Raw genomic sequence first — 72,089 nt, forward strand, 5'->3', positions numbered from 1 at the left:
ATATTCTAAAAAAAGCTAATAACCGAGCAATAAGGTCTGATTTGTGTCATGACCGATTATCAAAGAAAATGTCCAGGTTAAGCGTGCTCTGTACAATGTGCGTAATAAATATGATCTTGTGCTGTTTACAAAGAGCACAGTTCTAAAGATTAAAGATAATTCTTGGCACCTCTATATGTGTTCATAATGTGAGGGCGGTTCTCGGATTCACCATGTAATATGAAGACAGCAAGCATGCCACATATGATATTAACTTTCACAAAGAGGGATCGAGAGAGAGAGAGTGAGAGGGAGAGAAAGAAAGAGAGAGGGCGAGGGAAAGGGGAAAAAGAGGGAGAGAAAGAGAGAACAGGGAATGGGGGAGGGGAGAGGGACAAGAAGAAGAAAGGGAAATGAGAAAAACTAATATAATCCAAGCCGTATAGACTGGAATTAGAGTACGCCCCCATATTAAATTTGAAGGCCCAGACATTGATCAATAATATAGCCCCTTCGCTTTCAAAGTCATCTTTTGGAAGCATTTAGCCTCTTTAAAAGCCGATTTCGTCCAAACTTTCAATAATTTGTGGTAGCGGTTCTGTTTGAGAAGGACACTCCCTGAACTCCTCTTTTAAAAGTACCCAGAATAACTAAGGTACATCTTCGCCTTCTTTCAGAATCATGGAAAGACCAACTGAATTTCCAAATATGTTTGCCTTGGTTTTAGAAGAGGAGGAAGTTTGCGGTTGTAATTGTTGCTTAGCCTCCTGAAGCTCAAGGTTTTAGGCATTTAATTACGGTCAGGTGAGCATCAAGGGGCCCGTCTTAGGCCCCTTGGTGGGGTCCTAGGGGGCGGATCCCCCGTGAGCTCAGGGGTTTTAGGTATTTAATTACGGTCAGATGAACATATTTTCATACCTCATTTGTGACCCTGGCAGGTCACTCATTCTTTCTTTCTTTACCCTTTAACATACTTTTTTTCACAAATTAGTGGGGGGCTCGAGCCCCCGAGCCCCTCTTTTCTTCAGGCCCTGACATGAAGCCTTCTAAATAAGCAGATTTTTGGCTGACTGTAAATTTGGGAATTTGTCATTTTCCAACAAACGCATAAAAAAGTATAATTTACAACAACAAAATGAGAAAAAATCTCGGTAAATCATGTCAATTCAGCAACTTTTGTATATCACTGGTATTGAATTAGTTTGAATTTTGTCTGGGGGCAACCCGCAACTGCTATTCTTTTGCAAAAATGCATGTCATCTGGAGCGAATTTTCTTTTTCAGCAGTTGTTTCCTTTTTCCAATCAGATCCCCGCGTGTTACTTTTTTTTAAAGGGAGGGGGGGGGGGAGAAGAAGAAGGAGAAGAAGAGAAAAAAAACTCCGACAGGATTGTTGCGCGCGCTGAGAGAAGAATTGAACGAGCTACAAGTACGAGCTACTAAATTAGCTGAGATCGTCATCGAGAGCTTTGACTGATTAGGAGAGCGTCACTACTGCTCTCATTCTTCATGACATATGGGTCGCTTTGAAGGTGTCTCAGATCGCGTCACAAACTACTAATAATTATACCATACAAAAGAGAGAGAAGGAAAGAGAGGAAAAAAATCGTTATGAGCCTACTTACATATTAAGCCGACAAGAACGATCACAATGTATTAATGGCCTTGATAGTGGTCGAAAATTCCAGTTTGGGGTTAAAAAGTGCATAATATTATACAGGTCGTGTATATACGTGTTTACCACAGAAATTATTACATGTATTTGCTTTTGAGCAGTGTTTCGGAATCAATCATAAATCAATTTCAACAAAATTTGGGATCAACGTGAAATCCTACAAGTTAATCAAGTCAATCTACCAGCGGTGAGTGTTTCCGAATCGTCGATAACCTTTCATGCCTACCTCAAGTCTACATTCAACGAACTTAGTCGCAGTTTGAGTTCGTTTGTACGACTGTACATGTGTATCTGTTTCTATTTATATCGTTCAATTTTCGGGTGTAACATTCAATGTATTAGTATGATATTCACCTTTAGAATGTCAGTCCAAAAAATTTAATTACGAGGTCGAGGAGTCTGCATGGTAACTTATTGCTCGCATGCAGGGGCGTACGCAGGGGGGGGGGGTTTGGGGGTTCAAACCCCCCCTTTGGTATTTTTATGTATGTAAACCCCCCCTAAAAAAACCTAAAACCCCCCCCTTTGGTTTTTTTTTTTTTTTTTTTTTTTAATTATTTAAAAAAAAAAAAAAAAAAAAAAAAATTATACCCACGGCTAACCTAAATAAGGTGACCTTACCCCCCCCCCCAACGACAAAAAATGTCAAATTATTAAATTTCGAGACCAAAAAAAAAAAAAAAGTGTCCGCTTACCCCCCCCCCCCCCCCCCCCCCCCCCCCCCCCACTGAGCGACTTTTCGGCTGGCTGAGTCGTTGCGATTTTTTTTGACCTCCAAAAAAAAAAAAAAAAAGTGTCCGCTTACCCCCCCCCCCCCCACCCCCCCCCCCCCCCCCCCCCCCCCCCCCCCCCCCACTGAGCGACTTTTCGGCCGGCGCGATTTTCAAATTTTCGGGAGCAAAATATTTTAAAACCCCCCCCTTGAAAAAATCCTGCGTACGCCCCAGCTCGCATGTATGGATTTTTGGGAAGTGAGTTTGCGTTCCAATAAAAGCGTCATTAGGGCCTCCACACAGCTCAATGCCTGCCTCCTGCTCATCGTAATTGTCCTTTACAACATGTATTAGGTTGGATGCATTCTTCGATAAAGCGAGTGAGCATTGTTGGTTTGCATTACTTTTTCTTCCACGAGTCAGAGATCATCAAGTGGTTCATGATTTCCATATACAGACGATGAATGAATGAACTACTAAAATGTTTCGCTGGAATGAATCTGGTGCCATATTATCAGTCCTGTCGACTTTTATTATCATCTGCTTATTAGGATCATCCAATGGTGAGTTCAATATATTTCGTTGTCTTCTAATATGTCTTACAACCTTGAATGTTACATGTCGATGTCTTTAATTAATTATATTTGAATTTTATTATTTAAGATTCAAATGTCAAATTCTAATTGACTTTTTTGCAAAATAAAAACATTGAGGTGAAAATGTTGGTTTTAACACAGTCTACCCTCCCTCATGCTATTTTAATTTGTAAAATAATACAATATATGTATACGTATATTGAAGTATGTCTTGTCATTATTTTGTTTCATTGTATGTTCCATAATTATAGTGCCGTTAATTCTTTGTTCATTAAAAATAGGTAACATAGACTAACTTTGTATTCCCCTTTTCCATGAACAATAAAAGAGAAAATCAACTCCGAATACGTGGGTAAAGTTGTTTTTTCTTTCGTTTTTTATTGGTAGAGAAACTTAAAAAGTTTAAAGGATTTCTCCGATTATTCTTTCAAAAGAACTAAAGATAATTAGGGGCCCGGTACAGAGCTTATCGGGCACTTATCCTCCATCTTAAAAGAACTTTTTGTGTAAATCAGCTCACGATGAGATAAAACCTATAATATGAATTAGGAGACCCGAACATCAATTTGCGTATAATTTTTAGACCAGTCCTATTCATCTATCGCAGTTAAGACAGGGAAATTAGTGTTCTTTGATTTTATGACTGTATGATAATTATTATACCCAATACTACCAATACATGTATAAACGCCTACTTGTCTGATGAACAAAGAAGAAGCGCATTTACGGGACGGAAGAAAGAGATTCTCATGTAGGGGAATGTTTATCTGTTTATGCAGGTCAGAGTTTGTTTCTTCCTTAATCTTGATTTTGTATGGTTGATTGCAGGTCAGTTGGACTGCTTTAATCGTCGGACCTGGTCTTACTATGGGACTCGGGACTGGTCTTGCATTCTTACAGACAGCAAACTTGATTGTAAATACTGTGAAAACTGGACCTCCATCGTTGGAAACTGGAGCAACGCACCTGAGCTGATTGATAGATACGGTAAATTGTATTTTACTCTATACCCATATGATTCAAAGTTCTTTTAAGAATGTACGATTTGAATCTGACTGTGTCTATCAAGTCTTATCAGTTAATTCCTTCAAATCGAATGACACGGATCAAACAAAACAAAAATATCTTCAAAGACTCGTTTGGTGTTGTTTGTCCAATGAAATACTGCATAAGCAGACAAGTTTCCCTATCTTTACTATATACAGTCGGCAGTGGGCTCTTTTATTTTGGATTGACTTATGTTAAATTGCATTGATTACTAAGAACAGTTATCAAAAGACTTGGGAAAATCTTTTTAAAAGTGCGATGGCTCGTGGCTAAAGATTATGGAATAAGAAACCCGTCTGTTTCAATATTCATTAAGTTCATTTTAGTATTCATTTTTTTATGCTAAAGTTGATTTGATTTGATTTAATTACCAACAGATTATGTACAATACAATATCATAAAATGAAATTTACAAGTATACAAAAATAAAATACCATTAATCTACCATTACAACCGATATTTAAAAAATGACCATATACTGAACAATGTCTTACATTATACAGCTGATAATGTAAAATATAATCTGTATACATCTACAGAATATTTGAATGGATTTATCATTTAAGATTTATGATTGTTTTGTGTTGAAAACAAGAAGGCTTTCGGGAATTGGCAAAATCTGAACGAACTTAGATGAATGAATGAATGAAAGCCTTTTAATGAATATAAGTATAATTTAAATGCATGGTAGAAGAAGAGACTTCACTATTTACATTCAGTTCATCATTTATTTGTTAATCAGGGCTCATATTAATAAGAAAATAAACTAATACAAAAACTCACTAAGCCTGGTAGTCAACTAACTATCTAGTGTTATGGCCTACGTAATTAGATGACAACCAGCGTAGTAATGTTTGATGAATATTGGTCGAGATGAACAGGACTTCTAGAGCATTTACATGTACCTGATACGAAAATAAGACTATGAATGAAGACCATGATTGTAAATGAAAGTGACACCTTGTTGTTTGTTATGCAATGAGAAAGTTTCAAAGAAATTACCTTCATTTCACTCTGTAAGAATTGGAAATTTACAAGAAGAGGTGCGATATATGGCCAAGTGGCAGATAGGTACACTCTAAAAACTGAAATGTTAAATGTAAATTTAAAAGGGCCGAGGAGTGACCACTCTTTCAAAATGTCAGATTGTTTCTTTTAACCTGCTAGATTCAACCTTTATAGTGTTGGATCCAGCATGTTCAAAGTGTTAATCTACCATTTTGAAAGAGTGGTCACTCCTCGACCCTTTTAAATGGTGATTTAACATTTCAGTTTTTAGAGTGTAGTCTCGTAAACGGGAGGTCCGTTTTTGCCGTTTGGTAAGGCATTAATCATCATTACAAAGTCCCTCGGAGAGGAATTAAAGCAGTCTGTTCCTTGTTGCTTACCTTCTAGCAAGCATATATGATTTCTTAGCGATCAGGTTAAATGAACAAACCCAATCCAATGACGCTTACATTATTCCCATTCATGCACTCTCAAAGATCTACACAGTAATGAGCATCGACATTTTATCAGTCTTCCCAATATCAAAATATCAATGTTGAAATACCACTGGTGAAATATCGTTGTTGAAAATATCACTGAATGGTAAAATACTATTGTTGAGTTGATTTAACAGAGAGAGAGAGAGAGAGAGAAGAGAGAGAGAGGGAGAGAGAGTTTCGTTGTCTGTATATTTTTGCTCAGAAACATGGTTATGAACTTTTTTCATCACTTGACTGTATCGATCGTCTTTCATCATTGTGTTCCCTGGTATCGCACAAATCAAAATATTGGGACATTTTATCGAGGAAATTAATGAGGCGCAGTTAGATCAGTCGTAATTAAAATCCAGAGGGCAAAAATATAATCTAGACATCAGTGAATCTTCAAAGGAAAAACATTCATGTGTATAGCTTAACCGTGATTCTTCTTGTTCTTTTTGTTCTTCTTCTTTCATGTTCTTGTTTTTCTTGTTCTTGTTCTTCTGCTTCTTCTTAAAACGTTTTTTTTTAATGGCGCATCGTAGCATGGCGTGGCATTTAAGAGCCCCCCTTAATGCACATAATCACAATCATTAACATGAATAAGTGATCGTACAGTATGGCAAATGAGTTTTCAATGTTTATTTTATTGATGTCCTTTGAAAAGTCCATGCATTTACTTCGCTAAAAGCTAAGGTGTGTATGCTTACTATATGCTACATTACTCAGGCTCTCTTTTACATGCATAAAACGGGGGGGGGGGCTTTAAGCAGGGGCGGATCCAGTCGGCGGCAAGAGGGGGGGGGGTGGCCCAATTCGTAAGAAAATATTTAGCGGCGAATCGGCCAGCCGGTGAATAACCGGGGGGGGGGGATAAGGAGCCCTTTTTTTTCTTTTCTTTTTTCACCAATTTTTGAGGAAATATCTAGCGGCCACTCAGCCAGCCGGTGAATATAGAGGGGGGATCCGCGCCTGCTTTTACGTAATCTGGCTCTGACTTAGTCTCGATCATTATTCCTCTATGGTACGATACGCCTGCCGCAATATCAGTAATGATTAGGAATTAGAAAACAAACATTTTAAACGTGCGCGGATACTCGTCAGGAAAAGGGAATCGCTTAAAATGTCCTCCTGTCAATTCTGCTTCTATCACAAGACCTCATGTAAAAATCGGGCATGAATGGAACACAATCCATTATGATATAGGCCGATACATATTGATGCTGGAAGTAATGAACTAAATATTTTATAAAGAGGTAGGTTTTGCACTCATATTCTTGTCGAGTTGAATTGAATTTATTATACCGGTGGAGTGATTATAAAGTATGAGGGTAGAGGCACGGCGACATGAAAATGAAACGGTGAATGAGATCAGTTGAATTAGAGTAAGAGATGCAGGAGTGGTTAGTTAATGGTGCATGGTTGTCGTGTGTTAGATGGAGTGGGATTGTTTAAAGAACAAAAAAGATCTCTTTGTCCAACACTTTTGTTATACTTATTAATGTTTAAAAATGTAATTAAGATATATAATAATACGCTTTGCAAAGAGATAAGAAGAATAGTTCGAACGTGAAAAATCGTGCGTGATAAAGTTTTATGATATGTTATATGGAAGCATGTACTGGGGGTAGATAAATGCCCTTTTTCGCACGATTTTATTTTTAAAGTCTCCTCTATAGGTTCCATCATAAATATGATGAATATGTTGGTCACCATAATGATCAGAATAACTCAGAAAGAAAGTCCCGCTTCCGAGATAGATACCCATTTCTCAAATGATTATGTATACATATATAGCTGTCTCTCGTCTCTCCATTCGTTCTGGGCCTTGTACTTATAGCATTTCACATTGTCCTTCTTCATATCCTATCGTCGTCATTTTAGACGACGATCGCATGTAAAAGTATTAGTGCGAGACGTTTTGTTAGGGTGATCCTTTATGTTCTTTATTACTCTAAAAATTAAATAGAGAGCTTTTTCCTAGTAAAATGACTAACAATCGAAAATGGTAAATCTTTTTGTTATATCTGCCTTCTAATTAAATGAAACTAATAGAGATAACATGATCATAAAGATTTCGAAAATTCAACCGAAGGGAATTTCAACAACCTTCTGCATCAGTCACCTTTTGAAATGTGTGAACATTACAATGAAATGTTACGTAACCCGAACATGATTTCAAAAGGCAATTATAATATTGGATTGGAATTTCCCTGGAGTTGATTTTTCGAAGTTTTTGCGATTTCGTTCGATAAAATTAATGAAAGTTAAGCTACGAAACCATATCAAACCAAGCAGATGTTCTCCAAAGCCGCAATCTTCACTATTACATTTTAGATTTTGACTCATGGACACTTTTGTTTTTGTTTTATTGTATTAATTCAATGTATTTATTTTTGTTTTTCATTTATGATTTTTGCAGAATTGGAGGACAACCATTGCCGAGTAGCGGGAAACTGGACAGCACCATGGTGTTACGTAATAAACAGAAATGGAGAAGTAACACCAGGTTTTTGCCAGATACAACCATGTGCAGGTAAGTTGTAATACTTGGGTTCGAGGTAAGTTTTAAAGGTTCATTTTTAGATCAGCAACTCATGACAATGGTATTTTATTTAACATTGTGACGTTGACACTTAGCAAAACATTTTTTACTAGAGGAGAGAGAGAGAGAGAGAGAGAGTAATGCAGACAGAGACAGGGGAAAGAGGAGGAGGAAGAAAAAGCGAGAGAGAGAGGGTGGGAGAGGGAGAGGGAGGGAGAATTCAATGTAGAGATAATTTGGGTATATTTACCACTTTGTTTATATCCGATGGCAGATGCTCACTACTATATAAATTAAGATGAATTTCATGTTGTGATAACAGAGAGAAAATTATGATTTAAATAAGATATGGTATTTTTTATGAGATTTCGATTGCAGAACATATTCATTTTGTACATGCAACTGAATTATATACGTTGTAGCTAAGGATACAGGTGTGCATATGAATTACATTATATTTTCCTTTTCACTTGTGGTAATGGCACAATTAGACCAGCATATGTATGTATGTATTTTAGTGCGTATGTATTAGCGTATGTATGGGCGTATAGGTATAGGGGTGTGTGTATATAGGTATGCGACATTAATAGGCGAACATTATTTACTAGGGAATGTGTACGACAAACAACCATGTCACTATACTGTAGTAAAGGAGGCATGAAACAATACAACATGATCACAGGCCGGGCAATATAAAGAGAGACAGACAGACAGAGATAGATAGAGAGAGAGAGAGAGAGAGAGAATAAGAGAGAGAGAGAGAGTGATTAAGAAAGAGAGAGACACACAGTTAAAATTTTAGTGAACATGTTGTTTAAAAGTTTAAACAACTTTGGATTAACGGGCGACCTGATCTAAGAGTTGTTTAAAATGTTAAGCAACTCGAGATGTTTAAAGTTTAAACACTTAGTTGATGAACATTTTGAACAACTTGTTTAAAATCACAATTTAAACAACCGGTGTTGTTTAAAGACGGTTGTTTAAAACGGAGCTGTTGTTCAGTGGGGGTTGTTTACACCAACTGGGTTGTTGAAAGAAAGTTGTTTAAAACGGAGCTGTTGTTCAGTGGGGCTTGTTTACACCAACTGGGTTGTTTAAAGAAAGTTGTTTAAAAAGGAGCTGTTGTTCAGACCAAATGGGTTGTTTAAAGAAAGTTGTATAAAAAGGAGCCGTTGTTAAATAATAATGATACTATTGGATTCTTATATAGCGCACGTACCGACCTTGCAAGGTCCTCAAGGCGCTCCAACATTACCCGGCTATGCTAGGCTGCCATAGGACATTAGTGCCGCGGCGTGACTCGAACCGTGGACTTTGTGATCGACAGTCCGGCGACGTTTCCACTCATCCACGACACCTCTACAGCTTGGTCGGACATGATGTGAAACAAAGCTTTTAGCCAACGCGCACTTTACTGGCACGTGACACATGACGTCATATGTAAACAACACTGTCTAAAAGCTCTCGTGTAGTAAATATAGCAGTCATTAAATTTTAAACAGCGAATGTTTAACAAAATTACTTTCGTTTCGAGCAACATTGTTTACAATTTGTTCAACTGTTGTTTAAGATAGTGTACAACTGTAAGTGAACATCACTTTTTTAAGCAGCGTTTTTACTGTGCAGAGAGTAAGAGAAAGAGTAAGATAGAGAGACAGAGAGTAAGAAAGAGAGAGAGAGAGAAGGAGCAGTTCATTTGAAGCCAAACTTTCAAACTCTTGTGATCATAGTCATGATTATATTATATAGAGATATCGACTGCTTTGAGTAGACTGGCTGTTTTATAGGCTCTCGAGAACGTGCACATCCTGCCATGAACCCGAGGCGCGCCTGGGTGGGCGGCGCGCCGTGCACGTTCTCGAGAGCCAACAGCCAGACCTCGAATATAAAAGCAGTCAATATGTCTTTTATATGCTGAATTGAAACAAAAATCTACCAAGAATTCTTACCTTTTCCTTTTATTGAGTAAGGATTGGTTTAAACATCACGGAAAATCTGAGACATTGTCTATTAATCTTCGCTGGAAAAATTACTGAAAGATTCAATCATTTGGGAATCGCAGACAAAAAGCACTGTATGGTGTCCGCGCTCATACAAAGACAATTTTAACACGTAAACCAATGGGGATCGCAGTATGAGGGCACTTTTCAAAAGACTATTGACTGATAGGCGGATTCGAGGGCATTTTTTAAAAGACTATTGACTGGTAGGCGGGGCATGGCTAAAAATCACGACTCCAATTTCGACCAATCAGATGGCTAGATTTCTAAAATGAGGTATATAAATATAATATTGACTGCTATAACGAGAGGCATAGTATAGTATTAATGACTGCTTTGAGAGAAATAGTTGTTTTATTACGCTCAAGGGAAGGTTAGAATTGTGCTATTCCCCGAGGCTTGCCGAGGGGAATAGCCCAATTGTAACCTTCCCGAGAGCGTATGAAAACAACTATTTCTCGAATATTAAAGCAGTCATTAATACTTTTATATGCCGAAAAAAAATAGACTAAAAAATAAAAAATAAAAAATACTTTTTTTTTGGTCCAAGATGAGATTCGAACTCTTGCGTACAAAAGGTGATGTATCTAAAGTCAGCGCCTCAGACCTCTCGGCCATCGCGCGTTATTAACATGCATGGCAGTTTTGTACTATATATACATTAAAATGGATTGAAACCGGCTTTGCGTGTGATGAATGCTTCGCAAAAGCTCCATGAAACGGACCCTTCTTTTACTTTTGCAATGCATATTGGCACGAACTTAGATCAAGATCTATCGGCAGATGTTGTTTTTTTGTTTTTGAGAGTTAATTTTCGTCTTCATGTCAACAATGCAAGATAAAATTGTCGGTAAGATCGATCGAGATTCAATTGTATTGAAATTGCCGACCAATTATTCGCACACGTATGGTATCCTCCATCGCTCAAACCATTTTTTAACATGTAAACCTATGGGGTAACCATGGAGACTGACCTATTTTTTTAATAACCATGGTTATTAAAAATATTGAAATGTTTTATGCATGGTTACCGGGAATTTTACAGGAACAGTTGAAGTTTATGAATGCAATTCGACCAATCAGATGGCTGGATTTCTTAAGTGAGGTATATAACTGTTTCTATGGGCTTCTTTACGTGCATGGCTAAAACCACGACTCCAATTTCGACCAATCAGATCAGATGACTAGATTTATTCAACATACTAAAGAAAGGTATATAAAACATGATACTCCTCACTTTTACAAGTAATGACTGACACTTTATAATGAGTATGGCAGGTAGGAAATTAAGTCAGTTTAATGATCCATCCTTCCATGACTTTGAAATGCAAACAAAATAATACCCGTATTGAAACGTGATACCACAAAATGAAGCACTTTCTATGAATAGAACTTGAACTCCCTGTTTGCTATTACCTCCAGGCAGGAAATACACGCAGAACTAATCAAATTGTATTGAGGTAGATTTAAGTTGCTCTACCTGAAAAATGTGTCTTCTTTGGTTTCTAAAGTGACATTAACTCTGTAGCATTTTACAATGAGTTTTAATGTAAAGGTAGATGAAAATCGTCTGACCTGAAACATACATTGTTACAGAATAAAAGAATATCTATCTTTACTTGTTCAACATTCATTAGAAAGCGTCATGTGATCAACTTATCGTAGAGGAGAATGCACAATATTCGCGGAGGTCATACCTCATAAACATGATAAAGCCCTTATGTCCGTTACACGGTCACACATTCGGCGATCCATCAGTAACCCTGGTAACAGCTATCCATACCTGGGTTGGGGACGGTGAATACAGAATAATAACTATCCACATTTATACTGCATGGGCTGAGATTTCAACTATGAAGGAGGGGGTGGACTTCTATTGCGAAGGAGGGGAGTAAGCGATTAGAGAAATATAGGAGGGGTTTTAACCTGTGCATCAAACCAACCATCCTTTGTGTGTGTGTGTGTGTGGGGGGGGGGGGGGGTCACTTGAGCCCCTAAAGCCGCTACCTATTACCACGGTGCCGACAGGTGGAATTTGGCAGTTTCCCTCTTTTTTTTCTTCTTTTTTTTTTTACAAAGGCATCATTACTGGATGTTATCTAGTATAGGATTTCCCGGCCAAATTCGCGAGTTTGTCATTCAAATTAATTTGTCTTGCGTTCAAATTCGACGGTTTTAGTGCAGGCAGGTATATCTCGGGTTCATATTCCCTTTTCTAGTTTTCAAATCTATGGAATTTTCGTTAGAATCTCCGTATGTTTCATTCAAATTAATGAACAATGTCCTTCTTTCACTATTTGGTCATTCGATTTGGCGCAACACGATTTTCTGGCAACGCGACGGTGTAATTCTAGCATTCTAATTCATATTTTGTAGCATTTAAATTAGCACTTTGTGCACTTAAATTGATGGTCAATATATACATTTCTCGTTTATTACACACTTTTTATAGCTCATTCTTTTTCTTTCAAGATTGGTTTTTTCATGTGTATTTCATCATATTTCATTTTCTTGCATTTATACACGTATACATATTAGATTTATCTGATATTCATCAGCATTTAAGTTTGATTGTTAAGAAGAAAAAAACGACTTGCATCTACGGACCTGATGGTCTCAATATATTTGTTAATGTTCATGTAAGGAAGTTGTTTGTCTTATGTTTCATCATAAATTTATCATAATTTCATCATAATTTCATTATGGAAGAAGGGTACAATATTTTGACTGGGGTAGGGACTAGAGTCAACAATTTGAACATGATTTATTATATATTTAGCCATGTCTTTAGCCATCGATCTGCTGGCGGGCAAGTAAACTATGAAACTCTTTAAGAAAAACAGAGGGTGTGCTGGGTATAAGAGACGATGTGAATTACTTTTGTAAAATTCCGAGTCTGTAGTAAAAAGGGGCGGTTGAGGGTACCCCCACCTTTCCCGGGTATATTAACATGTCCGTGCAGAAATGCCATATCCCTTGATTTCGCCCTTCTTTACTTTATGTCTGACAACACCCATCTGCATTGTCCTGAAAATGAAAAAATGGAATAAATGAAACAGCTTAGACCCCAATGGCAAATCATGCATTTTAACTGCATTATTTAAAAACTGTAAAAGTTTGTTGCAATTCTTCCCCCTAACATTCCTAACTTGAATAAAAATATTACGAATACGAATGACAGGTGTTAATTTGAATGATAAAAATTACGCTTCGACAAGTGAATATTAATTTGAATGCTAGTTGAGAATGACAGATCTATGAAACCTTTCGACCCAAATCCTAAATTAAATACAAAAACTGGAAAATTGAATGATAATTGGCATAGCAAAGCCGATCTGCGCTAACTTAAATGCAAAGTAAATGAATTCGAATGACAAACACGCGAATTTGGCCGGGAAATCCTATACTAAAACTTATGTAATACCCGTCTTTATAACTTATGTCTTCTTTATCTTCTCCAACTTCCAGTCCACGCTGGCTGCATTAATGGTACTGGTGAAGATTACCGTGGCTATGGAAAACACACCGAGTCGGGCTATCTTTGTTTGAATTGGGACACCGTGACAGACACCACTTTCTATCCTCGATCAGGTAGAAAAGCGAATGAAATTAACACCCTCTCAAGGATTACTAATTTTATTATTATCTTTGATATAATTTGTATATATCCGTTCATTTTTATTGATCTAGTCTTCGAAGACATCTGATACAGATTCTTTATGTATTTCCATTTCTTACACATAATAGGCCCACTCTCTTTCTTTCAGGTAACAAATACCATCATTCACCTTGTTGCTAATTGGGCTTTCTTTCTTTTATACATGAAACTAGGGTTGGATAAGAATTTTTGCCGCAACCCAGACGGACGGGATAGGCCATGGTGTTATTACCAGAGTCCAGAGAGCAGCGAAATCCTGTCAGATTTCTGTCAGATAGACGAGTGTAAGTACATGTCGTCTGTATCCTTTCACTGAGAGGACCTCATATACCAGAGTTGAATATATTTATACCGGATATTGCGGTATTTTTTTTATAGACGTCTGTGCTTGCGCGTGGTTCTCACTATATCTACTTTAATATCCCCTGTCTCTTTAATGTCTATCTGCCAATCCAAGTCTAAATTGCATGAACGGCTTTCAGTAATAAATAAGCTGCAGGGTTTCATTTCATATTGTTACCGCCATGTACAATCCTACAAGGGCCTGGCTTTGTTGTCATTTATGTGAATTGAAAAGAAATAGGCTTTGCAAAAAAAAGTCAAATATATCATATTTCGATTATGTTATAGCAACTTGATATGATCGATATTGTGGAGCCTGTCAGTATACCGTATCCATGGTTTCCCTGGTACCCCATACAGTATGAACTGTTTTTTAAACTTGATGAAGTATTTAGAAGGGGGAAAAATCTATTTGAATATTTCCCCTGAAGTAGGTCTTTAAAACTAATACTGTATGAATATTTAAATGAATGATTAATGACGAAAGAATAATTTTATGATATTTCACAATTATTGTTCTAGGCATGAGGGTATCGGGAGCGTTTTGAGAGAGCTATAGAGACTATGAATATGACGGACAAAGAAAGAGGACAAAATATACAGTTCCTCATTCTACCCTCATCAATTGCTGTGGTAGACAAAGGAACATCCCTTCACTGCTAAAATTTCGTCGCTGTTTTCACGAAGTGAAAAAAAATTGCATTCACTTTGCGTTACGATTTTCCTCGCTACCGTCACTTCGTGAAAACAAGGACGTATTATGTAAAAATGAGGAGAACAGGTGTCACATGTATATTCACCTGTTCTGCAGATTTTTACATAATAGCAGTGAAGGGATGTTCCTTTGTCTACCACAGCAATTATTGAGGGTAGGATGAGGAACTGTATATTTTACTCCTCTTTCTTTGTCCGTCATATTCATAGTGAGATGATGCTTTGTCTGCATCAGGCTCAAGCCTAACAGAGATCTTCTTAACGCAACAATAACAGTGGTGACTTTGCTCAATATATGATTAACAAAAGCTCATTTCACGGTTCCTTGCGATGTTGCAGACCAATTCTAAATTATGTCAAGTCATAATCTTCTCGTTGAATGCAATGATTTTGCAGGTACAACTGACGCGCTCTCAAACTTTCACCAGACGATCTTCACGCGTTTCATATCTTACGATGATCGCGTCATAGAAGACGCCAATATGACGTCAGAGGAGTGCGCCCTCCAGTGCCTCCATGAGGAATCGTTCTCGTGTCTTTCTTTCAAGTTTCGGGATGTGCATACTTACAACGACCGGAAATGTACCTTATCATCCCAGAGCGTATACACTCTAGACCTAGCCAGAAATTTGACCAACCCTGACCTTTATTCGCTGGATAATGACATGTTCACGCGAATAGATAAAAGTAAGTATATATATTATATACAATGTATCATTTATTCCATTTATTTTACATTAGAATCCTGTCCTACAAAAATTTGATATCAACGGCAACTATGTATATGAGATAGGAGACTGCAAACTTGCGTTTATTTGGATCAATCGCAACTCTTTGTAAGACGGGGCCCAGGGATAGAGAACTAGAATTGAGCCCCAGATAATTATATGCATTTATGAATAAATACAGAAAGGGAGGGGGATGCTTCCTACATGTAGGTCTGCTTTATGAAAATAAGAATGTATTGAAAGGCTCAAAGCCTCGGTCACGAATGCCATTACAAACTGCTACGAACGCCGTTCGAACGATTTTCAGACAATGGAAATTCGGGAAGACAATGGAAAAACAGGGAGATTCGTACGAAATTATCGTTCGTACGAACCATTGTGACCGTAGCATTACTTACCGAAGTAGTGTTGAAAAGTGTTTAAGAATATAAAAAAATAATGCAATTAGGATATAGCACTTTTCTCTTTCGCCATGTGTAATATCCGCCTGTGTATACGCATGGTACTCACTGTGTCTACTTATTCCTTGTCACTTTTATCTCTATCTGCTAATCCATGTTATCTTTCACCCCCTTCGTATTCAGTCCCAAATTCGTAATGTCTCCCTTTTTCTCATTTACAGTATGTGATGCTTTCAAACCAGATTACGTGCAGCTTAAAGCCGGTAAGTAAACACATAATAGATCTAGGTATGTTTTAATATATTATATCAAGTTCTTCTGATTTTAAAAATAAAACACTTGACGTCTCTCATTACGACTTATTGTATACCAGTTTCTAGGCGTAGAAAGTGTTTTTTCTTTCTTTCGCTCGTGGTATTTACTGGACAGGTGTTTGTGAAATTGAGTAAAGACTTTAATGTGAAGAGGAGAAAATATGTCAGAAATTCACACTCATTCATACTTCACCCCTGACCTGAAGTCGTTTGTGTGATCATTATTTTTGAAATTTTGAAAATGGTAAATAAAATAATATGAATCTGAGTCTGGGGCTAGGCTGCCTAGATGTACATGTTGTATTTAAAAGGAAACCTATGATCTGTGATGCACTTCCCATGTTTTTAGCCACGAGAAGTAGGAACTTTTTCTTGTCATTCAAACCTTGTTGTAGCCTTCACCAATCTTTTTTTAGCCATACAAGTCAAATGCCTTTGTAAATTAACAGGGCATGTTCTTTTTATGTGGAACACGCACAAAAGATTAAGGAAGGAACTTTCAAATGCCGATACGACTTTAATGAATGAAAATAACTGGGTAAAATCCAATTTGTCCCTGTTTAAACCAAAAAACATAAATAGTCACGAAGTCATTTCTAAAGAATGTGATATATCATGGAGTGATACAGATTTTGCTTTTCGGTACCTACTCCCTAGACTATATCGATAAAAATATTTTTGATAAACCTTCATAATTTTCTTTTGTCCGTATCAGATTGTCCGTTGCCTCTAGATACCTTGCTGAATAATGGAAGAATTAATGCAAGCTTCTCTGCATCCAGTTATATGGACGGTTACGAACCAGATCAAACCGGTCTCGAAAGCACCAAATCCTGGATTCCCATTACTAACACGGCCGGAGAATGGTGGCAGGTATTGATGAAAAGCAGTTGTTCAGTGTATTAATGTATCATTCGAACGATGTGGCATTCTTTTTTTTCCTTTTTTTTGGGGGGGGGGGGGGGGTGATACGCATCGAACCAATATCCAAAATGATTTTTTAAAAGGCTAAAATTAAAAACAGCAACGAAGTATGACACTTTAAAGAAAGGATTATGGTTTGGAACTCCATTCACGGCCTTGTAAAATGCAACAAAATTTTACGTCTTCCTAGCTGTGGTAGTATAATGACACGTTCTATCATAACCCTTATGGAACAATCACAGTGTAACCACATAGTGAAACAAACTGCATAGTGTAACACAATGGTACACAGCGTGCTACCACATGTGGGCCAGACGTGATTTTGGGACATGTGGTAATGCTGTGATGTACTATGTGGTGTCAATTACATAGTCTACCACACTGCACGCCACACTGTGGTACCACGGTGTGGTGCGCACCACATAGTACACCACAGCGTTACCACATATCCCAAAATCACATGTGGCCCACACTGTAATAGTACGCTCTGGGACCAAACACATGAATAGGGACTTTTAGATTCGCACGAAGACAATGGGGATTGCTACGATCGACGTCCTTTTAATGCACTGCCTTGAATGGACGTCACACGTATCAGTCCACGCAAATCTAAAAGCCCCTATTACCACATAGTCTACCATACTGTGGCACATACTACATAATCTGAAACTGTGGCATCCACCAGATAGTCTACCACACCCTTCAGATGATAAAAATAATTAGTAATTTACGCTATAAGTAGCAATTGTACTTATTAATTTTGCCAATGGCAACAGTGAACACAGTATCACCGGTTCGTCTGCAATTTCCAATGTAAAGGCATTAGTAAAAAGTAGACTTGTTTGTTTCAATGTGTCTCATAAATTCTCATATACTTGTATTTTATTGAATATATTTTATTTCATAGTAAATATTTCTCTAATTCATGTTTAATTACATGTAATTTATACAAACTAGTTAAATATCCTAATAATTGGCAATTTATATTTTGTTGTACTTTCAAAATGAATCGCATATAACTAATTCATCAGTAATTAAGAAATATGCTTTAAATTCAGATAAACTGTATAAAAACATAGATCTGCACGCACCATATATTCATTATGCAAATTGACTGGCGTCAACTGGTTCAACTGGAGATATGCCAACAGTCAGGTATCAACTGGTTCAACTGGAAATAAGCCTACATACTATGTGGATATTACCTTGTGGTAAACCACATGATCCGAAAATCTCACACTGACAATATACTGGGAACACAGAGTTCACACATAGTGATTTATATCACATTGTGGTAAGTATGAGGCACACTGTTTTAAATATGTACGACTATGTGGAAGACCACATGATCTGAAACCCCACACTGTGACAATACTGTGATCACAGAGTTTTAACATAGTGAAATACATACCACACTGTGGTAAATATGAGTCACTCTGTGTTAAATATGTACGACTATGTGGAAGACCACATGATCTGAAACCCCACACTGTGACAATACTGTGATCACAGAGTTTTAACATAGTGAAATACATACCACACTGTGGTAAATATGCGTCGCTCTGTGTTAAATATGTACGAATATGTGGTTAACCTCATGATTTGAACCAACACTGTGACAATACTGTGATCACAGAGTTTACACATAGTTCAGCACATACCACACTGTGATGAATATGTGTCACTCTGTGTTAAATATGTACGACTATGTGGTAAACCACGTGATTTGAACCACACACTGTGACAATAATGTGATCACAGAGTTTATACATAGTTCAGTACATACCACACTGTGATAAATATGTGTCACTCTGTGTTAAATATGTACGACTATGTAGTAAACCACGTGATTTGAACCACACACTGTGACAATACTATGATCATATAGTTCAGTACATACCACACTGTGATAAATATGTGTCACTCTGTGTTAAATATGTACGACTATGTGGTAAACCACATGATTTTAACCACACACTGTAACAATAATGTGATCACAGAGTTAACACATAGTTCAATACATATACCACTGTGGAAAATATGTGATACTCAGTGTTTAGTATGTCAGTTTATCTGGATATTATGTGTTAAACCACATGGTCTGAAACTCCACACTGTGACAACAATGTGAACACATAATCTCCACACAGTTTACACATAGTTGACTATGTAAACATATTGTAGCAACACTGTGATTGTTCCATAAGATAGTTATATGGGAAAAAGCCGTTTCCTTTGTCATAATATTACAATTCTATGTAGCCTTTTGCACTGTAATATTAAGACATATTCATTCTATAAATGTTTGCGAATATTGATGAGTTATTTGCAAATACTTTGTAAATTATAACGTCACTAGTATCATTATCGTTTTAGATAGTAGCTGTACTATTATAATCATTTTGGTTGGTTGGGATGTTCATCTTTCTTTCCAATGATTGCACAGCCAAAACGATTTCATAATCGAATTCTGATAGTTTGATTTCCATTTTAAATTAATTCATTTTGGATTTCGATTATATTCTAGGTGTGTTACAGCGAGCGCGTCCGCATCACTGGTCTCGTTACCCGTGGCAACAAGAAGATGGTGGATGGAGAGGGATGCTGGGTTAACTCATTTAAAGTGGACTACAGCTTAGACGGGGAGTATTGGTGGAATCTTGTCAATTATGAAATAGACGCAAGTCATTTTTCATTATTTCAGTTTCATATAAAAAAAAAAGTCATTAAATGGGACTGGCAGAAGGATTTGAAGAGATGGACACTTTCTAGCAATCAAGCTATTCGCTTAAGCATTTTTCATTGTCAATTCGCTGTCATGACGTTGTTGGCAAAGGAGAAAAAATAATTGTGAATTCATCAAATATGAAATACTCATAAAGATCAGTTTTACAAGGCAACATGCAGCACGCACCTCAAACAAGAGTCATGAGCCTGTGCCTACTTCATCCATTAACTGGATCTGAACAAATAAGCTCAGCATCCGTCTAATTCTAACCCAGACAATCATACTTTACCACATTGTCCCTTTGCTGAATACACAGAGCCTTTGGACTGATAAGCATCGAGTAAAGTCGTTTCATACGAAATTTTGTAGAAGTCATGTTCCTGTTCAAACACTGTACATATACTTTAATTCGTTTTGTCATAATCAGAGATCCTGTGTAATATTCCTAATAAGGCATGATGCGGTATCATAAAGTTCAATGGATTCAGAACTGATATATGGATTTATTTTAACCCAAGAAGTATAAAGTAAATCATTAGTTTATCAAACTATTACTCGTCTAATTCCTTTTTCCCCTCATTCAACAATAATTGTTTTCATTCTCCTTTGTCATCTTGCACATTTTCATCCTCCTTTCTTTTTCTATTTCTAATGATTTTCATTTCAGGAATTGTTTGCCAACGCGGAAGCCACATGCAGCACGACGATCTTCCTCCCTACACCTATCCGTGCGAGATGTCTACGAATACTACCCAAGACCTGGCAAAACAAGATATGTCTCTCTGTCGGGATCATCGGCTGTCTAGACAATGGTACGGGTATCTAATGAACGAGAGAGAAAGAGAGATAGAGAGAGAGAGAGAGAGAGAGAGAGAGAGAGAGGGGAGAAAGAGAGGGGGAAGGAGGGAGAAAAAGAGCGAAAGAGACAGAGGGGGAGGATTGGAGAGAAAGAGAGAGAGAAAGAGAGTTAAGGGGATAGTGAAGAGAGTTAGTGAGAGGGGGTGATACAAAGGGACAAAGGTGATAAAAAGTGTTTAAGGGAGAATGAAAATAACATTGGTATGGGAGACACTCCCTCATCAGGAAGGGTGCTCATGCATATTCATGTTCACGCCAGGAGGCGTTTCTTATTTTGTAATTCTGGTGTGGCCGTGCCTCCATACGACGTAAATTTGTTTTAAATATTCAAAAGAGTGAGAGTAAAGTAGAAAACCAAAGGGAAAGCTGAAAAGAGATTGAACACATTGACAGTAGCAGCATAAAAGAGGAGTATAAGGTTGAGAGAGGGAAGGAGAAAGAGGGCGCGAACAGCATATTTGGAAATATGAGATGTGTAGATGGGTGCTCTGTAGGAAATGCATCGTAAAATAGAAATCCTCATTTCCCGCAAAAAAAATGTAGGATTAATTTCCTTAGACACTGTCTTTCGTTTCTCTCTTTAGACATGCTAGATTACTTGTGTCTCCCTTACTACTATTCTTTTGATTCGGGTCGAAGAAATGCCATTCAACTCAAATTATTTATCGTCAGTCAAAAGGAAAGGACACCTTTGATCTATCATGATCATAGGCCTATGTAGAAGATTGTACGTGTTTGGTATGACTTTGTTACCACTGCTAATATTGAGTCTTTTTGAGTGACGGTTTTGAATATTCATATTATAGCATAATATGTCATTCACAAAATCAGTTTATTAAATGCAATTATTATCGCCTGATTTTAGATTGTGATGAGGTAATGGGACTTACCCTAAATCGTATCCATGACAACCAGATAGAGGCATCATCCTGGAACAGTGATGCGCTCCACCCTCCATCATCAGCCAGGGTAGGATACATCAAACAAGTCGGATATGGGTGGATCCCAGCACAATCATCTGCAGGTCAATGGATACAGGTAGGTACAATCCTTCATCATTCACATTTTTCGGCTTCCTTTGCGCACTGGCCATGCTGGAATACACTGGAATAAACTGTCTGGAAGCAATTGCAATTGGTGGATATTGTGGAGTTTGGTAAAGTTTTGTAAAATTTTGATCAAAATGGGAATAATTCGGCCGAGTCTTGCTGAATAATATCATATGCACTGGACACAGTCAAACTGACGTACAAAAGATGAGAAAGCTCACACATTTATCTTTTTTCTTTTATCTTGGCCAAAAGACATTTTGATCGTTTCCTCCATCTTGGGGTTCCCATATAACATATACTGTCACCAGAGTGTTGGCTCAGTCAGTAGAGCGTCCGCCTCAAAACCGGGAGGTCGTGGGTTCGATCCCCGGCCGCGTCATACCAAAAGACGTTAAAAGATGGGAGTTACTGCTACCTTGTTTGGCGTTCAACAATAAGGGATAGAGCAACGTCGATCTGGCGCTAATCAGTGGCTGCCGGGCTCACGATCAATAGGGCAAGAAGAATTTTCGTTTCGGTTTAATAAAATTTTGAGTGGACTAAAAGATTATTATTATAATTCCTTTCTTTTTCATTCAGATCAACTTCGGCAGTGAGAAGTTAGTTCAGGGCGTGGTCACTCAAGGGTGTCTAGATATCGAAGCATGGGTGAAGTCTTACACAATCTCGGATGGCCAAGATGACGCACAGTATCGCAACGACATCAGAACAGTGGTAAAATAGATCTTTTGTTATTAAACAGGAAAAGTTTGAAGAGGATTACATCATCTGACTAACTTAGTAACTTAGTCATTGTCTCTGATCGTTTAGGTAATAGTCAATTATTTTCTTGGTAGGAATCGGTTTTTTATGAGCTGAAATGTCAACTATTAAACAGATCACAAAGCTGTAAATGCACATGAATTATGAAACACTTAATTTCATGTTCGTTCTCTATTCCTTTGATTTGAGGCTCTGAATGCGGTTACACATTTTGATTTTCCCCATGATTATTTGTATATCATTTGTTTCCAGAATTTTGCTGAAACGGAACATACAAATTCATTGCACCATGTTATTGTAATGATCTCTTTCATTTCACAAGGTTTTTGAAGGCAACAGGGACATGACAACTCTTGTACGCAATGACCTGAATCCACCATTTGCGACCCTTCGTGTAAGAGTTCATCCGGTCACGTGGTATCGTGATATCTGCCTCCGTCTTGAGTTTATCGGATGCCAGAACAGAGGTGGGTCAATTATTTGAATTTGAAACCCTAATATAAGAAACATTGGCTCACACAATCGCAAAGACTTAGTATAGAACTCAATTCGAGACATTTTATTACCGTATTGAATTGCCTTAGTTTGATATTTGGATTATGTACCATGTCATTGTACTGCCCACATATTTCGAAACGTGGCGCACAAGGCATCAGAACTTACCTTACTTTGCAATCATGCTCCCTTTAGAACTCAAGGAAATGTGGACTCACTTTTATTAGCTCATGTCCCGAACAATAGTGTTAAGTTGATGATTCTTCCCTGGGTAAACAAAATTACGCTGACATTAAATAGTGGCAGGCGTTTCAAACAAGAAGATGTCCAATCTTTCGCTTTTTAGAATAAGTATTCGCAGGGAGGTGGAAGTTCTCCATGTAGAATTTTTGTTCCATTAACAAATAAAATTAAGCCTTTGTATCATAATCATATAGAATACGTCGTTGGCGCAAAACATGAATTACGATTATATAGCTTTGATGACCACTTACCTACTATTTGCTTTATTAGTAGATTTTTTACATTTCGGTCCGGGACGTAATGTCCGCCAATGAGTTTACATGAAGTAGCTGAATAATATTCCATACAAGAACACACACATACGTTTACAAGTTTTTCTGATCCCCACTTTTTTGTTAGTTTGTAACAACAGACTTGGAATGGAGTCTGGTCGCATCCCCAATAAAGCCATAACAGCTAGCACCTTCTATGTTGCTTCACCCGGACACCATGGCCGCCTGCATATTGAAGAGAGTGATTTACCTTCAATACCCTCAGTAGACGCTCGGCCGTTTTGGGGTGCAAGGGGCTCTCTTGCAAGGAATGACTGGCTACAGGTAACGAGAATACTATTGTTACGGTTTTTCAGATCAATCGGATGAGATAAAAATTAATAATAGATAAAACATAAATCTTATGCAGCAAGCACATTGCTACCATTGGAAATTGGTCAGAGTTTCTTGGACGTTGACATTCAACATTGATTCAAGTCTATTTGTCATTTTGAGAACACGACAACGTCCATTTTCCGTCAGAAATAGAGTCTGTGCAATTCTAAAAGTTGCAAACATGTTAAACACTTTGAAAATTACAAAAACAAATCATGAAAAAATAAGCTTAAGGCAAACATTAATTCAAAGCACATCTTCTAACATCTTAAGGTTGATTTATCGGAGCTCCATACCGTGACGGGTATCATCACCCAAGGTGCAGGCCTGAAGACTATTCTGAGTTGGGTCACCTCCTACCGACTGGTTTACTGGAGCATGCATAGTACCAATGAATCTGAGACATGGCGTTTCTACAAAGATATCGAGGGGAATGAAATGGTAAGAAGGGAATTAATTTAAAAGCGCCGTCTGGGAGACTCTTTATATTTTTATATTTTATTTTGAAACATAGTATAATGTGATGTTATACAGAGTGAGTCAGAAAAAATGTCCCACTTTTTAAAAGTTGTATTGTTTGAGGTATGAATATTCAATCATGGGTTTCATGATATGTCTTGATAGAGTTATCCTCCCAGTACATTTAGGTACCATTTTTATTTGAATCTCTGCATGCATGACTGAACATTAGACAATCTTTACAAGACTGCCAGATCTCACTTGCGCCAAGTTGCTGGGTGAGGAATAAAATAGTATTTTGAACAAAAACAGCCAGACAGACAAAAACACACACACACGCACACGCACATCCACACACTGACAAAAGACATAGCCAACGATTGATAATGTACCTACGTATTGAGATAGCACATTGGATTCATGAGCACTTCATTTTGATGATGATGATGATAATGATGAAGATTGAGATGATGACAATGATGATGATGATGATGATATGATGGTGGTAGTGGGAAAGATTGTCAGGGAAATGCCACTTAAACATTCAATGATCTTGATAAAAATGAATGCTTAATCAGAAAATGGGAAATTTTGAAACAATTGTTACCGTATGTGTTGTGTGTGTGTGTGTGTGCGTGTGTGTGTGCGTGCGTTTGTGTGTGCGTGTGTGTGTGTCTGTCTGTCTGACTGCCTTTTTTCAATGCACTGTTTTATTCCTCACCCAGTAACTTGGCACAAGAGAGATCTGTCAGTCTTGTAAAGATTGTCTGATGCAGAGATTCAAATGAAAATGGTACCTAAATGTACTGGGAGGATAACTCTATCAAGACATATTATGAAACCCATGATTAAATAATTCATACTTCAAACAAAACAACTTTTGAAAAGTGGGACATTTTTTCTGACTCACTCTGTATATAGAAGAAGAATGTCATATTATAGTATTAATGACTGCTTTGAGAGAAATAGTTGTTTTTATACGCTCAAGGGAAGGTTAGAATTGTGCTATTGCCCGAGGCGTGCAGAGGGCAATAGCCCAATTGTAACCTTCCCGAGAGCGTATAAAAACAACTATTTCTCGAATATTAAAGCAGTCATTAATACTTTTATATGCCGAAAACAAAAGAGTCAACTAATGACACCACCTTGGCCTTTCTCTAGTTTATCTGCACAGTTGTTTTTTATGAGTGTATCTTTGAGAGTAGACTAGATCTAGATTCTAGTCTAAGCAAGATATTTGTACAATGTTGGGGGTGGGCCGGCCCTGTGGGTAATATGGAGAAGAACCTGCGCTTTCATATGACACCTCACTTATTGAGTATCACCTTCAGGATCACAACAGATAAAGGTTTGAATCTCGAATTGAAAAAAAAAACTTCACTTTTTTTGAATGGTCGCGCAATGCACGTAGACTGCATAGCGACTGCATTGCGTGCAAACTCTATGAGAAGAATTTTAACACACAACATCGGGTGCGCGATCAGACACCCTGACAACTAGATCTATTTCGTCTAGAGTCTACGTCTATGCTTTTTCAGCAACTAAACGAACATGTTTATGGATAATTTCACGTACCCTTTTTGTTGTTCTTGCTGTCAGCGAGTCTTGCATTTGATAAGTTGAAATCTTGGGAGAGTTTCTTGAGCCATTTTTGTCTTGTTTGGAATTGTCTTGTCTTGTATGAAAATACCGACCAATTCTTCGCACACGTACGGTATCCTCGATCGCTCAAACCATTTGTTAACATGTAAACCTATGGGGTAACCATGGAGACTGAACTATTTTCCCGGTAACCATGGTTACTGGGATTTTAGAACTGTTTTAACCATGGTTACTGGGAATTTTACAGAAATAGTTAAAGTTTATGAATGCAATTTCGACCAATCAGATGGCTGGATTTCTTAAGTGAGGTATATAATACATGATGTAATTGGAAAAGACCGACTGGTTCCATCTGGTTAATCCTATTAATCTTCATAATTAACCATCTCGTTCTACAATACTTTCAATAATGGGACTTCTATATAGTATCCACATTGCATCATATTGATGCCAATTATGTTTTTTCATATTTCTTTTTCATATTTCTTTGTTGTTACAGGCTGAACTATGAATTAGTAAAGTGTTTAACTTAGGCTGACAGACAATGATATCTGTACAAGAGCCCATTATCATTATTTGTATTGTTATATTATTATTATTATTATTATCATTATTATTCGTAATAGTATTATCATTATTATTAGTAGTATTATTATTATTAAAATCTCAACAAATTAATGTATGAAATTGTACATAGTCTTTGAACAAGTTATTTTTGTCCGTACCTTTGACACTAAAAATGATACAAATTCTGATCCATTTCAGATTTTACCCGGGAACAGCGATCAGAATACTGAAGCGAAGAACACTCTTGATCGACCAATCATCACACGCCGTGTTCGTATCATGCCATATGAATGGTATAGTGCTAAAAAAAGAATGCGGGTTGAGATCATCGGCTGTCCGTTGATAGGTAGGCAGTCTAGCCCTTGTTTGATGCAAAATGTACACTTTCGACACTCATGGGTTACGTGAGACCCATCTTTCGTGAAATTGATTCTTTGGCCTTGATATAGCCAGTAAGATGAAAAGTGGTATATAGCAAAGCCTCAATATCGTTATAATAAAACATTCTTTTATTTATTCTCAGTATTGTTATTTAAACAGGGTTGCAGCTTCAGTAAAAAAATGCCGTCATTGAGGGCCCGTTCTTAATCTCGTTCATAACATATCATTTAAAACAAAAAATATGGAATACGTGCAACTTTCAAATATAAATCTGATCTTGTTACGCAGCGTATACAATGAAGATATTTTTTTTTAATCTACTCCAATCCTAGGTACTGGGAGGGTATGTGGATCCGAGAAAGGAGTGATCTTTAGTGGGAAATGTTACGGATCTGTAAGCAGCAACGCAGAAGGAGCGTGTAGCGACATCTTTGCTGAGGACAGCAAGCGAGCTACAGTCAAGTCATCAAACATCCAGACCCAGCTTTCAGATCATCGTTCTGAGCTCGTATTACAGAGCAAAACACAGTTGACAATAGGAGCTATGAAAGAAGGCGAGGAAGATTGGATGTGGGATGACGGTACTCCTGTCATCTATGAACAATTCCTCTACGCTCTGCCTGTCAGTACCGACGCATATTGTACGGCAATCGACGGACTTGCGGGGTTTAAGTGGACACAGTATGAATGTAAAAGTGCTCTTCTGCGTGGATCCCTCTGTGAAATAGGTAAGAAACTGATGGTAACTACTCCACCCCCTCCTCTTCCTCCTACTACTACTAGTTTTAAGACATTTCGCTGGAATTTAAGATATTGGCAAGATAATTTTAAGTAATTTTTCGGCCTGTTCATAGTGGGTCATAGTAGAAGTAGTAGTAGTATCAGCAGAAGTAGTAGTAGTAGCAGCAGAAGTAGTAGTAATAGTAGTAGTATTGATAGTATTAGTAGTACCTACTCTCTCTGAAAAAAAATCGAGTGATCACTGACGTCACTCCTCTGGAGAGTGAAAATGTAGTGAAAATGGAGTGAAAATGGAGTGAACATTGACTCTTTTCTTCTTAGAGAGCACTCTTAAATCAATCGATATTCACTCCTAAGCAAGTGATAACTGACTTCACTCCCAAGAAAGTGAAAATAGAGTTAAAAATCACCTTTTTTTTAGAAAGAGAGTACTACTATAAAAACTACTACTACTACTACTTCTACTGCTGATACTACTACTATATCTACTTCTTCTTCTACTACTTCTACTACTACTACTATACCACCACCACTACTACTACTACTACTACTACTACTACTACTCCTACTACTACTACTTCTACTACTACTATTACTACTATTATTACTACTACTTCTTCTAATACTACCACAACTACTATTACTACTTCTTCTTATACTACCACAACAACTACTAGTACTACTACTACTACTACTACTACTACTGCTACTACTACTACTACTACTACTACTACTCCTGATGCTGCTACTACTACCACCACTACTTCTGTCTACTACTGCCTGACAACCCCCCTTTTTTTTGGGGGGGGGGGGGGTCGGAGGTTCGTCCGGGAAATGAATCCGGGATCTTTTGCACACAAAATAGATTCTTTTAGAGTTATTTTTCCCATAAATATCTCAATTTTGAAGATTCAAAAATTATTCTTCATGATATTATAATACTAATATTAACAGCAATATCTTCTGCATTTCACAGCTCATATAATGTACTTTCAAAATTGCTTTAATATGTTTACTCATGCGCTTCAGTAATCGTAGTCATATGGAGCAGTGTCAAGTTCAAGGAATAATTCCCGCCAGTAACACTTTTACTACATCTGGGTCGAGAGTGCAAAATATAAATCAACGTCTTTGCAAAGGTTCTACACCGGAACTCGAATTTTCGACCAAGTTTATACAAAATACGACTCCGGCGTTTTTGAAATGGTCAATTTTATGTATTACAAAAAATGTAATATGCCCTTGAATACCGCTATACCTTTCCATTTCTGTCTTACTATCACAATATTTATGCAGATATAGATGAGTGTCTTAGCAGTGAAAATGGGTGCTCACATGAATGCGTAAACTATGATGGGGGCTACCACTGCGCATGCCCAGATGGTTACCGGTTAGACTCCTCTGGAAGAGAGTGTGTGGGTAAGTACAGGTTAAATGAGGCTAAACAGGTGCTTCCTTTTTACCAATGTTCTATTATATACATGTCAATCCGATGAAGCTGTATATAGTTTTATGAAGTTCCTTGAAGAATAGGCGTCAATCAATTTCCTTTTTGCGCGACTTTTTCAGTTTCGGGCAAACACATATAGAGAGAAAGGCTCCCTTGACTTATTAATTTCCTTACATGTCCTGTGCGTATCTCCCAGCACAAACAAACAAGACGGTTCAGATTCTGGGCATAGTACGTAAAAGAAAATTGTCTAGGAATCATTAAGATACTTATTATTCAAATAACTTCTTTTGATAATTCTCTCAGGCATATGCGAATATGTCATGAATCTTACAAGCAGCATTGCCCTAAATAAAGGATCATCATGCTTTTACGTCATGGAATCCGAAACGGTCACGTGGGCAGAAGCTACCAATCAATGCAGGGCAATTCAGAGTCGTCTACCCACTGTCAGCGATGAGAGCTTTATACAGGTACCCCGTTCATCATTAACCCTATAACTGAATCTTGTATTCATGATAAAATTGTTACATAAACCATTAACAAAATAATTGTTGGGTTTGTTTTGGAGGAACTAATCTATAGAAAAGTAAATTAATGAAACAGAACATTCAGAGTAATGGTATTATAACTTCTCAAAGACATGGGTGTGCTTATTAGTGGTGAGCACCGTTATTTCCGAGTCTCCCTCGATTTTTAAAACACCTTCTTCCTCTGTGGATATTGTAGATTGTAGTTGGCCTAGTGTTCGGCATTCTGGTAAACCTCTTGTCAATGTTCTAGGTTCGAATCTGATAGGCGTCTTTTGCGTGGTGACGAAATCGTTTCCAAACGTTCAAAATTTGATCAATACATGAAAGATATACAGTAAGGATTAAACCCGGCAACCATTCCGTTTCTAATCATGTTACAGGCTTTGAACGTGGCAAATGTAAGTGATACTTGGGTACAAGACGATCTTTTTGCTGCAAATGATCTCTGCCCTTCAATCATATGGAACGCGACTGAGATTATAATCGAATCGTCTGACTGTCATGATCAGAAACCATTCATCTGTGAGCGAGGTACGTAGGCAATTTTATTCTCGAAATATTGGTATCGTTCACAATGTTTCACCATTCACTAACCTGATCGCAAAGACTTTCGAAATATCAACAGAAAGCAAATTCAGTAGCGCTTTCCATCACCTATTAATTACAAAATTGCAATGACTTCTTACATAACCTAAACTTGATTTCTATGGGAGTATAGGCCTACAAAAGAGTATTGGAATTGAGTTGAGTTGATTCCTAGAAAGTCTATGCGATCATGTTCACTGTTTGTCACCTCTGATTATTTATTTTCACAGCAAATATAAACAACGAGATAAACACCAAGCTAATTAAATGTACAAGGGATTTAATTTTGTGTTTTCTGAAGACTGTATATGTATTGTAATCACATACAAGGTTTTCAAGATGAACAAATAATTGAATTTCTTTGCATTGTAGAATATGCTGATCTTCGTTGCCATGACTTTTGGTCTAATGACGTCACATCACACGTGACATCAGCTTCAGTAGGTCACATACAAGCGTTCAGTTACCCTCCATTCTACAACCAGCAATCAACATGTAACTTTCTGATTAAGGGACCTGAGAGTATGAAAGTCAGGTAAGGATCTTATCCGTTTTGTAATTCAAATGGACCATTCTCTCACACGTTTTTTGATAAAAAAATCTTTTCATATGAATATTCTATTAGAATTTTTCATTTGTGTGCGTTAAATTTGTATTGAATGTGGTCACAAAAGTTATATAAACTTAAGTGTTACCTTCATACTTTCTTTCGGAAAATCTGTTGCAAGAGTACGAAAAAGAAAAAAGGAGGAGGAGTAGGAGGAGAGAAAGAAGAATAAGGTAAAGGACGAGGAGAAGAAGAAGGAGAAAAAGAAAAAAGATGCCGAAGAACAATTTTTTTATAGATCCAGTGGAACAAATATAGCAGTAGAAGTATCATTTTAATTATCATAAGTGCTTGTAATTTTACTGCAATGATGTCTATTGCCTTTACTACCAACATCAATATTCTGAATTCAATATTATTTTTTTTTATGTTGTATCTAGACTTACCATCATAAAAATGATGTTGCGTCAAGATCTTCGCAATTCAAAATGCCAAGACACCCTTGGTGTTTTTGACGTCATCGGTAAGACCAATCAAACACGTGGTCAGTACTGCGGTGAACTTGATAACGTCGAGGTCATTAGCCAGTCCAATGTCGTATTCGTTGAACTCACCATGTGGTCGTTGACTGCCAATATGCCAAATGAACTTGGCTTTGAAGCCAGTTATGATATGGTCGGTAAGTCAAACTTCGAATCCTGTTTACAACTTTAGAACTGTAAGCACTAGGAGTTTCATGTATGTCTGCAAGTTGACATTTATTATTTTGACACTGAAATAATGTATGAAATGCAGAGGCATATCCAGTATATGGATGACCTGTCGTAGGCTCTACCCATCCAGTTGCTTGCATATAAGTTAAAGTTAAAAGAATTACATTAAATAGTTATGATACCTATGCATTAAGAATGACTAATAATTTAAGAAAATGCCTTACGTTATCCAAATATTTGTGGGAGCTAGAGCATGTTACCAGACATCTTTAGCTCTGATGGGCTAGTACCACATGCAGGATACCTTTGAAAGCCCCACACTTCGCTCCTATGTTTCCAAAGTCAAACCTCTCAACCATTTCCAAGTAATTGTGGTATACCTTCTTCAATAGCCTTCCTCAATGATGCCCAACGTTTCATGACTTCCAGTTATTCAACATTTGGTATATCCTAAAAGATATTTTGTGAAAACAATTGATTTAGGACTCTTTGAATCATTTTCTAATCCCACTGCAGACTGCACAGTTACAGATTGCAATGCTGTATGCGGTAAGACAGTCAGCTTTCATGGACCATCAGGCTCAATCCAGACCAATGATTTCCCGTCTATTATTCCACCATTCACCAGCTGTGAATTCAATATTACTGTTCGATCTGATCGCTACATCTCTCTTCATTTCAACGACTTCGAAATCGAGAGTGTCTCTGCGAACTGTATTGATCGTGTGTCAGTACGTACACCAACCGGTATCCTGAAACGCGCACTTTGTGGGAATAAGACCCAGCCTCTCATCATATCCAGCTCATCGACGGTCATCATCGCCTTGGACACATGGTTAGCGGGCAAATCAACTGGGTTCAATCTTGTCTACAACACAACAGGTACGTCATTCACCGCTACGCCACAGCCAGGAGGGAAGGGGGGGGGGGGGGGGGAGGTGCTACCTATCCTTTTCATGGTAGATTAAATTAAGATTAACAAGGCCATCGGTTAAGGGATATGCATGGGATGGAGTCCCCTCAAGTTTTGTTCATGTTTCTTTACTTCCAAACATACTTATAGGATAAACATGATTCTTTGGTAAAGAAGTCATTGTATTAAAACAAAAATGTAAATCATTAATAGGAATTTGTTAAAGCTATAACAATTAGTCATCATTGTCAATTATATAGCCACCACCCCCGTCTTTCTAGCTTATCAATGTAAATAGTATACATTACTATCGGGAGGTTAAAATGTAGAACAAATGGTATTTAGTGCTAATTCGGTACGGACTCATCCAGATCTTTCACAATTAGTACATTAATAAAAGTAGCTTCTCATGTACGTAGAGTATACATTTCCATTTTTCGTTTCTTTCAGAATTAGGAGGCTGTGGATTTGGTCGCGATACTTGTTCAGGTGTGGAGTACTGCACCCTTTCTGCTGCTGTGTTTGTCTCCGTCAACTACCCCTTTCCTTACGCGCCCAATTCACAATGCCGATGGAATATTGTCACGCATGAAGGCTCCTTCGTGACCGTAACGTTTACTCATTTCAATGTCGTCTCCGACATCAATGACCACGAGTGTACTCAAACAGACTACTTGGTTGTCTATGACGGGGTGAATGATAAAGATCCGATCTTGGGACGTTTCTGCAATTCAAACCCGCCCTCAAATGACGTCAGAAGCAGCCTGAATGTTGTAGTCATTGAGTTTGTTTCAGATGATGATCTCCAAGGAAATGGTTTTCATGCCGAGTACCATGCCACCTACACTGAGCTAGATGTAGACTCAACAACAAATGTTTCAGGTAAACTAACTTATAAACGAAAAACATGGTACTTCGTGACGATTTAGTTTGGAATTAGGAACTTTGTTACGCTACACTCGAAACAACAGAATGCATGCCAAATACTACTACCATCCCTCTAAAAATTTAAATGTGTAAAGCGGCTGAACGAAGATGTCTTGTCATTGCGAGGAGAAGAAAGTATCGAACTCAAAGCATTACCAAAATTTGCGACGTTTTAAGGATTCGATTTTTTTAATTCATTAATTTTTCACCCTCTTTTTACGATTAAAATAAAATTATATCCATAACGTTTTTATTGTCTGTGCAGTCAATATAGAAATATTAGTATCTTACATCAATATAGCCCTTTATATTATTAATTCAAATATCACGAAGTATATTTTCTTTCTTTATTTTTTTTCTTTCATTCAATTTACACAAATAGATTACACATGTCCCGGGGGATGGGAACTGTTTGGAAGTAAATGCTACCAGTTTACCTCACGCAATCAGACGATTCGCTGGAACGAAGCCTCGAAGATGTGCCAAAATATTGGCGCCTTTCTTGTCAGCATAAAAACCGCCAAAGAGATGAATTTGATCCATTACATGTTGACGTCATCATGGTTTACTGGCAACAACATGAAAACCTACATTGGTATTACTCGATTCTTGAAATTCTGGACTATACTGCTTGTTAATCTCATTACACAATAATTGTGACAGCAAAGTTACCATTTGACATTTATTTTTGTCCTTTGGACTTATCCTGGACAATATCCTCTAGGAATAAAACGAGACACCTGAATCCGTAAGACTCGACAAAGCCACCTAAACCGCTAGGACTCATTTCAGACACCTACAAAACTACAACCCCTAGGACCGTATAAGGACAATTACCCAATGGAATATCACCCCCCTGAAAACTACCCCCGGGGACAATTACCCCCCGGAGAATTTCCCCCCAAGGACAACTACCCCTGAGGACAATAAACCCCGAGGATAATCACCCCCGAGGACAATTACCCCCCCCCCTCCCCCTCCCCGAGGTCAGCTAGCCCAAGGACAACTGTCCACGGGTGTAGTTGTCCTAGGGGGGGGGCTATTATCCTCGAGGTTAATTGTCCTGGGAGGTAATTCTCCGGCGTAATTTTCTGGGGGGGGGGGTAATTATCCTCTGGGGTAATTTTCTGGGGGGTAAGTGTCCTTGGGGCTAGTTTGCCGGGGTAATTTTCCACGGGTGATTGCACAGGGGGTAATTGTCCTAGAACCCCTAGGACTGACCCTAGACACTTGAATCCCTAAGACTCACCCCAGCCACCTAAACCCTAGGAATCACACTGGAAATCTAAACATCTGGGACTCCTATGACTCATACTGGACACCTAGTACTCTAGGGGTTATCCAGGGCACCGTCACAAAGCCCTAGGACTCACACTGGACACCTAGGACTCAAGGAGTTATCAAGGGCACCATCACAAACCCCTAGGACTCACACTGGACACCTAGTACTCTAGGAGTTATCCAGGGCACCGTCACAAACCCCTAGGATTCATACTGGACACCTAGTACTCTAGGAGTTATCCAGGGCACCGTCACAAACTCCTAGGACTCATACTGGACACCTAGTACTCTAGGAGTTATCCAGGGCACCATCACAAACCCCTAGGACTCATACTGGACACCTAGTACTCTAGGAGTTATCCAGGGCACCGTCATAAACCCCTAGGACTCACACTGGACATCTAGGACTCAAGGAGTTATCAAGGGTACCATCCTAACCCCCTAGGACTCACACTGGACATCTAGTACTCTAGGAGTTATCGAGGGCACCATCACAAAACCCTAGGACTCATACTGGACACCTAGTACTCTAGGAGTTATCAAGGGCACCATCCTAACCCCCTAGGACTCACACTGGACACCTAGTACTCTAGGAGTTATCCAGGGCACCGTCATAAACCCCTATGAATCACACTGGACACCTAGTACTCTAGGAGTTATCCAGGGCACCGTCACAAAGCCCTAGGACTTACACTGGACACCTAGGACTCAAGGAGTTATCCAGGGCACCATCCTAACCCCCTAGGACTCACACTGGACACTTAGTACTCTAGGAGTTATCAAGGGCACCATCACAAACCCCTAGGACTCATACTGGACACCTAGTACTCTAGGAGTTATCCAGGGCACCGTCACAAAACCCTAGGACTCATACTGGACACCTAGTACTCTAGGAGTTATCCAGGGCACCATCCTAGCCCCCTAGGACTCACACTGGACACCTAGTACTCTAGGAGTTATCCAGGGCACCGTCATAAACCCCTAGGACTCACACTGGACATCTAGGACTCAAGGAGTTATCAAGGGCACCATCCTAACCCCTTAGGACTCACACTGGACATCTAGGACTCAAGGAGTTATCAAGGGCACCATCCTAACCCCCTAGGACTCACAATGGACACTTAGTACTCTAGGAGTTATCAAGGGCACCGTCACAAACTCCTAGGACTCATACTGGACACCTAGTACTCTAGGAGTTATCCAGGGCACCGTCACAAACCCCTAGGACTCATACTGGACACCTAGTACTCTAGGAGTTTTCCAGGGCACCATCATAAACCCCTAGGACTCACACTGGACATCTAGGACTCAAGGAGTTATCAAGGGCACCATCCTAACCCCCTAGGACTCACACTGGACACCTAGTACTCTAGGAGTTATCCAGGGCACCGTCACAAAGCCCTAGGACTCAGACTGGACACCTAGTACTCTAGGAGTTATCCAGAGCACCGTCATAAACCCCTAGGACTCATACTGGACACCTAGTACTCTAGGAGTTATCAAGGGCACCATCCTAACCCCCTCGGGATCACACTGGATACCTAAACATCTAGGACTCAACCGGATACCTAATTCTTACGAGTTATTCCGGTTATCTGATCCCCTAGGAGTCACCCTGGACACCTAAACTCTGAAATGTTGTACATTGGCTGCTAAAGAGAGCCCCACATACCCTAAAGACTGACAGTTTATTTCTAGAGGCAAACTGGGCTCCAAACGCAGATTACTTTTTATGCGGTGCTAGATACTAAACTATACAAACGTCTTGAAGCATTTCGAATGAAGTAAGAATAAAAGGGAATTTGAGTGAAAACGAATACAAATGACAAGATTTGTCATGCCTTTTTTGTTTCAGGTTTGACAGATAACGCCGAGGAAGGTCGCTTCAGATGGGAAGACGGCGGACCTCTAAGCTATGCAGACTGGTACATAGCACCGTCTAGGTAAACATTCTGATTGAGATATATATATATATAAATAAAAATGGGAGAGATGAATATGAAGGTGAAGATATAAGCAAACAAGAATAAAAAAATGGAGGAATGAAGCGAAGTTCAAGAATAATTACAAGTGATTCTATTATGTTATGTTATGTTTGCATTACATTGACAAATTTGTGTCTCAAACTCAACAGCTCTGATGAAAATGAAGACTCTCAACCGAATGGCCATGAGGAAGAAGATTGTACGATGATCAAATTGGAAAACCTACGATCCTCAGCGAATTGGCATGACATTTCATGTGCATCACGTGAAGCAAGTCAATTCATTTGCTCTCAACCCGCTCAGGGTAGGTTGACAAAACAACACAGTCTTGGCATGCATGTTCCCAGCAAATTCATGAGAGTGAGAAAGAGTTTATGATTGCAATAATGACATTAACTAAATAGGTAACATAATGTATGTGAGACATTATTGATGGGTTGGTGTTTCAGACTTATTGACGGGTATGTTCTTCAAGTTGACGCTCTGTATATCTGATAACCTTTTGCAGCTGATGAACTTGTCATTCCAAGCATTGGAGATTTATCAACGAAAGGTAATATTTTCATATCATTCTTCAAATGATTATACTTCATGAGTTATCTTTGCCTCAATTACACTCGATGGTCATAGTAATATTGCTTTATCTCTCACTTTCATGATTTTCCGCTCCATGCCTCTTCACCCCTTCCTTGATGTTATCTTGGCATTTATTCGAAAGTTACATTGAATGAAAATTGACCCTAAGCTTAACATTATTGTAGTGAGACATGGGAAAAACCAAAGCAGTAGCCTCTCAAAACGAATGTTTTGTTGGAATGTCTTTATATTTTTGTCTCTGACAGGTTGTTCATCTGGAAGCCTACGAATTGTTGACACATGCTTGTCTCTTACCCTCTTTGATCAACCCGCTCCATTGCCATGTCAGGCCATCCAGTCCTCCGTCCTCTTACCTCTACCACGTCTAATCTATGTTCTTGGTCTATTATGGCCGTTCACACTTGTACCAGTAGGCATGGTCATCGACATACAAGGTGTGCGCTACATACTATTAAACGTTTAACGAATCACCCGTTGTACTTAAATTGTTCCCCACATGACAGAGAAACACTCCATTTTACAGTGAAAAATACTATTCTGGGTAATTAAAATAAGAAGAGGAAGAAGAAGCAGAAAAACAGTATACAGTTTTATCATTAATAATGAATCGCATTTATAAAGAATTCTAAGAATACCGACCGTCTGGCCACAGCAGTTTTTTTCCTGTAAAAATATAAAAGCGCCTTAAAGTATTTACTATAAAAGATAATCACTCTACATGTATTTAGATTGTTCAGAAACACTAATAATCAAGCGATTACAGTAAGTTCTGAATGTGTTTAGACTTTTCAGAAACACTAATAATCAAGTGATTACAGTAAGTCCTGAATCTTTTGCTGATGGCAGTCATAGTTGTATGACTGCCATCAGCAAAAGATTCAGGACTTACTGTAATCATTTTTCATCTGACAATCTTGTTACCCAGGTGTATACAACGTTGACAACCAAACCCTGAGTCCACTGCGCCATGACGTCACGACTGAACCGTGTCACGTGATGGAATACAATGGTGATGATTGGCAGCTAGTTTACAGAGACTGCGCACTGGCTCATTATGGCAGCATGTGTTACTTTGTTGTGTCTGGTAGGCGATTGCTTATCGTTCCATTATCAGTGTTGTCAGCTTTTTAAAATTGTTATTACCTTGATGTCCTGCATAAGAGGATATGATTATCAGTTGCATAAGGTAAAAGATAAAGAAGTCAGCCTCGAGCATTGTCATTTGAAGAACATGATAAAAACTGATCATACGTTTTAGGAATTTGAGGAATACTGTTGGCATGTTTACGACAATGTTTGACATTCATTTTCACTATTATATTAAATTTTACAATTTAGCTTTTGCAGGTCCGTAATGAAGTGAATGTGTGCAAAGAGCACTTTAATGTACCAATATGGAATTTTAAAAAGAAAGAAAGAGTGAAAACAGTCATTGTATTTCTTATTTTTCCATTAACAGATCTTGTAAACATCTGTGGCGATGACATGTTTGAGTGTCTGAATGGAGAGTGTATTAGATCAGTTCATGTTTGTGACGGACGAGAAGAATGCACTGGAGGAGAAGACGAAAAGAACTGTGCAGGTTAGTAATGATAATACTTGTAACTCTTCAGCCCTTTTCATGATTATTTCGCTTCAAAACTTCGTCTGCGTCTTTCATTTCAACATCTTCTTTCTTTGATTGTGCTGCTTTCATTGGCAACATAAAACATGTAAAATATGTGATTTTCATAATGATAGTTTATGACTGTGATACAATCAACATCACATAAATCTCCGATATCCACTGAACCAACTCCTTGAATATGAACAGTTTTTTCATTATCAAATTGTGAACCCGAAATTCATGAATGCAAGCTGCTACGGAGAGAGAAGAAAGTGCAAAAGAAGGTAAGATAAGGATGTTTGTAAAGGGAAAGAAGAAAAATAAATCGAAAAAATAGAAATAAGTACCTAAGGGAAAAGAGCACTATGTTAATTACTGATTTGAAGCTATCATCAGCCTAACTTGGAATGTATTTTCTTAATTTGTTTGAAAATAACAGGTTCGGATTTATTAGGAAACACTGTGGATCCTGGTACCTTTCTATCCTGTCCTGAATCAAGTTTCCAATGTGATACGGGTCGATGTATCTCAGCTTCATTCTACTGTGACTATGTACCTCACTGCCAAGACAGGTCGGACGAGGAACATTGTGGTGAATATTAATTAGGATTCTCCACTTAGCTTTCCAAATAAATGAATAAAGAAAGAAAGAAAAAGCTAGCAAACTATACAACCAACCCACCAACCAAACAAACAAACAAACGACAAGGAAATGACTTCAGTTGTCTGATTATAGTATGAAGAATAAAACACCGAATTAGCATGACACTTTGTGACTAGACATCTATGTTATGAAGTAATCCCATTTGTAGCTCGGCCTTTAGGGTCAGTAATCATTTTTTTAATGGTAAACCTAAATCATTTCTTATTTCTTAAAGATAATGAAAGAAGGACCATGTCATTAAAGTCAACCATGAGAAGAAGCCGACAAAATGATTCATTAAAAAATGGGATAAAGGCTTTTAAGACAGTCTTACATTATTTCAAATATTTATCATTCGTCATACTAGCAACATCTCTCCTATTAGAAGTAACGAGAGATTACAGTTGATATATAATTCTTCATTCGAGTAGACTTCATCAGGGCATGTTTAAAGCACACCTTATTCAAATATCTGTAGCATGGCCCGATCTTTTTCCCATCCCTTCCTTTATATTCTTTTAATAGTTTATCCTCAATGTAAGGATGATGAATTTCAGTGTAGCAATGGACAATGTATCGAGGCATCTCAGCAGTGTGATATTACTCCAGATTGTGTGGATGGTAGTGATGAAGAACTGTGCAGTAAGTAGGATTCTTTTGTTCTTTTTTCTACCTTCTTATTTATCTTCTGTATTCCTTTTCTTTTTCCTCTTCTTCATTTGTTTCGTCCTTGTATTCCCTTCTTCTTTCATTGCCTCTCTCTCTCCTCATTCTCCTCCTACGCTCTTCCTTCTTCTTCCCCCTCTTCTTCATCCTACTCCTTTTCCTCCTCCTATTCCTCTTTTTCTTCTTCTTTTTCTTCTTCTTCTTCTCCTTCTCCTTCTTCTTCTTCTTCTTTTTCTTCTTCTTCTTCTCCTTCTCCTTCTTCTTCTTTTTCTTCTTCTTCTACTTCTTCTACTTCTTCTTCTTCTTCTTCTTCTTTTTCTTCTTCTTCTTCTCCTTCTTCTCCTTCTTCTTCTTCTTTTTCTTCTTCTTCTTCTCCTTCTTCTTCTTCTTCTTCTTCTCCTTCTTCTCCTTTTTCTTCTTCTTTTTCTTCTTCTTCTTCTCCTTCTTCTCCTTCTTCTTCTTCTTTTTCTTCTTCTTCTTCTTCTTCTTCTTCTTCTTCTTCTTCTTCTTCTTCTTCTTCTTCTTCTTCTTCTTTTTGTTTCGCTTCCCCCCGTCATAGCCGTCTGCTTCTGTATCATGCATTACAGCCTCCCTAAGATAACGTACTATAAATAGCATCTTCTTATTATGAAATAATTAATTAAGGCTCCAAACATATAATTTGCGGTTCGGGGAATATTATTTCTTTTTAAATATACTACATATTCATTATGTTTCCTTGCTATATATTTAAACCAATTTATAAACACAAGGTATACGTATGTTTAATGCGTTTTTCATGTTGGGATTATATTTTGTCCATGTGTTTCTCTATATAGAGTTCTGTTCTGGTGGAACATTTCAATGTTACGATGGTACATGTATCCCAGGTAGATCAGTATGTGATGGGAATAAAGACTGTCATGGACTTAACATGGAAGATGAACTATCGTGTGGTAAGAATAAAGATTAACCTTAGCAAGGGTTGATGAAAGTTGTTATTAACAATTGATATAAACTTTTGAAATAACTGCATAGGGTGGACAATAAAAAATCTGTTGTGAAACGAAGTGGCAATTAATTGTGGTGATAACAAGTTTTATATTTTAAAAACGCCCCTGGTCATTTCAAATTTAAAATGATTGAAAACTATATAATCTTAACCACAACAAAAATGAGTGTCAGGGTAGCATCAAACTTATTCAAATATGTGGTTGCTTGTAACAAATCATTTTCATTGTAATGAGTACAACCTTGTATAACATTTGAAATTTTATTCAAGATTCAAGATTCAAGATAATTTATTGTCATGTAAGTTATATTATTTTGATGAAACTGGACAATATAACTTGTAAATTGATGGCCTAACGTGTACAGAGTACAACAGGAGGGACGATACATTGAGATGTATGAACGGTGAGAATCTCGACTCAAGATGGCGCTGTCTCTATGACTTTGATGAGTATGGATTGCAACAAGGCTGCCGTGACGTCACCCATCTTCGTAATTGCGGTGAGATGAATAATTTGAAGCCAGGTCATGAGATGATGTTTATAGCTAAACGAAATCTATAAGGCACACTATGCGATCCGATTTCGGAAGAATCTACAATAGCATTTGATACGAACATTCAAACACGTAAAATCTGAATGACCCGCGATGATCTAAATAGTCATAAGATTTAGGGAAATCCGTATTTCAAGGGATCTCATCCTTCTTGGAAGATGAAAAGCTAAATCGGCTCAGAATCGTAGTGACGTCAGACCAGTAGTACGATTGCCTACGGTTTGAAACCGATCCAGATTTTATTCTAAATAGGAGAGTTCAATACACTAAAATTCCGGTCGCTAGTATTCTTATCATTATTCAGAAGCTTAATCAGAAAGAAGAGGTTTAATTGGATTTAGTGTCTAATGCAATTGCCATTTCATCGGAGATCAGATCGAAGGAAGATCGTTTAGTGTGCGATGTGCTTAAGATGTTCACTGGATTCTTACTTTCGATGTTCTCATTCAGCAAGTCGCTATTTGTTTATCGTACTGTGTAGAACCTTCTATGATAATCGTTGTGGTTCATTTCATCATAATGCTTAATATCATATTAACAATCAATCATTTAATATAGTGTAAAATTGAGATATTTCAAATGTTAATGTATGTGATCTGCGTGCGATAAAACTTGCATTGCAGCTATACTGCAGCATATTTTTGTGTGAAATATACAAATTTATTTTGTCCTTCGTGAGGAGGAGTCCTCTATACACGTATTACATAATTGGAAACTTATCTATCCATTATCTTGTCTGTGTAGGCGAAATTGAGTGTTTTGGAAACACTTTCAAGTGCGCAAATTCTTACTGCCTTCCTCTTCGGCGGCGTTGTGATGGTGTTGTGGATTGTCCAAATGGTGAAGACGAGTTTGGATGTGGTGAGCTGAGTATAATATGATGGACGGGTTCACTGTCTGATCGAGACATTTAAGAGAAGTTGTGCCTAGGTCACATTTGCCGCGGCGGCCGCGCGGTCTAAAATATATACGGTCAGTAGCAATTATAGGGCCGCCGCAGGATTCCCACGGTCACATTCGGTAGCGGTCACATATTGTGTTAGGGTAGCCGCACGGCGTATTTTGAATTTGTGGAGAGAGAAAACCTGCGGCTGCCGCACGGCCTTTTAAGTGATGACGCACGGCCGCCTTAGGGCGTCCCTGCGGCGGCCGTAGGTTTTTGACAAATACCAAGGCGCCCGCACGACCACCGTACGGGCGCCGTAGAGCCGCCTTTAGGCTGGCCTAGGGCGCCCGTGGAATTCCCTCAGCCACCGCAATTTGTTTGGCGCCTGCAAAAGTCAATTATAATTTAAAAGACCCTGGAGCAGCCGCACGGCAAACGCAAGGCCACCGTACACCCGACGTATAGTCGCCGTGGAACCGCTCTACGGCATGGCTACGGCGTGTCTAATCGCTACGGCGAACCTATACATGTAGACAGGCGCGGATCCAGGATTTCTCAGGGGAGGGGGCCCAACTTTTTTTTTTTTTTGCTCCCGAAAATTTGAAAACTCGCTCAGTGGGGGGGGGGGGGGGGGGGGGGGGGGGGGGGGGGGGGTACAGAGCACAATTTTTTTTTTTTTGCTCCCGAAAATTTGAAAAACGCGCCGGCCAAAAATTCGCTCAGTGGGGGGGGGGGGGGGGGGGGGGGGGTAGTGAGCACATTTTTTTTTTTTTTGATCCTCAAAAAAATTTCAATTTGCACCCCAACCCCCCAAAAAGGTAAAAATCACGTGATTTTACATGATTTTTTTCTCAAGGGGGGGGGGGGGGGGGGGGGGGGGGGCCCCCCCCCCCCCCCCCCCCCCCCCCCCCCCCCCCCCCCCCCTGGATCCGCCACTGCATGTAGAAGTGAAAACAGTTATAACTCCGCGTTATAATCCCACGGCGGCCCATACGGCCTGTAAAGATAGGGATACACCATAGGGTGACCAGACCCTGAGACCGCCGCAAATATCTCTCAATTTCGGGGGCGTACGGCCGCCGTATCCTAGCCGTAGAGCAAATGTGACCTAGGCATTAGACTACAATTGTGTTTGTATGGACGATAAATTAGTGCCTTTTGTAACTAATTCAGCTAAACTTACTGCAAAATTACGAGTTTCTGCGTTCAGTTTTACTTAAGAGTTAGCTTGTAATACACCAGTTAGGAATTAATTAGGGATCTAAGTGAGGTAAGGGAGGGGTAAACACAACATTTATTTTTCAGGGGAACGTGATAAACCTCACAGGCTCTCTCTAGGCTTTAAATCTATTTTGGAATCATGAAACCGGGTTTCATCTTCTCTTATAAATAATGGGCCATGGCAAACATGGCAAATGGAGATTAATATCTTGCCAAAGAACACCAGTGCCTAGCCAGGGCTGGAACCAACAACCTTCGCATCTCCAGTCAAGACAGTGTTCAGCTTACTGCAATCTCTTATTATCGTGCATTCTCACATGCATGTCTACGCACATGCATTGTTCCATGATAGAAACCTATTCCTGTCCTGGATTTCTACGATGCCACGGAGAGAGGTACTGTGTTACAGACGATCAGATCTGTGATGGGGTAAAGGACTGCCCTAATGGTGATGATGAGATGTTCTGTGGTAAGTTAGTAGAGAGAGAAAGAGAGAGATGAAGAGAAAGAGCGAGAGATCGAGAAAGACCGAAAGAACTAGAGAGAGGGAGAGATAATTCAGAAAGGAGACAGAGCGGGGGTAATGACGAACGAGGAGAGGAGGAGGCTAGCGAATTATTGTAACAATAATGTAATATAAGGCTAAGAGTGCAAGAAACTATAATGATTAAGAGTGACGCACTAAGAGTAAGTATGGTGAGAGAGAAAGCTTGTTTTAAAAAGCACGGGAGCCCCGTATCTATAATAGTTTGGTCAAATAACTTGTTCTACTCACTTGCTCTAGACATCGCTTGCCCCTCTGGATGTTCATGTGATGGTCTCAGTTTTGATTGTCGTTCGTTCGAGGTATGGACACCCGAGCTGGCTGCTAGTATCCCAACAGATGCCCGTAGATTGTGAGTATACAACCGAATTCTTCAAGATACTTCAATGGTATAATATGCCTCTGTTATTATATGCTAAGTACTTTCGTTTCCGAAATATGAAAATCCATATACATTTCATTAATCACAGCTTTTTCTCAAGCCTTGAAAATCGTTTCGGAGCCCAAGGTGTGTTACATTGCTTCATGAAATTGCCCCCCCCCCCCTCTCTAGAAGAACCTGTAGACTGTTTAGTGGAAACAGCAAACTTGCATGGATTTAAGAGTGTGAGGCTTCAGATTCCAAAATGATTTCAAGTATGAGTGATTGAGAAGTTACTGTGAGACTAGGTACAGAGTGGTTCAATATGATACGCTTCTTTCACCAATTACTTCTTCATGATATTTTCTTTATTGTGGGGGTATTATCATACAGAGTAATTGCAAATGCATCTGGCAGAGTTCGAGCCAAACGAGAAGCAGATCTGTACTGGAACCAGACAACGCTAGACGATGTCCTCTATCTCAATTTATCTTCTTACGTGCTACTACTTTCACTGTAAGTGCACAATTCGGTTTACTCCTTTGAAAGTTTTCAAATTTTGTAAACGGTTTTGCCCGAAATCTGATCAGTTTCATATTTGTTTAAACCTGATAATCTATGTACTGCCTTTTTGTCAGTAATAGTTCATCGGCATACGTGTCACATACGTGTCTTTATGTGTTTTACACATACCCCCGAGAAATCGCTCAGTGACACCTCTCCGTCACTTGTTTCCTAACTTTGCGTCTTTGTCAAATGAGTATAGTACAATGTGCAATCGCCCCTTTCCCCCAAACTTGCTTATAATATTTTCAACAAATTGACTGGTTTTCAAAATTTGGTTTCTTGTATTGAAAGTTCTATTATTTTTTAGCGCCTCAGATCGGCATGTTATTTGTAAACTATACCAATAAGAGTTGAACTATCCTTTTTTCAACAGTGATTTACCTGGTAATGGAATCGAATCGATTGCACCTGGGACATTTACTAGCCAACGTAATCTAAAGAAATTGTAAGTGTATCTTCTGTTTCGGAAAGTTTTTTTTATACAGTTTGACAATAATTTATCATATGGTTGCTCGTACTCAGGTTCAGGGGGAAATAGTGATGATTTGTTTATGTTCCTGATTCTCTAGCGAAATTAATTTTTCTATAATATTCCCGTTTGTAAAGTTGCGTATTAACTTGTGATACATTCCAATCTTAGTAGTATCAGGGTTGGAATATCACGCATGGTGTATCATCAAACATATAAACAAGCAAAGAAATAAACTGGCAATCTGATTTTGTTATCGGATGGAAATTGTTCACGATAAAACGTGAATTATAACATCTATATCCCATTTTTCATATGGCCACATTATGTTTACAATTATATGTCGCGTTAGTAGTGTGTATTCTAAGCTAATCTGTATTTTTAAAAATACAATTGATATCGGTATGAAAACACATAATTAAACATTGTTGTTTATATTGGCTTATTATTTATTTGACAGGGATCTTTCTAGGAATAATATTTGGATGTTGTATGCTGATACTTTTCTTGGATTGAATCGACTTAATGAACTGTAAGTTGAAGAAAAAAAAAGTATCAATATGCCATTTGTAACATTTGGTCAAAACACTTTTTTGTTTCATTGTGACTTCGATTGTCCCAGACACATTTGACGTTTTCATTTCACGAGGCTGATGTGTGTTTTACGGCATTAATCAGCGTATAGATCTCCCACTTTCAAAGAAGGAGGTCCACAGCTATTTTGTCATACACATTAGCATTAGCTTCAAGTTGAGACAGACATTAAAGTGCTCCAAATAAAACTTGTGACAGATTTATGTTATGCCGCTGGTAGAATCAATGCCCATCTCAAAAAAAAAAATACTTGCCATCATGTTCTTGCTCTTTTTGTTTCAACTATCTCAAGGATTTTATGCGCTCCCTATTTCGTGCTTGATCTCTACAACTTTCCTTTTCTCTCCTCTCCTTCCCTCCAAACGCAGCCCACATTTTGTTCCTTTTTTTTCCTTCTTTTTTCTGTTCTTTCTGCGTCATGTAATTTGTCACGTCTTCTTGTTTACAGTCATTACGTGTTTTAATAAGTGTTCTCTGTTGGCCACTATTCTTCTTTCATTGATTATGTATTCCATATTTTGTTCACACTCATTATTATCTGAGGGGTCCACAATTTACAAGCTTTGATTTTCAGTGGACCTCTCCATTTCCTCAAAATATAAATGCAGTTAAATTTTAAAATTCATTTTTTGTCTTACTAAAATGTATAAATTATTATTAAGATTTGTTTATTACAAATGTAACTATGTTTTGTATACATTTTACATTGTATTCGTTATTATGTATTATATCTTGTTGGAAATTTAAAAAAATAAAAATGAAATGAAATGCAAAAGTTAAACATTATGTATGCAGTATGTATGTACATGTATATTTGAACAGGAATATTCCAATAGTTCGATTGATATTGAAATTATTTTAATCATTTAGTGTCCTCAACTGAAAACATATGGCTATTCAATAATAGTTGTCAGTCCTTGTCATGTGAGAGCCAATTCATCACTTCTTCATTCCGCTAATCAAAACAAAATTTCAGGGACCTGTCGGCAAACCCATTGATGATCCTACAACCTGGTGCCTTCAATTCTCTCACCAGTCTACCGTTCTTGTAAGTTTGACAAGGTTTAGTCATCATCTTTTATGATCTTCATTTGTATGTAGACATACATGATCATTTCACCTTTCGTCCAGAAGTAACTAATTTGCATATGGATTTAATGGTTAATTATATTATTACAGATTGATAGAAAAACAAATTGCTGTTAGGGAAAATTGTTGAACTTCTTAATCATGGTAAGAGGGGATTATTTAATCTCTTAACCTCTTAATTGAAAAGCAAAACATAACTACAACACCACCACAATCCAATCATGTGTTCCCAAAACATGTTTAAATTTCATTCCCGGTCCCTCATATCGAATATTGTCTCTACATATTAGGACTTTTGAATCACTTTATTTTGAATATACATTTCTGTTTAATGTCATTATTACAGACGCTTGCAGAATCTTGAGTTAGCAGCTCTTGAATCTAGGACTTTCACCGGACTTTATTCAGTAGAACTCATGTAAGTTTTAACGCCTCATTGTAAGTCATTTTAAGACGAGGAATCATACCTGACAAAGTTGTTAATTTAATGTATTTTGTAGGTTTAAAAATTTTCAACCACAAGATAGATGGTAAGTGGCGCTATTTCTTCCACATGGAAGTGCTTAACAAAGATCAATAAATTTTTCATATTGACGTATATCCTATTATACAATATCATGATATATCATATTGAATTGCATCATCCTCTATCATGTAACACCATGTCAAATTATATTGCATCATATCGTGTTATACAAAATATAATTTTGCACCTAAAACACGATAGTACATATTAACGTTCGGTTATTTTATTTTATTTTTATTTCCGTATGATAAATCTTGCAGAAATCTAGCGGACAACAAAATCAAGCGAGTGGACTCTGGTGCTTTTGATGGTCTGAACTACACGAGCACTTTGTGAGTATTCCTGTGAATTGAAACACATTTAATCCAAATAATGTTTATCCTTCATGTAATCATTTTTTTGTGGATCGAAATTGTACAAACAACGTCTTTGTTAAAACAGTGTTCGCTATTCATTTTTCCTGTCGAATAGTTGTATGATGCTTCTATTTATCGTATGCATTTGAGGTATTAATGAATATGTATCTCGTAGTAATATAACACACGTATATTGATCCATCCAGCTTTCCACAGTTTAAGTAAATGTTTTTAGGCCCAGCTTTAGCATTGATGCCATGATAAGGCATTAGGGCATATGATGAATGCTTACTGTCGGTATCAAAATACCACGTCTGAGTATAGCGAGGCAAATGTAGATTGATGCAGTATTATCGATTTAAACCCGTGATCTGCACGTATATAGTTTGTTTATTTATCTTTATTCATGAAAATACATAGGCCTATAACATAATAATAATAATAATGATGTTACATAAAACCCAGGACAGAGATTTAAATTGCATTGGATGACTCTCATGCAGGGTTACAAATTTACAAAATAATACACAATAACAAAACAGAAAAGAAAACAATATAACATTAAGATGAAAACGTGCCCGGCAGCGCATTCACTTGCTTCCAGAACTATCTTGCAACTTAATTTATTCAGCGATATTGATTACCAGTAAAAAGCACACAAAAGCAAATTAACTTGTTTGTATTGTTATGCAGAATGCTTGAGGGTAACGACATCAGTCAGTATGATGAGGATATTTTCAGAGGACTGGATAGACTTCGATACCTGTAAGTTTACTATCGACCTTACTTCTAGTGATGTTAGTAATGGCCATGATAAGAAAGACCTAAGTTTTTCGAAAGTTGAATAGGGCATTGGTGATGGTCGAACTGACGTGAAAGTAGATCAGCGATTTGCCATCTTAGGGATAGCCAAATCCCACTTTGACTAGTCTCATGCATCATGTTCTCTAAGACAACCGGTTTCCATAGTTTATGTGATATTAAGTCAGCAATGTCGATGTAGGCAATAAACACTGAATGTCGTAGACTTCTGATGACATTTATTAATTTTGATTAGTCTATAATGCCTCTATGGCCTAAATATGCTACCTTAAGCTTGCAGTAATTTATATTGCAAGGCTACATTGATAATACAACACATGAATTATAAGGAAATTTCGGATGCAACAACAAACGTGTATCTTGGAATTCATAAGCAGAGGGGCATACATATTTTTCATTCATTTATTTATATATTTATCGGCGAGGGGCGGGGTCTCCGAAAAGTGTCGGGACAAAGGCCGCACGCTTGAAACGATTCTACAGTACAGTATGGAAATATTAAACTAAGCTCAACCCTAAAAGACTTGAGGTAGTATTAATCATCGACTAAAAGATTGATGGGACACATTTTCCTCGCCTAGATGATCTAGGGAATACTATCTTCATGAGCCGCTATAGATCATGAAGATGAGTTTATTTTGTCAGAACTTCTAACCCCTTCTAACTTAAGGATTGGAACATTTCCCACGTCAAAGATATATTGAAAATTCTCAATTTTCCATATACTTCCTCTTCGTTTTGATATTGTTATCGGCGCCTTCGAGTCAAACGTCCAAAGTCATTCATACCCACACCCGTACATATAAGAACAAAAACCTCATCCAGTTACTCGTCAGCTTGAGCGGCATCAGCAGACAAAATTATTTCCCTAACAGTATTTTAGCTAGGATAGATTTTATGATTTAATTATGCCCATGCTCAATTCATTTTGTTTCTCCCATCCAACCAGTTCGTCTGACCGGTTCTTATTTTGCTGCATTGTGTCTGGTCTTGAGAGCTGCTACCCTCCACAGGACCAATTCTCATCGTGTGAAGACCTGATGCGATCCGATGTGCTCCGAATCTTCATGTGGATACTCGGTTTTAGTGCATTCATAGGCAACATCTTCGTCATTATAGAACGAGCACGAGAGAAGACGAAATTCCGCGTCCAATCTCTCCTGATCTTCAACCTTGCTATATCTGACTGTCTGATGGGAATCTACATGCTCATCATTGCCAGCGCGGATGTGGTCTTTAAGAATGATTACGTTTTCCACGCAGACAAATGGAAAGCTAGTGGTATCTGCAAACTGGCTGGAATCTTAGCCAATCTTTCGAGCGAAGTATCAGTGCTTATTCTCACTATAATAAGCTTAGATCGTTTCCTCTGCATCGCATTTCCCTTCTCACAAAAGCGCTTGGGAAGGAAATCAGTACGCATCACAGCAGCAGTGATCTGGTCAGCATGTCTTATCTACAGTCTAATCCCAGCCCTACCCATCCCATATTTTGGAGAGAGATTCTACGGACGTTCCGGTGTATGTCTCGCCCTTCCGTTGACCAATGACAAGCCTGCAGGCTGGCAGTATGCCATGAGCGCCATCTTCATCAACTTTATTGCCATGGTAACCATCATTGGCTGCTACATTGTGATCTATGTCGTTGCTAAGCGATCAGCATCAAAAATGAGGACGAACAAGACCATGGAGGCAGAGGTATGCATCTATGCAGATTGTATTTTAGGATTTTAGCTGAGAACAGAATGATTCAGTAGAAATTTTGATTATTTCTGATTAGTATAGTAACGATTTTGTTTATTAAATTTGATTTCCACCAGCTAAAAACATCTTAATTTGAAGGTGAATCTATGAATCTACGATATCGATGCAATATGATTTATGAAAATTCTGGTATCCGCTAGGTTTAATATGCCTTGAAATCCCGTTAATTATGTCCAATATCACTGTGCTTTACAGATAAAGTTGGCGGTCCGAACTGCAGTCATCGTTGCTACAGATATCTGTTGCTGGTTACCTATCGTCATACTAGCCTTCGTTTCTCTCTCTAACTCTGCCACCATACCATCGACAGTCTACGCTTGGATTGCTGTCTTCATTTTCCCAATAAACTCGTCCATCAACCCATATCTCTATACCATCTCAACAATAGACATCAGGACCAGACTGGCGTTGTTTTGCACGGATTCAAGCCGTGTCTTTAACAGCAACAGTGGCAATCGCTACGTGGATCCAGGTACACGTAACAAATACGGAACCTCAAAACAAGTGGAAGGAACCTTGTCTGCAGAAAGAGGTTAGCATTAGAAGTTTGTTTTTTATCTGCTTTTCTTCTCTTGCCCGATTCTATTTTTTCAGCTATGATGAAACAACAGAAAAATACTGATATTCTGTGATACACAGATGGACTTGAAGAAATCCATTCGGATATTTTAACTTTCTGTGATGTGAATTTTTTTTTAAAACTTCCCAGACTTCACAAAATCTTTGGAGATGAACACAATGAAGCCTGATCGTTTCATTCTGTCTGATGCACTCAGTCTTATCAGAGCCAAGAAGCTTCACCTGAAAGTCGAAGATGTACAAGCGATAAGCAAACAATTGTACGGTGCACTCGACATAATCCACGCATGTGCAATGGCCCATGGTTCAATAGATGCTGATCATATTGCCATCGTGAAAAAGGTCAGTATATCAGTACGCGTTCCACAGAAAATCAAAATATTGTGTGATTAAAGTTTGATACAATTAGTCTTTAATTTTATTCGATTTCAGTGGTAAAAACATTTAAACATGCAGTGTCTTGTGTTCGACCTGCAAAACTTTAATTATGTTATCATTTTTAAAGTTTCCAAATAATCATTCAAGCGAGCTTAACTTGATTTCGGGGACAAAGGTTGTACAATTACTTCTCTCCGGGAAAATATTTGATAGATGACCTCCTTTGGCTAGGAAAGAAAGAAAAGCGTCTTCAAATCATCATGCCAAATCACCCACACACGCACACACCACCCCCCCCCCCCCACACACACACACACGCACACATACAACTACACTCTCGAGTAGTTAATTCTACAGCAACTAAAATGTATTCAACAAGACAAACAGGGCGCATGTTAAACATCTCTAATGTTGATTTGTCATTATTGATGATTTAATTCTCATATCTGTAGTTTTTATTGATTTTTTTTATTATCATTTACCTATTTAGGAAACCGGAAGATGGACAGGCTTTATCCTGTTGACATCTAAAGAAGCCCTCAACGGTGGGATAGATGCCAGTCGTCTGAATCAAAATGATCTTGATCAACTTGGAGCAGTCATTGCAGAGCTGAACGATGCAATGGCTATTAAATGAACCCGAAGACAGATTAGACATTTCAGTGGTATTCACATCAAACTAAAGAAATACCCATTCTTCCGGCATGATTTAAAGCTTATCTGCCGTAGTTTACAGGAGGGATTAGACCTCTCTGCAAGGTCACTGGACAGGTGGTTATCTCATCAACTCAGCTCTCAGTTAACATAAGAAAAAGAGGATCATGGGGGACCAATGGTCACCGATTAGGCATTGTTTGTTATATAGAGGGCGCAAGTAGCTACCAGTAGTGCAGTGGGCCTATAAAGTGAAGATGAAACTTATTAGAAAATAACTTTATGAATATTTGAAGGGAAAATTAATAACAGCCACATATTATATTATAATGTACATGTAGGTCAACTAACTGTTGCAGTGCTATTAGATGAAGTATACAAGAGGTGGAATATGCCTTATATAAAACAAAAGCAGGAGTATATATCACAGCTACTGTAAAATAATATATTCATTGTTCTGTTGTATGTGTTTTAAATCGTTGTGTGCAAGAAAATATGGCTTGTCAGATTGTTAGTGATAAAGCAGTTGTTTTTTCATTGATTTGCTTAAAGAAATATTTAATTGATTATCTGATTATATTATATTGAGTATCAAATTTCTTTCAAAATGCAGGTGTTCCTAATCATTAATCTGTATTCATTTTGTGGATAATATTCACTCATGTTGAACTAACAATAAGTTTCGAAACTAAATGACGCTGCCGATGCATGGCGCCTTAAGTTACCATCATGCCATGTCGATCATTTTTAATAATAATAATATTCCATTTTTGTATAGCTTATATCACATTGCGATATTTTTCAAAGGACCTTGGAAAGTTTTACCCAGGCTTTAAGCACCAGCAACCGTAGTGCTCCGTGCATTCAAGTACATGTAATAGATCATTCTGAGATGACCAGGAACCCACTTACTACAACCGGGTCGAGTGTGGCAAATCTAGATTAATGTCTTGCCAAAGGACGTTAGTGCTGCAAAAGGGATTCGAACCCCCACTTGCTACCACCTGGTTGAGTGTGGCGCCTCATCCACTAGACCACAACACATAACACGACATTATATCAAGCCACTGCACCGTAAAGGCCATCGTTACCTTCAAATGTTTAAGCCACGTTATCATGTTTAAACTAGCACAAACAATTCTATGAGGCCGAACTTCTATTCAATAAAATCAAGACTATCTCTAAAAATAAATCTAGTCATTTTATGTTATTTCACAGAAAATTTCTTTCATTGTACCATTCAGGTATGCAACCCAAAAACGAAACCGATAGCCCAGTTCGTAGTTGGTTAGAACATTAACATGATTAACATTAACATGTAAATTAACATGATAAATGACTCGACATTCACATAACTGTTAAACAGACACAAATGAGTGCAGATCACTGTCAAAAAGACACAGGTACTCCTATAATACGTGAGTTTCCCCTCCTGAAACCAATTCTCACACCTGTGTATCATAAAATATAGGCATGAATGTTGATTGAATAACTTTCGTGAGCAAGTGTCTATCGTTCATCCAGGCGCGTACGCAGGGGGGGGGGGGGAGGGGGGGTTACCCCCCCCCCCTTCAGTTTTTTATGTGTGTATTTTGGAGCACCCCCCCCCCTTTGAGACCATGTCAGACTAAACTAATATTCTAGAATAGACAATGGTATGTAATTTCCCCCAGCTTAGCACACGTTCATAACAGAATTGCATGCTTCCATACGTATGTACAATACATCATCATTGCCTTTGTCTTCCTGGTGATGCTACACCATGTCTGACATAGCAACTTGTATGTTGCTATTGTATTACGTATTGTAACAGGTGGTCGACTTCGGCAAAGATACATACCATTTTCTCAAGTTAGCTCATTGATGACTGACAGATAATGTCACAAGGGGAATGAGATCTGAAGGTTTTTGGGGTGGAGCTTAGCAAGTTTCAAAAACAAATATTTTAAAAAAATATTTAAAAATCTATGAAACAAATTCAGACGTTTACATATCAAACTATGAGATGTATGCAGGACTGCACACCGACATGAATGCACTTGTATTTCGATGTCATGGGCCCTTTAAGTGGGTTTTACCATTTTGGTACTTCCACAATAACAGACTAAAGAACAGTTTCAATGGTTTCACACATTGACTTAACATTTAAGGCTTCAGAATAAGAGAAAATAAGAGAGAAGTAGTACATATGTTTTGAAATGGCCTAATGCATTAAGATGGATAACATTCAGTGGTATGGACAGAATCGGCGATTGTATATGTGAACCAATAGGAACGCGTACGAAAGTGGTTCACTTATACACATTTGTTGGTTCACAAATACAATGTATCATGTTAAATCTCCCCCCCCCTCTCTCCCTCTCTCTCTCTCTCTCCCTCTCTCTCTCTCTCTCTTCCCCCTAGCCCCTCGCCGCTTCTTTCTCTTTCTCTCTCAAACTTTCTCCAAAATGTTACCCATCTCACTCTTCTCACTTTCACTTTCTTTTAGCATGTACTTTGACTCGGCGACCTTTGATCTATCCCATCAATAGCTCAAAACAACTATACTGTATGAAAATGAGCACAAAAAATACGACTAAAAATCTGAACACAGGAGAGAATTAGACAAAGTTTGTATTTGAATTTATTCAGTAAACATGCAATTATTTAAAACAAGAATAGACCATTTATGTGAATTTCACTAATTCATTTTAATACTGGGGTGTTCTATAAATACATTTATATAAGGCCGAATCATCAGTTGCTTAGAAGAGACAATGATGATGGACTTTTGCCTCGGTATGATAAGACCGGGTTTGCAGTTCATTTTATTAACCTCCAGCTGTTCACATTAGTCTTTGTTTTATAAATATATTTTACACAGTCATATATAAGGTACTCAAAAATTACCAAGCCCAATGCCTAAAAACGAGGCAGCTATAATGAAAGTTACAACAGAACATTTCAAACGTTTAGGTGAATATTTGTGTTATAATCACATAAAGGTATAGGATATCACACCTCGCACCACATACCTCAAATAATACTCTAAAGCATAACACAACAAATTAAAGACTAATACTGGAAAGCCATATCATAATGACGATGACATTTAATGACAAACCAAGGACCTATAAGGCCTATTTCCAACGACTATACAGTAATAGTCTATAGCCTATGTCTATCCGTTACAATCCATATTCACTATCATGCATGCCCCCCATTATTGCCCAAAGGTAGGTCTATGAAAAAACCTGGATAATATGACTACATTTAAAGTAACACTTTCAAGTTATACATTAGCTTTAAATATCGATTTATTTCCAACTCAATAATTACATTTTCTCCCGCTTTCAAATTTTGGAGTTTCTACGAGGCAGGTATTTGTCGAAAGGCGTTTCTTTCAGCTTCTTCAATGGCATAGATGGCATTGGCGATGGCCCTTCTTTCTTCCCATGAAGTTTCATTTTGTGTTTCTTGGCCCGCTTGTTCTGGGAATTTGAAAACAAAAAAAATATATGAGAAGCTAAACAGGTGAATTTAAAAGAGAAGACGAAACAGATAAGCCAATTTTAATGTTTCTTTAAAGAATTCAACCTTATTCAACTTCCGAGATCATTACAGCTCAAGTTATTTCAACTAGGTAAGACACAAAATCACTAAGATCAAAACATACAGGAATATTGTTATTAATTATATAGGTAGATGATCTACTATATAACCACACCGAACTAACAACGAAAAGGAATAAAAACAAAACAAACAAACAAAGAGAGAGAGAAAAAACACCCGAATATATACCATCCAAGCGCAACCTTATCATGTTATCATCTAATACATTTTCTTTGTTTTCAAGTGCCCTCATTTTTGAGCAACTAAACATGTCTTTAGAATCAATGCGAATCTTTCCAATCATTTGTTGTTTTGTTTTTATTATGATTTTTATTTCTTTCTTTTTATGTTCTTGGAGTCCCCTGGTGCGCTTCCAGGAGCCGGTGGGAAAAAACCAAGGCCAAGGGCCATAGCCTAGGAATTCTACATTCCTTTTTTCCTTCTGGTCAAGTTCGGGAAGTGCAGTAGGGGAAGCTGGATCATCTTTATTGTCTTCTGTCTTCATTGTATTGTATCTTTAGAATGCCGAATCAATCATTATGATAAACTTGTTCTGAATTCCGCTCATTCCATTTATATGATTGTGCCTGGAAAATACAATTATAATAACGACCTGTTTGGACACAACGAAATACCTTTCTATTGAGCGACATCTTGTTTGCTTTTAGTTCCGGGGTCATGAGTATCTCTGACCACACCTCTCTTCTGTGATCTCCGAGTGAGATGCCAATGACGTCATCCAAATCCATATCTGAAACTTTAACAGATAGTATTAATAACAAAACTTTAGAAAATGATCAAAGAAAGATAGGTGTTTACATATATCGTCGGGAAGTTTAATAATTTCCGGAAATAAAAAAACTGCCATGACTATCGCAAAACCTACCCCAAATAATAAATGATGTATTATTGCCCTTTGATGTAAACATCCATACTTTTAAATACACTTACTTGATAAACTACTTCGCATTGTACGTCACATTATCAATAAAATGGTGATGCCCAATTGCATGTCGTGCTCAGAAACCGTACATCATTTGTGTTTTATACCTCTCACATGCACATTGATGGTGAATTTTGTAGATTAAAGGGCTGGAATACAACACATTTCTCAGAATAACTAAAGTTATTTCAAGAGGTTTCAATTAATGAAATAGAATGAGATAAACTAAATAATATTGAATCAGATATAATAATGGCATATATAATACTGATCCCTTGATCGGTCGCTTAACAACCATATTGCAATAGCTTTTAGTTTCTATCATTACAAATATATAGGAATCTACAATAAAATCATTAAAAAAAACTGTTAAAGAAATGGAACGGCGCTCAGTGAAATCTTGTTTATATATCTTGTAAATTATAATATTTATTTATTCTATATACTTCCTTTAAAGAAAGTATTCAGTGACCTCAAGGCATAGAAAATGTACTTAGCGAGAGAAAAAAAGAGGAGGCCCGCCAAAATTTCTTTTTAGTTATTTTCTGTTTGCTCACAACATCCAAATAATATGTTGTTAGAGCCCGTTTTTGGATACAATCTATACGCATTTCGTCATGTGCAGCTTTCATAATTTTGTACAAAACTGACAAACAATACATTCATGCTAATGAGAGTCATCTTATTATGCGAGTCGTGCGACTCATCCAAAGTAATATTCATCTACCATCTACCTTAGACAATAAAAAGAGATGTCTACTTAATTATCTCCTACCACAAAGTACATTATGGCATGAAATAATCTCTCAGTAGTTCTGTTTGAAATTAACCTATTTAAGTTATCCAGCAATTGAAGATAATTCATATTCTCACTATTTACCAACAAAACAATCAGTAAAAGATTCGGATCAATTATATCGTTTTGGAACCGGTTATATCTTACTGTCTTTCCGTTTGGAATCCGTGTACGGATTGGACGTTTTCCTGTCGACCGTAGTGTCAGAGGTTTTGAGTGATGAGATGGCGCCGATGGAACAGATAACCACAAACAGCACCAGGTATGAAGAGACAGCCATGATGAAATCACCTTCAAGGTCTTCTTGACTCCAGAAACTTCAGACAAGAAGAGATGACAGTCGAAAGGGCCAACCTCAGGTTTGCTTTGGCTTTGCTATATTGTCGACATCAAGTTGATATACACCTACACATTTGACAAAGGCTAAGCCAATTGGATGCACGTTTGAAGTCACCCACCTGCCTCCTTGTAGTGTATTGCTAGATATTTGTTTGATTTGAATACCTCAGTTTACCTACGTCGGATGATTCCTGGACAAGAGTCATCAATGAACAAACATTGTGTCTTTTTAAATATCCATTAAAAACAAAGAATGCTTTTACTCTGCATACTGTAGTTCGAACACGAAACATTTCACTTATCCTTTTTACAATCAATGTTCTTTAGTTCATCGTCATTTTGGTTTACCTTCAACAAGCTTGTCCATTGAAATGAGCAAGAATTGTTTGGAAAGGCTTTGCATACATTGCGTGTTGTTAGGTCGGGCAATCATAATGTTTATCCTACCTAGCAACAACTAATGTTGCGAATTCGCATTGTGACTAGTGAAATACATTATTCGTATAACAGGTGAATGAAATAACATCGTAACGAGGCACTTCACAAAGACGTATGCAAACAACAATGTGATTGTCAGACAGTACGAAAATAACCAATTGCTCTTCTAAGTGGGTAATAATAGGTTACATGACACAATCATTCTTTTATACTAACTAGAGGCTCTACATAATCTGACATACCAGCAGTGATCGGAATTTAAGCTATTTCCCCTACTCTGCCAAGTGAGAGACTTCTTGATAATGTGTTTCACAGCATTGTTGCCTATAACTGAATATAAAAAGCGGAGACTCTGATATAGATTTTAGAAGAAAACAGAATGAAGAACTTAAAAAACTTAAAAATACAAATGTTAACTTAAACAAGTATGATGAAAAGAGTTGTGCGAGAAAGTGGTGAGCAAACGCAATCGGGCGCATACTATGCTGTCTGGGGACTATGTCCGACTCAGCAACAAGCAATTAATGCAGACTGGATTCCAAGTATTGTAGTTCATTCATGAATAACATGTTAATGAAATTATTGTCGCTAGGTCGCCAGGAAAGAAACATCCATAAATTTGCATATGATAGTAAACCGGTCTATTCGCCTCTTATGCCAAGGCCCATTAATTGTATATCCATGGATAGAATGCACTTACAAATACATAATGTCTACAAAGCTCTCGAGTTATCTAGGGAAAAATTACTTTTATATCAAGTGTGCTTACATAATTTATTAAAATAAACAATAAAACAGGATGTTTGAATGGTTAATTTTAATAAATGCCCTATGATATCAACACAGCAAATGTACATGATTGAGGAGCCGACTAAAAGTATCAGCCATTCAAAATCCATTAAAAAAACACTCAGTGCATTATTCAATTCGTGTACAACAACACTGACTAACAAATCGATTACTTTAATGGGAGTCATAGTGATTATGGGATTATAATTTTCAGCATAATATAAATTCCATTATGACTTAATTTTCGCTGCGCATTACAGATTCTAATCGATTGGAAAGGTAGTATGCAGACTGGATTCCAAGTATTGTAGTTCATTCATGAAATACAGCATAATGGAATAACTCGTCGCTAGGTCACCAGGATAGAAAAAAAAGAAGTAAATGGGTCTATTGAATAGCAAAGCTTCCATATTCATTGATGCCATGATAGGGAATACCACGCATACTGAATTAAATAGATCAGTCTTCTATTCATTGTGAAATATCAGGGAGATACACAGTGGCCTATTGACATAATATAACTCATATCGTCAGTTAAAAAAACAAATGATTAAAATGGGGGAGTGGGGGAGGTGCACACGTATACAAATTTTCCACATTTTTCATTGTCTATGTGTATAAGGTAAGTTAGATAGTGGGCGATGACATAACGAAAGATTTGATTATGTTTTTAATTTTGTATATTAGTATATGGCATCCACTCTTTGACCATGAAATAAACCCAACTCTGGGTTTTAGTGGGTAACAATATAAAAGGACACTAGGTTACAATCATGATTACTGCCCTCTCTTGGTCATCATTTCCCGAATCGAAATAAAAGTATTCTCTTTCGGATTCACAGGGGCCAGGGTGGACGGGGCATGTAGTACTTCGAATCATAAATTAACTATTTTAAGATGGTTTTGACATATGCCTCCTCTGACAATATCGAATATAATTGATTGCTTATTGCATATATTTATGTATTCATGTGTTTGTTTATTAGATCTGAACTCACTATAGTTTACCCCCGTACACGACTGATTGTTGTATTCCAATTTATGTTGGCTTTTACTTTTATGTATCACATGTAACGTCTTTTAAAAAAAAAAATTCCAGTTTTTTAAACATTACAAAAATAACAAATTGTTTAATCGGCATTAAATGAAATACATTAACATAAACATGATACTGACGGGAGAAGAAAGAGCAAGTAGGACATTGCTGAAGAGAGAAAGGCGTGTGAAAGAAATGGTTAAAAATAAAGACTGAGAGATAGAGAGAGAGAGAGAGAGAGAGAGAGAGAGAGAGAGAGAGAGAAGGGAGAAAGAAAGAGGTAGATAAACAGATTGAAAGGGAGAACGAGACTAATATAGTGAAGTCCAGATGATTATAATCTTAATGATAAATATACTTCATTACAAATTAGTGATATTAATTTATGTGCCGTTATGTTATGACTGTATATTAAAGGCCATCTATACTAGTTTGGCTAGGAGGGATTAGACCACCCAGGAAGGTCACTGACAAGTGGCTATCTCATCAACTTAGCTCTCAATTAACATAAGGCCAAATAAAAAAAAACATGTTTAGCGTCCTGTTTTTTCGAAAAATAGGAAGGAGGAGGCCCTTTTTTTTTCTTTCTTTTTTTTCTTTCAAAATGGCCGCTCGGTACATTTTCCCTGAAAGTCGGGCTATTTTCAAGATGGCCGCCGACTTTTTTTTTTTTTTTTTTTTTTAAAATCAGAAACAGACCCATTTTAGCAGTGTTTTTCATGTTTTTTTTCTTTAAAAAAAAAAAAAAAAAAAAAAAATAGGAGGCGGCCCCCCAAAAGGAAGCGGGCGGGGACGCTAAACATGTATATTTTTTTTAATGGCCTAAGGAAAAGAGGATCATGGGGGACCAATGGTCACCAATTAGGCATTGTTTTCTATATAGAAGGAGCAAGTAGCTACCAGTACAGTGCGCCTTTAAAGCTTATACAAGCTTCCAACAACATGATCGATTGTCGCCGCAAGCTTATTAAGTAGCATGTTGGAAAAAACAGAGTGAACACAAATACTTGTTTTAACAATTTGGAGACATGAAAGTGACAACCAAGGAAAAGGCTACTCAAGCGATTAAGAAAATGAAGGATCTATAACAGGGAGTCGATTCTACGCATATTAAATCGTAATCCACGATTAGAAATAAGTACTGTTTCCCGTTAAGCGGTACAAGCTTACTAATCAAGAAATCACTTTCACTGTAAGTCGTAAGATAATGTATCGGTATTTAAAACACCGTTAATAACTTATAGATGAGGCATGACAAATTATCACTGAATCGTTTAAACCATCAAATATCCCCCCCCCCATCATTTTGGTCCTAATCGCAATTACCAATGGCGTATAGGAGGGCACAATCACTGACATGGCACTGCTAAATGGGCAGGGGGCAAGGGTTGGATGAATGAAATTCAGAGGAAAATATGCGAAGGCGAAGAGCCAAATCTGTCTCTCTCTCTTTTCTCTCTCTCTCTCTTCTCTCTCTCTCTCTCTCTCTCTCTCTCTCTCTCTCTCTCTCTCTCTCTCTCTTTCTCACTGTCTTCCTTTCCTATCTACCGACAGTTTCATGATCCCAGCAGCTTATTTTTTTTAAATTACTGTCCGTTGTTCATCGGTTTTCTACTCTCTCCCTTCGCGATTAGCCATCATAAGGCCCATAGTGGCAAAGGGTTAACGGTACAGCTTTAAAGTTTAATTTGGAACGAAGAATTATGATGACATCGGCAAACGTTTGACGTCAAATCCCTATTTGATCCCTTTTTTTTCTCAATGTTTCTCCTTTCCTGATTATAATCGCCTAAGTAGGGTAAATATTCTGATGTCGCTGATTTTTTTTTTCACTCCTTGTTTTCCGATAGGCCAGTGGCTGATTGTGATAATATACACGGTTAAACAAAATAACGGTGCAGCTTTAATGAGGAATCTATTATTAAGGTCTCACTAATACAGTCTCGATATTACTTTTGCCCCCCCCCCCCCGCCTCTATCTCCCCATGCACACCCATGTCTTCCATGTTCGACCTTTACCTTAGCCCAGCTCCTTTTTTGTCCAGGCCATTTTCTTTTTTCACTCTATATCGTGTTCATTCCCCGTTTGAGTAATACTAGGCCTATAATCAACCACATCTTAATTTAACTACATTTGAAAAAAGTAATTAAAAACAAGCCACAGTCGATGTCTAGGTATAAATGATGAAAGAGGAAGAGGAATACATTACCAAAATTACAGGAGCGGATTCATCAGGGGAGGCGTGGGGTGCACGACCCCTTTTACCTCCCCCAAACAAAAATAAATGTTTAGTTTACTCATTCTAAAATGCCTCATGAATGTAGGCCTACCATGTAGAGCAACATTTTCCAGGGGCCCTTAAGGGGGCCCCGGACCCAAGGCTTCGCGCTCGCAATTTCGTTTATTAATTCCACCCCCCCCCCCCCCATTTGGAAAATCCTGGATCCGCTCCTGAATTAAAATAAAATACAAAAAGAAAGTCGGCGAGCGAAAGCTGAAACTGATTAAAAATCCCATCATGTCTTCCTGTTCGAAATGTGAAATATGACACTTAATTGCAGATCGAAAACCAAACCAAATTAAAACGGGGGTTCCCCGTTTCTGATATAAGTTTTTATTCACTAGTCTACTGCTATATATATCCTCTGATAAGGCATGGTATTTCCGCCACTATTCTTTGTAATGGATATTCACTATTCATGCAAATATATTCGCTTTAAACATCAACTCCAAATGCAAGGAGTTTGAGATGAACGGGAAAGCAAAAACCTACCAGGTCACTCGTTGCGCAACATGTACTAGGTTTTAACATATTTAGCCCTCTTTACACATTGACGCACTACGATCATGCACGCCGCACCAATGGGCGAGCAAGCCTATTTCAGTACCGTTACCAACGAAGATTTCGAGCAATAAACGATGAGAAACGACTCCCGAGCATTTTGGTATTGATGGAGTCCGCGATGCCGTGTTGTGATGTCTCTTCAATCACGGATAGGGAAAAACGTTGAATCTTTTAACAATTCGCAATTTGTATTCACTGTGAACGGATTTTGATGGTCATTTGTGGTCATCTATACGGAATTATTTTAAATTCAGGATTATACTGATGCACCTTTTAGGGATAAGTTTGATTTGATATCCAGTTGTTGGAGACAAGCAGCCGCTGGATCTGGATTCGCTCTTCAACGTGCGTAAGTTAACCGGTGCGGTGATCTCCCGTGTCATGATTTCGTTATACTAATGCGAGCTTAATTTATATCAGCCCGTCGTTAGAATATTACACATTAGTTTGTTTAATCACATCGAAGCAATTGATTTATGTATAGAGCCTTGACGTTTCTGAGGAGAACATATTCATTTGCAACACACTAAGTGGATGATTTGCCAGTAATGGTGGCAGCAGCCGCTTATGCGTGGTTACCTTTTCTCGCCGGGTGGATGGCCGTAGGCATGGCAATATGACCCACCCAACTACAACTGCACTGCACGCGAACGCTGTCAATTCGACTGATTTTTATCCGATCGCTTAATTTACTCTTTTGACCTCCGCTAGCTGGCAACTGCTCGGTTTGCTTACAATCATATTCGAGCCACAGGAATGTGATGAATTTAGAACATTTCATCTAGGATCTAAGGTTCATGCTGTGTTGATTTTCTGCAGAAGGACTTGTGATGGTACCACTTCCTGGTATGAGAATGGACAACCAATAATCCAATGAACTGAGTCTGTTCCATTGGCTCACTCACTGTATAACACTCTTCTATCCATAACAGACCCCAAAGATCTATTGCCAAGATGAGTGAGGAATCGAGAGGAAATGTTCGGATACGAACCCCACCGGAGGAACAGATTTTGGAACGAGACGGGAGCATCAAAAAGAGTTCCCCTGGATCTCAGGACCAGGATTCTAACTCTCCCAGGACTGAGCGGGAAGGGGTGACTATCAGTGATGAAACAGAGGAGGCTGATGGTGATGGTGATGGTGAGGGGGAAGATGTCCTGTTTCCGGGACTCTATGACAAGATCTTTTATTGCTTCAAACAGACCTGGTACCCGAGGTTTTGGTGTATACAGCTCATATGTTGGCCATATCCTTTTCAAAATATTTTTCATTTTGTTGATTTTATGATTTTAAAATAGTTTTCAGGAGAAAAAATGCATGTCACCAAACAGTTCATTTAGAATCATCTTTCAATAAGTGTGTAAAGATCGACATATATCTCTAGATTAATTGTGATTAGCTTACACCAAACCACATTACATTCAGCAACTTATAATATAAGAGATATATTCACTGATGACAGATACAAGAAATCTCTTGTAATCTGTTATATTTTTTAAATTATTCAAGCTATATTGTCTGCTGAGTGCCAGAAGAACATTAATTCATATTTGTATAGAGGTAGAGTTCTTCTAGTTCTCATCAGATTATATTTTACATGACTTAACAGTTATAATGAAGTGAAATTTTATAGCTATTCAAGAGAGATAGAATAGGTGAAGATAGAGTGAGTGATAGAGAGAGAGAGAGAGAGAGGGAGAGAGAGAGAGAGAGAGAGAGAGAGAGAGAGGGGGAGAGAGGGATGATGAGAGAGAGATAGATACAGAGAAAGGAGTTCTGTTCGATTTTGAATTGTGAGCTCCTGGCATTGATCTATTTGAAAGTTGTTAATTCCTGTTTACCTTACAAAACATTGATCAGATCCTATTTACAGTTCAAAATTTACTGTCCAATCTTCCTGTGGTGTTACATTATAATACCCTATATTTATTTTGTTATTATGGGGAAAGGGGGGGGGGCTGGAAATGGACAGAATGAATGGAACTAATGCTATAAGTTTTAATTCAATTAAACATGAAAATCTTTATACTGAAGATGTCATTCCTTGAAGAAGAAAAAAAAAATTCATGACAGAACTATGAAAATATGACATATTAATCCCATTCATTATGTTAATAAGGATAACTACTGACTCATAAAACTCACAGCACCTCAATGATAAAGCATACTTCGTTTTGATGTTGTATTAATCAGAATCAGCTCTCTACAAAGGCCCATAGGCCTTCATATCCTATATTATTGGAGAACGTCTTTTCTCTCTTAAATCTACCCCCTTCCTCCCAGCATAGCACTCGCAGATATCCATCAACTATGCAGGGCCCCTGGTTATAATCGGATAGTCTCCACTGAAAGCATAGTGCGCTAAATCGGAAATGACCCAGCGTTGGCCTGGCACATTGTAGCATACCTGGTGTAATCGAACCAGGTACATTCGACCCTACGATCGGGGTTGTACAAGGAGGGATGATGTTACCAAGGGGCTCTGCGTTGTCTCCTTGACGTTAGTCATCACTTTGGTTCATCAGGAGAAACCGATTCTTGAAGTGGTCATTTGGGTCAGCTTCCTGTGCATGTGCCATGTGGTGCTAATTCCTAGGATGCGGAGCGAAATGTAGTGGAAAACTGGCACGTAAAGATGCGTCCAGAATGAAAGAGACATAATAATGGTGATATTGATGAATTTAAAAGTGTGACTTCACATAATCTGAATGACCGCTATGATATTAATCATATTATCCAGCCTAACCAGCCTAACCAAGGTAGTTGAGTTATGTAATAAATGTCCTAATGATAAAGTATAGTTCTACTCTCTCTGCAATAAAGTTATGATGTTCCACAGGTGTGCATTTTGTATTCTAGACACATCTTTTATTTTTTGCTAAACTACTTTTATCCGTATTACTTATTCATCCATTTCCGTTTTTCATAAATTTTGGTTAACATACGGTCCGCTGCCAGTAACTCAACTCATGCTAGCTATGCAAGGGGTAATTACCAAGCTTTTAAACTATTTTGTTCTCGATATTATGAACTGATGAATCTGTACAGTATATGATGGATTTGTTGTTCATAATAATGCCAACGATTTATAATTCCAAGAGAGATCGTTCAATCATCTAAGCATGCATTTTCCAGTAATCAGAATGTTATGTGTTTTGCATTTGTGCCCTGATGTATAATTTCCCATCTTACACTTACATTCTTCCCGATATGAACCCTATATCGTACGATCATACTACACTCTGTTGGCTCTACCGCATAAATATTAGTATAGAGGGACTGTGTAAATGTACAGACTCGGAAAGAGGACATGTGCGTGCCGGCTCACAAGACACTCTTCCCAGCACCTTCAATAGTTGCCCGGTTGTTCCTCATCTGTATTTATATATCTGTAGCAGGTCTAGTGAAACCCAAGTCGGTATCTAGTGAAAGGAATAGGAGGTGAACTGTTTGTAGACCATTACTGGCGTGCTTGGCATGGCCGCAGAGTGTCGACAGAGGACTTCAGTTAGCACCAGGGCATGTCATTCCTCTACTGAAACATATCTCGATTTAGGGGGCCGGCATGAAAGCCGGACCCGGAGCCCTCACGTAACACATACACCGCAGGCGTAGATGTGGGAGATAAGTGTATATGAAAGTCAAGAGAAGGAGAATGATAGGTTATGTAATGGAGATAAAAAGGAACGTAGACAGGACTTGTAGAAAGAAAAATGAAGAGCAACAAATAGATAAATAGATTGATCAAGAAAGAAACAGAAGACAGAAAAAAAAGCAAAAAAAAAAAAAAAATGCAGCACTGAGAGAGAGAGAGAGAGAGATGTCAAATGTAAGAACTAATTTGTTAAAGAGATTTTATTCTAATAAGCATGACTGAATAGGCAATATTAAAAAGCTCTCAATTAACAGAATTTTTGGTCTATGAACTGCTCAAAAAGAGAACCAACATATGGTGAACATAAGGCAATACCCTCTGTTGATGTATGTATGATTCTCTATGGGAACCTAAAATGGAAGAAAGAGCTAGTTAATAGTGCTTCATAATCTTTCTTCAATATTGACTTCCATTAATGAGAAATAGGTTCCGATCTATACCCCATGGGACCCTACTGTATATTTGCAGTTTCTTAGAAACTATAATACTACAAGTTACGTAGTTGGCAGCCACAGGAGTCAATATGATAATACACTAAGCAGTGTGACATTGGTTTTGTACACTCTGCACCGTAATGTACCATTTATTGCACACCTCTCAAACCCACAGATTTTTTTTCTCTCTCTTGAAATATTCATACCCTGTATGAATTGCATTCACCAAGATTTCTATAGCTCAAGCCATGCATAGCAAAACCTTTGACTCACAAAACGCAGGCTGTATTCATAACACACCTAATCATTTTCCCCTTCTTTGCTTTGGCCTATTTGTACTCCATAACAATGCCAAGTTTTGAGATCAAAATCCAACAATATGATAATAAAAATCAATATTTTTGACTTTGTTCATAATAGTTCCTGGTCTACCATGGTACAACTCAGATCATTGTTTTATTTCTCAGCTGATTACAGAATAAATGGTCCTACACATTTAGGCCTGTGAATGAAAAATGGAGAGTTTAAATCTGTCCATGTAGTCCATGTTAACCCCATGTCAGTTCTGACCCACTCAATTTCATTTTTTGGCGATAGGTCTGATGGTATTTTTTTTAATATAAGGTCAGATATCGAAGGAAATAAGGGATTAGGTAAATAAAAATTGCAAAAGTAACATTGCTCTGACTTTGGCTGAAACCAGAAGGATGTGAGGCTGCAAATTGTTAATGTTCATGATTCAGTGCTTTGGCAAATACTCACCATTTAGTTTCAGTTTTCGTCTTACTTTGAAGGACACTGACTGAGAGTAAAAGATAGAGAAATGGACTTTGATTTTAAGGTGACAACAGATATGAATAATGTAACCATGCATATTCCTCTTTGTTATCAATGTATTCATGTAATGGAAAAAATGATTGGATTTCCCAGTCATTGCACTTTTGAGTAAATATTATAATTTGTCATTCAGCCTCGAGCTGAGAAGCAATGTCAAAATAAATCTTTGTTGAATATCACTTGCCTCAATCTGAGAATAACTTTTGTGTCTTTAAATTTAAAAAAAAGTATAGGGTGAACAGTTGAGTCAGTGGCAAAATATGCTCTTTTATTTTCGTACAAACTGGCTAATAACTGGCAATGTCATGGTATTCAGAATAACTGTGCCATTTAATTATATTTATCCTCTTAGTCTTCATGTCTGTGTGTGTTTTTGGATCCTGTGCTGGCCACGCTGCTTTAATTAGCGATGCTAATGGTGTGTTTAATAAAGGAGTTTAACGTCCAAAGTTCATGATACGTAACCACCACAGAGCTAGTAAACAGAACCCATCTGCCTTCATGCTCATATCATAGATATCTCATGCCTACATTGTCTGAGAGGTTGTCTTGTACTTTTCAGTATATATTGGCAAGACTAAGAAAAGATATGATTACGGCGTGTAGATGATAGATTTCTAAGAATCTTTTATTGCATGGTGTAAGCTACCTACAGTTATCAACTAAATTATCCATACCTCTTGTAAATTTGAGGAGGGGGGGGGGGGGTTGGTCACAGGCTTATCAAAAGAATATTTAATACAGAGAATACCAATGCTACTGGATTCATATCAAGTAGAAATGGGATATTCTCTGTAATAGAAGGCCAGAGACAATTGTCTCCATAATGGTTTTGAAAAGACTAGCATGCTTTGGCACAGATATGATTGGATTTGAACAAGGTGTTATAATAATAATAATAATAGGCATTTCTATAGCGCTGTCTTTCTAGAAATTCTATTCCGAGGCGCATTTTTTATTACCCCGGCTTTAGCGTGTTATTGATGATGAAAATGCTGAGGAACAACATTACTATCATGGGTATGTATAAGGTGCAGAGACGAAATTTCCAATAATGTTACTGATCTTGAAACGTTATGAAGCGCGTCATATGGATTGAAAATAGAAAAAGGGTTGGAGACGATATTATTGATCATGAAAACGTTGTGAAGGACGCCATTAGTACCATGATATGAACAAGGTCAGAGATGAATTTGCCTATATGTAACTGATCTTGAAAACGTTATTAGGAGCGTCATGTGAAGTGGATATGAACGAGGTCAGAGACAGTGCACCTGACCGCATGTAGATCGTGTGTTTGATCAATTAATCCTGAGGAGCCGCCGAGGTCTGTGAAATGAATTAGAAAATGACAAATATTACCCGGTGTAGAGATGGGGGTCATCACTGTGAGATGGTCGCATCTCATTATACCACTGATTGGTATAGTTACCGTTGCTTATGGCTTGTGTGCACGGTTACAAGGCTTATATAATTAGATATGATTATGATCTATGACCGGAAACAAATTCGGAGAGATCTTTTTATCATTTCAAAGATAAAATATGAATTATACAACTTCCTGATACTCTGTATGTCATTTCTAAATGGCATAGATTGGATTTTTCTATGAATGTAGGCCTAACTGCTTACGGTATGTTTACAGGCTAGAGTATGTACATGTACAGTGTACCATTATATATATTTTTTTTGTTGGTGATAATATGTATAAAATACATAATTTTCTATGGAAATACAATTCTAAAAACTAGAACATGAGACTTCAAAAAGGTCAAATAATTGATTTGAGCAGCATTTCCCTGTCTGTGCCTTGCGCATTGTGCATTCCTTTTCCCGTAAGCAAGCAATGATGAAGTGAACATCATTTGGTTCACATGTTAATTGCTTGTTCTACCTTGGTCCATTCCAATTTGCTTGCTTCCTCGTCCACTCTGTGGACACAACACTAGAGCAAATATCATCAAAATACATAGGAAGAGAATTGAGATTGAGTGAGTGAGAGAGAGAGGGGGAGAGGTAGAGAGAGAGAGAGAGAGAGAGGGGGAGAGAGAGAGGGAGAGAGAGAGAGAGGGAGAGAGAGAAAGGGGGGGGGCGAGAGGGAGAGAGAGTGAGAGAGAGAGAGGGGGGCGAGAGGGAGAGAGAGAGAGAGAGAGAGAGATTGATTGAGAGAGAGAGAGAGAGAGTTCTGTAATAGCATGAAGAAGATTACAGATGATTGGGGGGGAGAGAGAGAGAGAGAGAGAGGGAGATGGGGGGGGGGGGGGGGGGGGGGAGAAATAGCAAAAAAGGGAGAGGGTGGGGAAGAGAAAGAGAGAAAGGTGAGACTGGAGAGTTGTGGTCGAGAAAGAAACAAACATATTGAAGAATGAAGAGACAGGTACATGTACAGTATGTATGATGGATTGAGAGAAAGAGAGAGAGAGAGAGAGAGAGAGATAGGGAGATAGATCTATACACATGAAGAAGAAAGATAAACAATATACTGTACATAGTTTTTCTAAACTATTGTGCTTTTTGTGTACTTTAGCCTAGTTTAAAGGATTTGAAATGGTGTTTGGGCATGCTGTACAGAGCTTGCTTTTCGCCCTTTGTGTAAAGCAATTGATGAGCTGTTTGAGTCAATATGTGTTGCTTGCAATGGCTATGGATATGTGGAATCTTTAATAGTGTCAATTTTGCTATGGATATGTGAAGTCTGTGTTGTGATGTAGAGATTGGTATGGTTTAAAAACCCAATTCCTTGAATTTCCTGCAATGGATTGTGCATCATGACTTGTATCCGCAATAACTCAGTAAGGATTTTATTCATAAATGTGAAGAAATTTATTGCAATGTCATTATGAGCTTTTGAGCTTCATATTTCCTAAAAAAGATTAAAGAAAAGAAATGTTGAAAGAAATGATAGAATGAATGATGTTGAGACTGAGAATGGACTGTTTCAAGAACATAGACAAATGCAGGTTGAAAATACTCTGCATTAGGAATTGCGAATGTGAAGAATGGATCGTGATCAAAAGTCCATCTTTGGTTGGCATGCATGCAGGCAGGCAGGCTTGCCCCCCTGACATGTATTTTGATGGTTTTCTAATCTGCATAGATGCGATCCTAGATGATGAGAGACTGGTATGAGAGACTGGTATGACAGGAGGTGGGAGGAGAGATCAAGAAGCAGCTGGAATGCTCCTCTCTTCATCCGTAGCCGTGGTGATTCTCTCAGACTCGGAGAGGAAGCGGGGGCAAGGGAGGGGGCAAGCAGGGTGCGTTATTGTTCTTCCAGTTCCAATGTATCATCGTCCATGCTGAGAGGAGTATGTACATGTATGCGTGTCACATCAATGGACGGACATGTCTTTACAAAATGTATTTCATTTGCCATCTTGACAGCTCTGTAATCACGACCGGTATCACCTTTCATCTCTCTAGAGCTATACATAGTATCATGACTAGACTGTTCTGGTGATGAATATACCAAAATATTCCCCATCTTTCAAATCTTTCTTTCATCATTATTACCGCTGGGAATAAGATCCATTATCTTAATGAATTTGATATGCAGAGATTGATATGGACGGTAACTTTGTGTTTTAAAGAATTCAGCCTCCAGGCTCTGTCACCAAACGATAGAGAGTGACTAGAATCTTTCCTTGTTTTGTAATCTTAAAAACAACTAATGAATACCTTTGTATAAATCACACCATACACTAGTAGCTTATTATAGACAAGCTCCACCAAAGAGCTTCTAAACAAAGAAGTACATGTATTTACATTGTACATACTTGAACATTCACATGTACATAACGTACCCTTGGAAGCAGCACATATTTATTTAGTAAATATTTTGAATTGTACTGTCTTGCTATATTTTCCTTTTCTCATATACTTTTCATCATATCTGACCCTAATATTTAATATCTGTCCACCTATACTGGTGACTCATTTCTTTAAACC

General features: G+C 37.9%; 3 protein-coding genes across 3 annotated transcripts; 2 read left to right on the forward strand and 1 right to left on the reverse strand.

The window, feature by feature from the left end:
- Positions 1 to 3,696: 3,696 nt before the first annotated feature.
- On the forward strand, positions 3,697 to 19,949 carry LOC105442563. Its single transcript, XM_030984961.1, has 8 exons — positions 3,697 to 3,949; positions 7,898 to 8,011; positions 13,489 to 13,611; positions 13,852 to 13,962; positions 15,131 to 15,421; positions 16,085 to 16,126; positions 16,893 to 17,050; positions 19,629 to 19,949. The coding sequence occupies exons 1-8, from the start codon at positions 3,736 to 3,738 to the stop codon at positions 19,947 to 19,949; spliced, it is 1,374 nt and encodes a 457-aa protein (XP_030840821.1). The 5' UTR covers positions 3,697 to 3,735.
- An 18-nt stretch (positions 19,950 to 19,967) lies between these two features.
- On the forward strand, positions 19,968 to 52,434 carry LOC105445399. Its single transcript, XM_030984962.1, has 40 exons — positions 19,968 to 20,641; positions 21,553 to 21,725; positions 22,319 to 22,453; positions 22,824 to 22,968; positions 23,639 to 23,835; positions 24,160 to 24,327; positions 26,713 to 26,860; positions 27,228 to 27,623; positions 28,933 to 29,055; positions 29,393 to 29,559; positions 30,000 to 30,150; positions 30,577 to 30,739; positions 31,192 to 31,430; positions 31,981 to 32,346; positions 32,828 to 33,259; positions 33,687 to 33,899; positions 36,441 to 36,528; positions 36,720 to 36,874; positions 37,079 to 37,123; positions 37,413 to 37,601; positions 38,093 to 38,251; positions 38,627 to 38,749; positions 39,213 to 39,365; positions 39,942 to 40,058; positions 40,901 to 41,017; positions 41,439 to 41,573; positions 42,372 to 42,488; positions 44,087 to 44,203; positions 44,519 to 44,630; positions 45,033 to 45,155; positions 45,580 to 45,651; positions 46,136 to 46,207; positions 47,246 to 47,317; positions 47,705 to 47,776; positions 48,145 to 48,216; positions 48,934 to 49,005; positions 50,012 to 50,759; positions 51,021 to 51,357; positions 51,535 to 51,746; positions 52,273 to 52,434. Exons 2-40 carry the CDS (start codon positions 21,567 to 21,569, stop codon positions 52,417 to 52,419), a joined length of 6,828 nt encoding a protein of 2,275 aa, XP_030840822.1. The 5' UTR covers positions 19,968 to 20,641; positions 21,553 to 21,566; the 3' UTR covers positions 52,420 to 52,434.
- A 3,303-nt stretch (positions 52,435 to 55,737) lies between these two features.
- LOC100891360 lies at positions 55,738 to 58,296 on the reverse strand. The gene is made up of 3 exons (XM_003723597.3): positions 57,914 to 58,296; positions 56,663 to 56,784; positions 55,738 to 55,906 (listed from the first exon to the last, which is right to left on the reverse strand). Exons 1-3 carry the CDS (start codon positions 58,044 to 58,046, stop codon positions 55,769 to 55,771), a joined length of 393 nt encoding a protein of 130 aa, XP_003723645.1. The 5' UTR covers positions 58,047 to 58,296; the 3' UTR covers positions 55,738 to 55,768.
- Positions 58,297 to 72,089: the final 13,793 nt, after the last annotated feature.

This window comes from Strongylocentrotus purpuratus, unplaced genomic scaffold (genome assembly GCF_000002235.5).
Source record: "Strongylocentrotus purpuratus isolate Spur 01 unplaced genomic scaffold, Spur_5.0 spur5_scaffold_14, whole genome shotgun sequence".
Lineage (NCBI taxonomy): Eukaryota > Metazoa > Echinodermata > Echinoidea > Camarodonta > Strongylocentrotidae > Strongylocentrotus > Strongylocentrotus purpuratus.

What these genes read in the sequence shown, in the direction of transcription:
- LOC105442563 (XM_030984961.1), top strand. Translation starts at nt 3,736, where the DNA reads ATGCAGGTCAGAGTTTGTTTCTTCCTTAATCTTGATTTTGTATGGTTG. An exon ending in CCAGATACAACCATGTGCAG is followed by an intron (nt 8,012 to 13,488) that starts GTAAGTTGTAAT and finishes TCCAACTTCCAG; the next exon opens with TCCACGCTGGCTGCATTAAT. An exon ending in CGGCCGGAGAATGGTGGCAG is followed by an intron (nt 17,051 to 19,628) that starts GTATTGATGAAA and finishes ATTATATTCTAG; the next exon opens with GTGTGTTACAGCGAGCGCGT.
- LOC105445399 (XM_030984962.1), top strand. Translation starts at nt 21,567, where the DNA reads ATGGGACTTACCCTAAATCGTATCCATGACAACCAGATAGAGGCATCA. An exon ending in TGGATCCCTCTGTGAAATAG is followed by an intron (nt 27,624 to 28,932) that starts GTAAGAAACTGA and finishes ATATTTATGCAG; the next exon opens with ATATAGATGAGTGTCTTAGC. An exon ending in GGAAGATGAACTATCGTGTG is followed by an intron (nt 41,018 to 41,438) that starts GTAAGAATAAAG and finishes TAACGTGTACAG; the next exon opens with AGTACAACAGGAGGGACGAT.
- LOC100891360 (XM_003723597.3), bottom strand. Translation starts at nt 58,046, where the DNA reads ATGGCTGTCTCTTCATACCTGGTGCTGTTTGTGGTTATCTGTTCCATC. An exon ending in GGATTCCAAACGGAAAGACA is followed by an intron (nt 56,785 to 57,913) that starts GTAAGATATAAC and finishes TATCTGTTAAAG; the next exon opens with TTTCAGATATGGATTTGGAT. An exon ending in AGATGTCGCTCAATAGAAAG is followed by an intron (nt 55,907 to 56,662) that starts GTATTTCGTTGT and finishes TCAAATTCCCAG; the next exon opens with AACAAGCGGGCCAAGAAACA.